General features: G+C 35.6%; 4 protein-coding genes across 6 annotated transcripts in view; 2 read left to right on the top strand and 2 right to left on the bottom strand.

Annotated features, from left to right (window-relative positions):
- The window catches only part of LOC117906486 (vacuolar protein sorting-associated protein 9A-like), a 13,807-nt gene extending 3,104 nt beyond the window's left edge, over positions 1-10,703 (top strand). Inside the window, exons 2-5 of the mRNA XM_034819508.1 lie at positions 4,488-4,635; positions 5,655-5,825; positions 6,426-6,605; positions 9,767-10,703. Of these exons, the coding sequence (XP_034675399.1) occupies positions 4,488-4,635; positions 5,655-5,825; positions 6,426-6,605; positions 9,767-10,549 (1,282 nt within the window). The 3' untranslated portion in view covers positions 10,550-10,703. The remainder of the gene's footprint in view (positions 1-4,487; positions 4,636-5,654; positions 5,826-6,425; positions 6,606-9,766) is intronic.
- A 4,340-nt stretch (positions 10,704-15,043) lies between these two features.
- Positions 15,044-16,224, top strand: LOC117907265. The gene has a single exon (XM_034820751.1). It carries the CDS (start codon positions 15,468-15,470, stop codon positions 16,044-16,046), a length of 579 nt encoding a protein of 192 aa, XP_034676642.1. The 5' UTR covers positions 15,044-15,467; the 3' UTR covers positions 16,047-16,224.
- A 1,772-nt stretch (positions 16,225-17,996) lies between these two features.
- LOC117907137 (histone acetyltransferase of the MYST family 2) lies at positions 17,997-31,759 on the bottom strand. Its single transcript, XM_034820533.1, has 9 exons — positions 31,456-31,759; positions 30,411-30,499; positions 30,112-30,171; positions 28,131-28,340; positions 25,746-25,814; positions 25,453-25,614; positions 20,430-20,523; positions 19,005-19,147; positions 17,997-18,414 (listed from the first exon to the last, which is right to left on the bottom strand). Exons 1-9 carry the CDS (start codon positions 31,742-31,744, stop codon positions 18,211-18,213), a joined length of 1,320 nt encoding a protein of 439 aa, XP_034676424.1. The 5' UTR covers positions 31,745-31,759; the 3' UTR covers positions 17,997-18,210.
- Positions 31,760-34,642: 2,883 nt separating this feature from the next.
- LOC117907098 lies at positions 34,643-64,674 on the bottom strand. Of its 3 annotated transcripts, XM_034820474.1 has the most exons (20): positions 63,131-63,217; positions 61,461-61,732; positions 60,184-60,269; positions 59,683-60,069; positions 59,485-59,568; positions 58,978-59,358; positions 47,578-47,638; positions 42,481-42,616; positions 42,227-42,333; positions 41,913-42,161; positions 41,541-41,788; positions 40,902-41,132; positions 40,573-40,794; positions 40,417-40,470; positions 40,136-40,201; positions 39,876-40,016; positions 39,730-39,783; positions 37,411-37,470; positions 35,589-35,993; positions 34,643-35,485 (listed from the first exon to the last, which is right to left on the bottom strand). In XM_034820474.1, exons 2-20 carry the CDS (start codon positions 61,501-61,503, stop codon positions 35,318-35,320), a joined length of 3,183 nt encoding a protein of 1,060 aa, XP_034676365.1. In that variant the 5' UTR covers positions 61,504-61,732; positions 63,131-63,217; the 3' UTR covers positions 34,643-35,317. The 3 variants fall into 3 exon arrangements, with proteins under 3 accessions (XP_034676365.1, XP_034676363.1, XP_034676364.1); XM_034820472.1 differs by lacking the exon at positions 61,461-61,732 and having other exon boundaries at positions 63,131-64,674; XM_034820473.1 differs by lacking the exon at positions 61,461-61,732 and having other exon boundaries at positions 42,239-42,333; positions 63,131-64,674.
- Between the last annotated feature and the right edge of the window lie 7,415 nt (positions 64,675-72,089).

The following is a 72,089-nucleotide window of genomic DNA, read 5'->3' as shown; positions in this document are numbered from 1 at the left end:
TCCACATTTATCCCACCCACTTGGTTCCAAAGCCCATTTTTTGAAGGACCTTCATTAAGAAATTCCAATTGATGCTGTCATACGCTTTTTCTATATCCAATTTGCAGATAATGCCCTTTTCCTTTCTCTTCTGCCACGAATCTATCACCTTATTAGCAATTAAGGATGCATCTAGAATTTGTCTTCCCATAACAAAGGCATTCTGAGCATCAGATACCACCTTACCAATCACCTTTTTGAGCCTATTAGCTAAGACTTTAGCCAAAAGTTTGTAGAGCCCCCCCAATAGGCTAATAGGTCTAAAGTCTCCCAGATCCTCCGCCCCGCTTTTCTTAGGAATCAACACCAAGAAGGTGTTGTTGAGGCTCCTAACAAAGGAATTATGCTCATGAAACTCTTTAAACATCTCCATGATCTCCTCTTTGGTAAAATCCCATGTGCTTTGCCAAAATGCTACAGTAAAACCATCCGGGCCTGAGGCTTTATCCCCATTCATCTCCATCAGCGCCGAATGAATCTCACTCTCTGAAAATGGGACTTCCAGACTCTCTGCTTCTTGCTGGCTGATGCAACCCACCTGGATGCTACCAATATCCGTCTGCCAGACCATGTCTTCAAAAAGCACCTGCTGAAACGAGTTCACAACTCCTTCTCTCACCTCCTGTTCCTCTATCAGCCACTCCCCATTAACCTTAATTCTGCCCATAGCGTTGTTTCTTCGGTGTGCACTTGCCATTCTATGGAAGAACCCCGTATTTCTATCCCTCTCCCTTAACCAAATCTCCCTTGAGTGCTGTCTCCAATGGGCTTCCTCCAACAGAACCCATTTCTTAAATGCGTCTTTGGCTTCCTTTTTTAAATCAGTTTCCTCCACAGTCAAATTTCTCTCACTTTCCACCCGATCCCAAAGGTCTACTTGCTCTAAGGCTGCAGCTTTATTGGTCTCCAGTCTTCCAAAAACCTCTTTGTTCCAAACTCTCAGTTTCTTTTTAATTTCCTTCATTTTAACAGTCAATCTGTAGCTAGCGCTACCCCTGACTTCAATCCCCTGCCACCATGATCTCACAATGTCTTTAAACCCCTCAACCTTCAGCCACATATTTTCGAATCTAAACGGGGTTGGGCCTCTTCTAATTCCACCCCCCTCTAACACGATTGGGAAATGATCAGAAATTGGCCGAGACAACCTGATCTGAGTGACTCCACTAAACTGATCTAACCAGCTAGGGGAAACTAAAAATCTGTCTAGTCTCGCCCACGCCTGATTATTAAGCCCCCCATTCCAGGTGAACTCTCCCTCCTGCAGAGGCAAGTCCACCAGCTCTAGTTCATCCACAGTCTCTGCAAATCTCCTCATGGCTGAACTGATTCTACTTTGGCTGCTCCTTTCTTGCTGAAACAGAATGACATTGAAGTCCCCACCAAGACACCAAGGATCGTCCCAAAGACCTCTTATCGCCCCAAGTGCCTCCCACATACCTTCCCTTTCCACTTTAGTAAATGGACCATACACTCCCGTAAAAACCCAAGTAGCCCCATTTTCTTTAGTCTTGAATCTACAAGACAATGTAAAATGACCCTCCTCCCAATCCAATATATCCAAGACCCTCTTGTCCCACCAAATCAAAATGCCACCCGCAGCCCTCTCCGCATTAAGGGCTCTCCAATCTAAAAATCTCCCCGTACCCAGGCTTCTCACAATACCTTCCGACATCTCTTGAATCTTGGTTTCCTGAATACACATTAGGTCCACCCTCTGGCTCCTTATATAGTTCTTAATAATTTTCCTCTTAGAGCTGTCATTAGCTCCCTTCACATTCCAGCTTATAATCTTCAGCTTCATTGGACAACTATCAGCTGATTCCCTTTGCCCTGTGAAGGACTTTTCTACTTATTCCCCCCCTCATAATTGACAGAGCATTCCAGCCTCTTTAGTTCCCTTTCGAATTTGGATTTCTCCAAGAGCTCTTTGCTGTGAATCTTTTCCCTCATTTTTCTGATTTTAGTCAGAAAAGTCAATATCTCCATCTCCAACCCCTCCGTAGAGAAGCCCAGAAATTGACTAAAGTTTGCTAAGCTGCAGTCCTCCCATAGTTCCTCTTTCTCATTTTCGTTGTCTTGAGGTCCTGATGCATCGACATTCCCCTCCTTGCCCCTAACCTTGCCTCGATTTTTATTGGCCTCTCCCAACTTCCAGGATCCATTCTCATTTTCAACATTCCCCTCATAGACTGTTAGCCAAGTTGACTTATCCCCCCATAAATCCTCCTCTGTTCCCCCTGGGTGATCGAAAGACTCCCCCTCTGGAGCCCGATCAGAGTTAGAAGAGAGAGAAAAGATGTCCCCATAGCCCGATTTCCTTTAGGATGGGAGTTCAGGACATACCTCTTGGCTTCTTCTTCAAGCACACGGTCAGTCAAGGAGAAGCCTTCATCCCTCTGTTCCCTTCTGATCTCTACTGGCACCCAGCTCATCAAAGGATCCTCTGGAGTGGATCCTATTTTGGAGATAAAACGGCCCAAAAAACCAGCCTTCTCTTGGGCAGCAATTGGGCCCTCCCTTTCCAATCCTTCCATTTCTGCACAAGGATGGCTGCCCAGCTCAGCAACCCAATTAGATGGGCCTGCCTCTGACTCACCAGCCACCTTTGTTTTACCTTTTAATTTTCGGCCCAAAAGCCCATCTAGCTTAGCCAGCCCACCATCCTTCTCCTGCTCTTTAAGACTCATATTTGGGCCATATGAGGACGACCCAGCCATTTTACCATCTGAATAGGCCCAGTCCCTAGGCATCGGGCCATGGATCTGGTTCTCGGGCTCTAAGCCCGGCCCATTTTCCTGCAAAGCCCTCCCATCATCTGGTAGGAGCAGTCCCTCGATTCCCGTTTCTCTCAAATCCTTCCCCACGCGCTTCTTTGCGCGTGAGAACGTGTCATCCCTGTCCTTGGTTCTCCTACTGCTTTTCGCCGCAGGAAAACTCCTTCTCACCACCGGCCTAACTTCCCACCACAGCGCCAAAGAGTAAACCTCCTCCTCTACCTGAATTTCTAGCATACTCGATCTAAAATCGCCTCTTAGTTTGACCAGTATCCTAGCCCATTGAATTTCCCCCATCGACCTTGTCCGCTCATCAATTTCAACAAATCCCCCACATTCATCCCCTATTTTCTTCAGTATCGTCGGGCTCCATAACGAGATTGGCAAACCAAAAATTTTAAGCCAGGCTTCCTGAATCATCTCCTCCTCTACCCAACAACCCGTCTTTGGATTCCAGAGGTCCAACCCTAAGTGGACTCCTCCTATTACTCTGCTCCCCGATGAGACCACTCGGTGAGCTTCTCTTATATCTTCAAACTCCAACAAAACCCTACTTCGTTCCAACTTGGGGCCAGCCCTAGCTTGCTTTTTAAGCCCCACGAGCTCGCTCAAAGCCTCCCCAGCCTCTCCATATTTTCTTCTTCCTTTTTGTTGGACTTCCAACTCGCGACGAGGCAGTGTTCTAGCTTCTGTAAGTTTTCAGCCATCTCCTCCCTCGAGACCTTCATCTTGATCGCATTTGTGCCTTTCCAGTTGGTACGCTTGACTGCTTCTGCGTATGATTTCACCGGAGAGGTTTTTCCGCCGGCCCGAACTTCCTATAAATCCATTCTTCTTCCAGCCAGCTTTTCCATTTGAAAAATCATCTCCGCCATAACCGTCCATCCTCTTTTGTCCCTCCTACCTCTCGGTAAGAAGATGCAAAACCTTCTGCGTTCCAGGTCGACAACCCCCAACCTTAAAAAACCACCCGCTCTGTTGAAGCCCCGAGCCAAGGTGAACCGCTTGCCTCTTTCTCTCCACTCCTTTTCCCATCTCCCTTCTTCTTCGTCACGTATACAATGGATTAACCCCTCCTTAAAAAACCCTAAACTTTCCAGCCCTAATCGAACCCATGTCGAGACCCCCCGCTTCTTCTCCACGATGAGGATCTGACGCCTTCCTTTCCTTTCGTCCAGGGCAAGCTCGAAAGTCTTAGATTCCACCGAGAAGCACCGCTTTCGACTCGCCTCGCCGGTCTCCTCATCGTCGCCATCGCACGCGCCTTCACTCTCCCTCACGCCCCCTCTCTCTCTCTCTCTCTCCCATCGTAAGCTTTTTTTTAGTTTTATTGTTTTGGTAACAAAACATAGTGTAATTGTTATAGCTTGTTATTGGGATTGGTGGATGTATTTTTGTTATTGCCAATGTGCTCGTTTGTTTCTTAATTTGAAGAATTCCACAGTAAAGATTTTTTTAGGTGTAATTATTAGGTTTTGATTGATGAAGTTGGAACTATATATGTGGGCATACTAAAATTGCCACGTCTTACTTTCTATACAAACCAATAACAATAAAATTTACAAATTTTGCTATTTAACTGTCATATCTTTGTTGAAGTGGCAATAAATTTTCCTTTGCAAATCAATCATCAATGATGTGCAAGTATTGAGTGACATGTTAATGTGGCAGTTTTATCGTGTCATTCTCAAACAATGCACCAGATCCTGAACGGGACAGTGCTGCTGTGCAAGAGTTTCTTGTGAACATGGAAATGGCTTTCAGGGCTCATCCGCTTTGGGCTGGTTGCTCTGAGGAGGAGCTGGAGAGTGCTGGTGAAGTGAGTTACTTGACATTTTCACTGCATTGCATATTTTTGTAGGTTTTTACTTTGATTAGTGGTGTGAAGATGAAATTCCTCTGTGGCTTTCATTTATTCCATCATGTGGACACCTTTTCTTATTTTATTTTATTTTTTCTTTTCTCTTTGCTTGTATTATTGGTAAAATGGCACCTCATTTGTTTCAAAAGTGCCTAAAATTTTGCTATTTCTATTTTTATTCATATTTTTCTTACACATGCACCTTGTAGTATGGCATTTTTTAATGGAACGATTTATTTTATGTTGTATTAACTTTGGAATATTGATTTCAAATTGTTCTTAGTGTAGTGCTCGTGTTATGAAAACACATGTGTTGCAAAACTTTCTTTTCTCATTAATGATGGTATATGGCACTGCATAAGGAAGAGAAAGAATAGTTTAAAGGATGGTTAAGAGATTCATTACCAAGAAAGAAAACGTTAAATATGCACAAGGACTAAGGTGGATCTCATCCCAGTGGGTCACAACTTACTGATTCATGACGTTTGTGTGTGTTTTCTTTCTCTTTTTACACTTTTATTCTTGAAGTTTCTGATTGCATATATTGAAATTTTTATCACTGCACTAGTTTTTTTGTCAGATACTCTTTTTAAATTCTTGGATTCTTGAATTTTTGGATTGGAATTTTGGATCATATTGATATGAGTGAATGATAAATGTTTGCAGATATAGATTTACAATATTTTATAAAATTGACCTGCACCCTAGATTGCATCTCACTTTGGTCAGCCACATGCCTTGGGCTGTGCCTTGTGTGTAGGCCTCAAGAGCCCTTTAGGCTTTAGGTATGCTTTGCGCCTTTGAGAACCATAGGATGATATCTGCTCTCTAATTTAGTTTTTTCATTATATGTCTTCACTTGTTTTTGTTTTAGGTGTCTGTCTCCTAGTAAACTTGTGCTTTTAATGGATGATACTTCTTGCATATGCTGATGTGTTTTCCTCTACCATTTGACATGAATATATTTCTAAGTTCAGGGGTTGGAGAAGTATGTCATGACAAAGTTATATACTCGCGTATTTGCTTCGGTCCCAGATGATGCAAAGTTAGATGAACAACTTTTTGAGAAGATCAGTTTAGTTCAACAGTTCATTCGTCCAGAACAATTGGATATTAAAACAACCTTTCAAAATGAAACATCATGGCTGGTGAGCATTGGAATATGCATTTCTAGTGAATTTTTGTCTATGATATGTTGAGTACTTCTTCCACGAGATTGTTAGCATGTTGAATTTTTGTGGAACATTAACTATCAAAGAATGTTGGACTCTTGTCAAAATTATATGTAGACATATGATAATAGGAATTTGTGATTCCTTTCTACCAAATAGAAAGTGTCATATTGTTTATTTTGTGTTTGTTTTTGTTTTTTATTTTATGTAATCATGGGAGACAACTTAATTGTTCTTAGAAGAGAACATTACAAAAGGAGGATGAGGGGTCTTTCAGTGGATGATCTAATGATCTCTGTACGGCTTCCCTTTTCACTATGTCTACATTAGTTCTATTTTGATCTTGTACGTCATCGTTTCTATCATAATTCGTCTTACATATGGTATGACTTTGAATTTTCTCTAATATAAGATGGTTCATGCTACCATATCTTCCATTTCCAATTTTGGTTAGGATGTTTTGTTTTAGCTTTTAGTTGGAACAGTGATTTTTTAAGTGCCTAATAATGGTTGTTTTAATTTTGTCTCAAGTTTCCTTTGCAGAAAGTCTGACCCCTGCCCCTCCTACTTTGGCAGCTTGCACAGAAAGAGCTGCAAAAGATCAATATGTACAAGGCTCCAAGAGATAAACTTGTCTGTATTCTCAATTGTTGCAAGGTCATCAATAATTTGTTGCTTAATGCTTCTATTGCTTCGAATGAGGATCCTCCTGGAGCTGATGAGTTTCTTCCTGTCCTAATTTATGTTACCTTAAAGGTAAGATCATTGCATGATTGCTTGAATCTCTTCTGTTCAGCACCAGAATTCTGGTATTCAATCCATGCTTAGTTGGTCATTCCTCTTTTCTATCTTATTCTTTTATAGCACAGTTGCTTAATCACAAAACATTGACATTAATTGTTTAGTCTTTGATAGTGAGTTAAGTGTTAAAAGGTCCTGCTGTTTTTCATTCTCTTTATTGATTTTGGTAACAATTTTCCTCTCTAGACACTGTCCCAGTATCCCAATCTATACCAAATTACTTTGCCCTATTTTTATTGGATTCCTTTAGTAGAATTGCTCTTAATTTGTTTGTTTGTTTTTTTTCCCCAATAAGAAAGAGTTTATTATAAAAGGCACCTAAGAAAGGGAGTGCCGCCCACATACACAAGAGGTATACAATGAATGCCCATTAGGACTCAATAAGCTAGCACTGGAATCTTAGTGAGGGTATAAACCATCTATGAAACTCAACAAAAACAGAAGACGCAAATCGAAATACTTAGACCACTAGAAGAAAGAATGAATTAAAGACTCCTCTAGAGTCTGAACCGACAGTTCCAAAACTTTGTAAATCCCCTGATTTCTCTCTCCATGTTGTTGAGAAGAAGCAAAGGGGAGCTACTCCTAACTTTTCTGCGATTTTTCCCAAAAAGTCTACCATGCGACCCTAATAAGACCTTTTTGGATGATCTAGGAATAATCCAAGAAAGTCCAAACTAAGAGAGCTCAAAATGCTAGAGATTATGGCTAGGCTACATTGGATCAGAATGTAATCGGCTGGCTCTTCCTCTTTTTCACACAAGCAGCAAAAATTTGCTAGATGACACCTCTTTTCATCAGCTGGTCCTCGGTCAAAATCTTACCCCTAGCCGCTTCCTAAGCAAAAAATCCCACTGTCATGGGAGCTGGAAATTCCCAAATCACCTTGGCTGGAAATTCTCACATAAATGAATCGAGGGACTGAAGTAATAAAAAAATAAAAAAATAAAAAAATAAACTTTTTAACTATTAAGTTCTTAACTAAAAAATCAGGGCAACATCTCAATATCTTTTAGTCACTAAATTTACAGTTTTTCTAAGCAGCTCAGATGTACCTCAAGGGGGACTTTTGTTGTGTAAGACACATCATTGATAGATTGTACTTGCACACATATTGGTGAATGCCAGAGATAGTTGATGCATCCAAATTTACACACTGATTAGATAGCAACATGACCAGGTCTTTTGTTGCATGAAATATCATTTTTTTGTATCAACAAGTGATAATCATTGGAAACATATTCCAAAAGCTTAATATTGATTGGCTGCAGTTGCACTGTTACAAATGTGACCCTGCAAATATATCTTGAGTAAAATATTTCAAAAGTGGTGACAAAACCTTAAATTTCAACGCTGCTGTCTAATTATACTTCTTATATAGAATATGATTTGAAAAGCATAATTTTTTTTTGGTGTACTTTCATCATGAAACTGGCTTATTATTTGATAATTTCTTGTGACAGCATATCTGAGTCTTTTTTTTTATATTTATTTTTTATGAGCAAACAAGAAAATAAAAATAAGTTGAAAAGGCCTAAGTTGCCAGCATAGCTGGGTCTTTTTGAATCTCTATCCTATATGTGTTCTTTTAACAGGGTTCCTTACCTCTGAACCTTTTGATTCTGAACACTGTACCTCTTTCCCTGTGTCTAGCCAGTTCATCCATCATTAACATGGAGGCCAAAAACTGAAGCCCAACCTTGATGCAATCCCATAGTGAATGACAATCTGCTCTTTCTTTCCTTTCTTGTTTTGTTTATGAGCTTGTTCTTCTCTCATTAAGCTTGCTTCCCCTGCTGTGGGTTATTTCATTTTTTTTTCTAGCTAGACTTTTGAAATATTCTGAGTTCCCCTTTTGAAAAATGCTCAATTAAAAATACCTGGGCATAAGCTAGGAGAAATTAGTGACAAACAGAGGATTCTAATATTTTCTTTATTTGGCCTTTTTTCTTTCCCATTCATTGCTGCCTTCTAGCAACTTCTGTTACTGGTAAGACTAAATTTGAGTGGTTATCTAGTGAAGTGGATGGGTTCTAAATGTGTAGCCTGTGGAAAAGCATAAAAACACCAAAAGTTTTGGAGAGAACTAGATTTTTGGTTTTAACAACCAGAATGAAATTTTATTTATGAAAAAAACCAGGAACCTGAAATTTTGGGAAAATGTTTGGTGGTCCTTTTTGTATTGCATTGAATAAAGAAGCCAGAGCTGATGATTTGTTTGATAATATTGATGTATGTAATCCAGTTGCCAGCTTTCTATGGAATTTTAACAATGAAAAGAACCTTTGTGTGCAGCTCTACATTGTAGGGCAGGATTGTATTTACCTAGAAAGGAGGACCTTATCGCTTGGAAAACTAAGATGTTTCTAATCTTTGGTTAAATTTTAGTGGTGGCTCTTTGCAATGTTTATATTTTGGAAGTTGCCTGTACCATGTTGATTGGAACCTATTTAATATGAAAAATATGATCTAACATACTGTGCCATATGTAGTCTGTTTAAAATGGTTGAGAAAAAGGTGAGCTCATATCAACAAGTATAAAGGCACCCTCATTGTAAGCAGATTTTATTTGTTACAATTATGGTGCACAGCAAGTCTTAGTACACTTGTCTTTCCTTATTCCTGTGTGGGAGTTTGTGTCTGTTGTGTGTAATGATTATTTTTATCAGTTCATATCAATTTCTAGGGAAATTAAGTTTACAAAAATTCTCCATATAATAAGATCTATCTGTTTATTGGTTGCCTTATTTGTTGGTAATTTACTCTTAACTTAGCCTTTCCCTAAAACTTGGAGGTGATTCAAGCCTTCTCCACTTTGGCATGCTGTAAGCAGTAAATAATACATAGTAAAATTAAAACTTACATTTGGGATGGTAGTGGGATGGACTCATGTACAATGATTCTTTAAAATGATAGGCCGTTTCTGACCAATTGAATCTCCAAAATTTTTATGAAAGCACCATGCCCAAATTTGGTAACTCCAGTTGGAAAATACTGCATTTCCAGTTAATGGCAACCTTTATTGCCTTCGTTTCTTTGGGCTAATGTCCACTTAAAATCTTACATTTTACTATATTCTTTATACAAAGTTGCTCTCCATGACTGATGCTATGCAGGCAAACCCTCCACAACTGCACTCAAATTTGTTGTATATACTACGGTACAGGCGTCAATCCAGAATGGTTGCAGAAGCAGCTTACTTTTTCACAAACATACTCTCTGCAGAGTCATTCATCTCAAACATCAATGCAGAATCCCTTTCAATGGATGAAAGAGAGTTTGAAATGAACATGGAATCTGCTCGAGCACTTCTATCTGGCCTCTCATCTGATTTGGATGGTGTGTTGAAGGAACCTCAACAAAAATCTTTGTACTCTACGAAGGAAAAGGACCCTTCAATAGGATCTGATCTATCATTGCTATCATCTGAAGCAACATCTGGGGCAAAGTTGGAACCTCATGCAAAAGATCAGTTGATAACAAAAGTTCCATCCATTTCTGATTTGGAGAATAAAGGGGCAGCTATGCTTCTAAAAGAGGATCAGGCTAGCCTAGCCTTCCGGGAGTACCCATACTTGTATGCCAATGTTGGTGATCTAACAGTCAATGATGTAGAAGATCTACTAAATCATTATAAACAACTTGTTTTCAAGCATGTTTGCCTTTCCAAAGGATTGGGTGTCCCTGCTCCACCCCTTCCATTGTCCATTTCACAAACTCAAGCCGAAAAGCATGCTGAAACCATGAAGGACTCTGTAGACACCCGAGCTGCAGAAGTGAAGGACAGTACCCTTAAAGATATTGGTAGCACCAATGATGTTTCAAATCAAGTTTCACTTTTTGAAGTGGAAACCTCTGAATCCAAGTTACCACAAGAGGAAGCAGTTGAACCCCAATAACTGGTATTCATGTTTAATTTAGAAGTGTATTAATTTTGAATGGTGGTCCTCTGGGCAATTTTTGGTTTTTTACCCATTGTAACTGTACTATGGATTTCACTGTATTTCAATTTATTTTCAAATGCAAGAAGCAATACAGTTGAAGTATCTTTTCCATGAAGAGGAGAACCTGTTATACAAGATGCAGGTGCGCATGGAGAAGAACATCAAGAGAATTCATTCTTGATGAAACTGCAATTCTATTTCCTCCCGAAGGTAGGCTTTTCTTTGGTTTCAATTCTTTTTCTAATCTAGCATTTTTGTTTTGAAGCATACAGCACAACTCCAAATGTTGGATTGGGTGTAGTGAAATGTTGAGATGGTGTCCCGTGGGAATCTCTCTGATCATAATCTCCCTTTTTGGTTCATCATCAGGTTGCAAGTTGTTGCTAGAGTCCCACCTTTTTTCCTTTTTTTTTGCAGGTGGGCTAATCAGAATGACCGCATCCGAAAAATTTGGGAGGCATGTTTTAGAAAAGGGCCCCAAAAAATAAGAGAAAATAACTGAGAACAATAAGTTTTCTATGGCAGTATAAGTTATCAAAAATTTGTCTTTTATCACATAGTTCTATGGTCAATGACAGAAAAACGTTGCCACCGAAGAAAATGGGTGTATGGGTAGAAAAACCTTGGATAAGGTCATTTTTTAGATTTAACTGAAAGGAGTTTTCCTGGATTTTTCTTGGTGATGTTTGAACAATTGTTCTGAGCTCAACAGACTGAATCAATTCTGATGAGCATTCAAACTTGTTTTTGAAAAATTCTTAAGACTTTTCATAGGAGTCCTCGGCCGTTATTATGTTTGGTTTATCTTTGAAGCAGAAAGATTCAAAAGCCTGAGCAATCAAGTCCACCGCCATGTCATCGAACCGTTCAGCTCGTCAGGTATGACCAGGCTGTATTTCATTATCATGATTGAGTTTATCAAAGTATGACTAGAGTGCATTTTCTATTAATTCTTCCAAATAATATATATTCAAAGCTCTACCCAAAAATATAAAAGAAGTCCTCAACGAGGAGAATGGTCAAAACACCGTGGGCGCTTATTTGCTGGCTACAAAATACAGCTCTACAGTCAAGTAGTTGCCATCAAATTCTTCAATACACAGCCTCATTCTGCAGCTTCGACGTGTAATTCTGAACCATAGTCAACAGGATTTATCTAAATCTGTTACTTCACTCTGCAATGCTTTCCTGAAACGATGAGCAAATTGTGCCCAACACAGATGCTTGTCAAAGTCTTTAGTTTGTTTGTTTGTTTGAATATTTATAAATTTTTTTTGTTCATTCATAAATCAGAGAGGTCTCTATCCATTTTTATTTTCAACTGAAGAATAAAGCAACCCACGAAGGTCTAAAACCAAATCATATTGGATAAGAAGGAACAGGCCCAACCCTTCTCAGTTCTCACTTACTATTCTCATCTTTTGGTCACCATTAGCAAGAGCACCGTTACTTTGTCGCCTTCTTCTATGTTTAAAAAGAGAAGAAAAAAAAAGCTAGATTTTATAAGCAAGACAACCTGCAAACACAATAAAACAAAGGGCGTCATGTAAGGTATTGGGTGTGATTTCTGTGGATCTAGTTCACCTTAATTTGACTTGTCTAGCCTGGCCTTGCATTATATAGTCAAACCAACAGTCATATGAGCCTTCCATTTCTTGAGCTTTTCAATTTCTCCCATGTCTCTCTCAACATCTCTAGATATGCTGGAGCTTTAATAATTCAGAGGATGCATTGTATATAGTGTAAGATATATGCACAACCTTCAATAATTTCAACCAAAGTTAGAAGATATGGCCCCCACAGTAAAATGTTTTTAACTTTGGCTGTGCAATCTCTTGCCATAAATATATATATAGATATATATATTTACATTTATCAAATTTTATTTGATGCCTGAGCCAATAAATGTCAACAAGCTACCATCCAACCCCACATGATACAAGTCATTGAATTCAACATCACTTTATGCTCTTGTTCTTATATCAACTTTTTTTTTTTTTTTTTGGGCTTTGTCATCACAGTGTTGTAAAATAATTAATTAAAATTAGAAGGGGAAAAAAAATAATTTAATAATTATGTGGGTGTGGTCCAGTTAATAGTGGGTAACAAAGAACATGCAGAACTCTGTAGTGGGGATAGAAGAATAGGAGAGATACCAAACTCACATACCTTTCACGTGCCTCGCACATGCTTAAATATTTGGTGTGTCGGCCGATTCGTATGCATGATACATCGATATCGAAAGTGAAGAAACCTCACTTTTTTTTTGACGCATGTGCTGCCTTTCCCCTTCCCCACTTACATTTTCCACGAATGGACCACTTTAGGTTTTCCTAATTGACGTGTTAGAGTTGTGTTAGGTGAATAATGAACATGTCTATCCTTTTTAAGTATCAAGGAAGATTGCATGTGAATCCTATCATTAATATTACTTAATTAGGTTTTGTCATTTAGTTGGTCTTGCTTACCATGATGCAATTTCTTTTAGTGATGAATTTTAAACTTCTTAAATGATTTTTTGATAAATTTTAAAAAATTTAAAGTTGGTTTAGGAGTGATTTTATAAGAGATTACGAGTATTTTCTTATATCTGGAAATATTGTTTTACAAAAATCAAAAAATAAAAACGAGCTATAATTTAAATATAAGTGAAAAATTATTTTTTTTTGTAAGGGTTTATATAAGAAAAAAAAGTAAGTTTTGAAAGATGCATTTAATATTTAACCATCACTTTGAATAAGTTTTAAAATTAAAAAAAAGTAATTTTCATACTCCTAATTTTTTTAACAAAACCACTTTTAAACATTAGACATATAGTAGAAAACAATTTTTGCTCTTTCACTTTTACCTCCACTTAGTTGTATTTGAATTAAAAATATGGAAGATTTAAATTGAACAATTTTTCTTTTACTTTTTATTTTTATAAGTCATAGAAAAAACACATAAAACAATTAATTTTTTATTTTGAAAATTATTAAATAATTTTAAAATAAAAAACTAATCTTTGTAACTTGTGAAGATTTAGGACTTGTTGAGAAACTGTTTGTTAGAATAGATATTTGTTCTTTAGAACAAAAAAACACGGAACACATTTTACAACCAAAACTTACTTTTTATTTTTTATTTTTTAAAATAAAAAAATAAAGTGTTTTTAGAAAATATATTTTAGTTGTATTTATATTGTTTTCACTTGTTTTGCAAAGATTGTTTTAAAAAATAATTATATAAATATATAAAATAATTAAAAATAAAATATATACATATAAAAATTATTTTTAAAACATATTTAAAAATATTAAAAATAGTCTAAAAAAAATTTGAGTTTCCAAACAAACTTTTCTTTTAGAATAATGTTCAAAAATTGTTTTCAAAAACTATTTTTTAGAATAGTTTTTGAAAACAATTATCAAATAAACCTTTAATATAGTGTTTAAAAATAAATAGCATTAATGCTTCACATGCAACATTGAAGAAATTATTAATATTTTTTTATTAATTCTTATATAGTTAATATAAACATAAATTTAGATGTTTGAAAGGTAATTGAAAAAATAATTATAATTTTTATTTTTAAAAATAGTAGAAACAACACTGACTATTTTTCTACATCCTTCCAATTTATGATGATCAAATGCACGGTAGGATTGTGTGCATGTGGGAGCAGGATAATTACATAGAGCCAAAGGCCCATGATGCACGATGGGCCTTTGGGTCAGGTGGTGGGGGCCCACTATGATGCACTGAAGTTGTTAGCTTGAAAAATCCGTCTCACCTTGGAGCGTGTGGGCCCATACTCGTTCGCCAAGTTTGTCCATTGAATTTGAAGGAGAAGTAATCACCCTACATGCACTCCTACCGAAATTATCTTGTACCAACCAATCTCTGCCCAGAAAGTACTTGGTAAACCAGCATATCATTTTGTCTATTCATTATAGGCTATACATAGCCTATAGCTGCCCATCCAACTTCACACCCTTTATTTATTTTTTTATTTTATTTTTTTCTCATTTAATATTTAAAAAATTAAATTATTTCAATTTTATATCAAATATTAAAATTCATTGTGGCTTTAAAAGAGGAAAATAGTGAAATGCTTGAAGGGGAAGACGAAGGGAAGAGGCACGCTTGGTAATACTAATGAGTTCTGTTCATTATAAGAGTGGGCAGGCTCTATTTGCCTTCGTCATTTCTCAGAAAAACGTGGTTCTACTCTTCCTTACATTATATGCCACATTCAAATATGAAGAATCATATCTTTTGACCCATTTCCCTTTCTTACTATACATGTGGAAATGAGAGGCCTACACTATGGGGACTATGACTATGACTGTGAGAGCCTACGTTTAGCTGGCAATTTGAATTTTTTTAAGGAATTTACATTTTTTTTTTCCTTCTTTGAAGGCCAAACCCCAGAAACACCCAGATGAGGAGTTGTGACAGTCTCTTGAATTGTATGATTTAGTTAGTAACAAGGGTGTTTGGTTTGGAAATACAGGGGTCTGGTCACAGTGCCCTTTGGAAATAGTCTTGGAAAACAAAAGGGGAAGGGCAGTCCGTTGTCTATGAGGACCTGGTCTATAATTTTATCGAAGGAATAAACAAAGGGGGGTAGCGTTGTGACAAAGGTACAACACTTTGATGCGCAATTGACAATCTCAATGATCAATAATCACTTCTCTCCGCGCTCACAACGCATGAAATGATGTGACTAACCTCATTCCCCTGCTTCTTGTTAACCCCGCACCCACCCCTTCTCTCCTCACCATCTCCATCTCCCTCTCCCTCTCTCTGCCCTTGTGAATATAAAGGAGGAGCAAAATAAGGTAAGATCTTCAAGAGACTTGAAGAGAGATCTGTTCAAGAAATTAAAGAGATGAGAAACCAGTTCAATCATCCTCATCTCCATCACAAATCCACATTCTTGCCAATCTTATGTTCTAGGCCATGCATCAAAGATGTCGCCATTCCCAACTCCGCTTCATCCTCCAACGACCCTTTGTCCCCAAGAGTGGGTTGCATGGGCCAGGTCAAGAGAAACAACAGAGTGATGGGCTTCCCGGCTTCCCACAGGTTCACCGCCACTGCCACCGCCACCGCCGCCGCCAAGAACGCCAACAGTGTCAAATATTCCAAGCTCAAGAAGTTCTTCTCCAGCAAAAATCTCGTCGCCACTCCTGGCGGCAGTATCAGTGGCAGTAGAAGAGAGCTGATTGTGGGTGGGCGTCGTGGGTCGTCCAAGATTGATTGCCATGAAGATGAGAATTATGCGAGCGTCATCAACGTTGAGGATTTGGACCCACCTTTGCCGGTGATCAAGCGGGTGCAACAACGTGGAGATGGAGGAGATTCAGAAAGTCTTTGGAAGAGGAGGTCTGGTGGGGTTGCTTTGAAGACTTTGCAGCTCCAACCCCTTCATCTTCCTCCCCATTCTCTTCAACCCAACTCTGTCTGATCACAAAAACTCCATCCATCACTGGAGACTGGTGACAGATGGTTGTCAATTAATTAATGTAGAGAAAATGTAAATGATTTTTAAATTTTCTCCATTTTCAGAATTGTTTGGTTCTACCATGATTCTGTTTCACCATTTCTTTTTTATATCAATATATACACACATATATGATCATAGATCTAGGGTTTTTTCTTTCAGAAATAAGGAGATCCAGCCATGGATTAATTTTTCCATCTATCAGGGCAGTCGTGTTAGGTGGATGTAATGTCATATTATCATGTGGGAGCCAACTGGGCTTTTAGATCAACCCCCATTTTCCATCGTACACATCATTGGCAGAATGGGGGCATTTTTGTCCTCTAATTTTAAGATTGAAAATTTTAAAGCGTGATAAAAATGGTGAGAAGCTACCAGCAATCTGTTGACAAAGTTCTTTAACTGCTCCTACTTCGGTTAGCTTAATGAATTAAGTTGTAACTTATATCTATAAAGCGATGATGGGTTACGGTTGTTTTGTGTTAATTGCCATTGAATCATAAATAATGTCCTAATTAATTTGTCTAGTTCTTGGAAAATCTCCCAACTGAACCCAATTGTGAAATGAGTCTCTATTCCCCAATGCCCGCGTCCCTTTCTAGTTGTGGGACAGAAACCAGAAGTTGCTTTAACAATTCTAGAATTTGGACCTTCGTTAAGGTTTTGAATGGAGGATAACCAAGAAATTGAACCCTCCCATTGGAGTATACTTGATTAATTTGAATAATGCTGTTTCTCATGCTTTTCCCATTAGAAACAAGTAATAATTATTATTATTATTATTATTTTTTTAAAAATATGTTCATCTCATTATGGTCAGTTCATGTAATAAAATGAGGAAACAACTGGGAGAAAGCAGCCTTCCGGATTAAATCAGTGACTGGGATTGTGGATAGTGTCGTAGACATGTATGATTCTTACTTTTGTGAGTAATGGCTCACTGCTGCAACTGGCTACTGAGATAGACTGACTGAACCCTATTGATTTGATAAATAAATGGAATCTAAAAGCGGAGATGGCTTTTATTGATGGTCTCAAGGTGGAGGTGGCAAACGGTCAATGGCTAGGCAAGTCCAGCTCTGAGAGGCCTCTGTTGTAGATAGGCCTAAGATCCTGATTCTATGGAGAAAAATCTGGAGTGGCGGAGAGAAGGCACAGGGAGAGGTTGGTGGGGGCCTACTTTCATGAGTTCATTCTGGATGCCGCCTACTATTGAATCAGCATTGTAGTTGGTTATGAATTACGATGGCATTACCTGTCTCGTGCCCGCCGCTGATTGGATGGATTTGGGAAAAACATACCTTGCTTACTGGAAGGTTTGAGAATTTTTTTTATAACTTAAATCAATTGCCGATTATATATAAAATTAAATACAAATAATTTAATTTTTATTTCCTTTTTCTAATACATATAAAATAAAAATTATTTTTAATAAATACGAATAATCTAATGGTTATTTGGTCGAAAAAGGTTAAGTTTAACAATATTTTTTTTAATAAAAAAAAATATATACGATTAAAACTGAGGTTATATTTATAATTTTCAATAAATAAAAATTATTTTTTTCAAAGACATTCACAACGTTACGCGAAAATCATGAAGTTCCACCATGGGGTGCCTAAGCCTAACCATTCGAGTATGATGAGATGAGAGAGTCTTTTATTTAGATGCTTCCATCCTTTCATCATCCCCGTCCCACAGGAATGCAATCATTTCATTCTTTGTCTTAAATGGCAAGCCAACGAAGAGATTCGAAGAAATTAGACATAAGTGGATTCTGATGGAAGGCACGTTGGTTCCAGCTACGTAAAAATTGAATTTCCATTTTCACCTCCCATCATGCGGAATTGGTTTCAAGCCTCTGACGTTACTGGTAGGATGTGGGACAAATTCAAAAGTGGTAGTAAGAGTGAATTGAGAAGATTCAAAAATCAGAAGTTGCTTGCATCTCTTTTTATGAGAAATATGTGGTTTGCTTTCCTTGATTCATATAATCACAAATGACAGAACGGTTAGACTAAAAACTTAGCACTAGGAAGCCATATCTTCTCCAGGTTCCATTACCTAATAATACACTACATTTATACAAGCAGAGTCACACATGAATTTACACAGCCTGAGGCCTGTCTCAACCTTGTTCTTTGTAAGGAGTCCAGATCAATTTGCTGACATCAACCTCTAAACCACCCCGGCCAGCAGCTTTCAGATGCCGATCTAAGACCTTGGGATCAGCACAGATGACATGCTGGCCTTTCCGGTACTGAATCAATTCTAGGCTTTGAAGAGTAGTCAATATATCCTCTGCCTTAATGGCTGTCATGTCACTGAGCTCCTGCAGAAAACAGGTAGTTAGAAGAAAAGGCTTAGCATAATAGATCTAATGGGGAAAACAACCAGGTGATAAGAAATTCCTCCTGAATAATTTTTAAGCTAAAGAGAATGAATATGATGGCTTTTGGAGTTTGGGCATATCCCATCAAAATATCATTCCATCTTATTTTACATAGCACATCTGAAAGAAGTCAACATGTGTTTTTCTTAGCATTTTTAAGCATCTCTTTCATTGCATATATAGCTCCTGATGTCATGAAATGATGCCACATCAATTTTCATTATTATATTATGATCAGGATGGTCTTTTGCCTATCTAATGCTACAAAAAATAAAAGACATGATAACTTAAATGGGTTGTCCAAATATACTCTACATATATAAGAAGTTCTAAGATCATAACCACCTAGGCTTCAAACCCAATGATACAACTTTCTGTCATATGGGGTGGGCAAGGATGTGAATATGGGACATGAAAAGACTAGGCTTTTAGAGTTCCATATGACAAAAGAACATGGAAAAATAATAATAATAATAATTTGTTCTTGGAGAACTCGACTGTTGGAGTAGAACTAGAGCTTGTGTTCATACCTTGATAGAAATATTGCCCTTGTGTTTTTTCAAGATGTCTAGAAGGACGCGGGTCCAGTATCCCCGATAGCTCAACAGCCCTAAGTCAGAAAGGGGTCTTTCAGGTGTACCGACTTTGCCTTCTTTCTTGGAAAGTTCATATGCTGCTCCAAGTTAAAAATCACATATTAAATAATTTCTTTAAAAAACCTTAAAGATTAATCACAAAGACTAAAGATACTTATATGCAATGCAGACAAAACCATTAAAATGCACTACGATATTCCTATCTGATGGATAATGAAGCAAGGATATAGTATCGCAGTAGGGATATTATACTAAGTGGGCTCATTTAACATTTTGTTCCCCTTGTACCTAAGCGTCATAAGAAGAAAGATGGCAAATATCATGGGATACGGTCTATATCAGAAGAAGCAGCTAAAAACTCCATCATGTCTTGTTTGGCAATGCATAAAACTCTTTCTCAAGCAACAAGATATGAAGCTATACCAGAAAATTAGTCCATGTTGGTGATATGAGCTATGGACCACACACAGATGGTTGGATTCTCTAGAGAGGTTATGAAGTTTATGGTGTTGGGTTTTCTTTTCCTTTAATTGGAAAAAATTGAAATATATTAATAGCAATGGAGAGAGAACAGTATACCAGTTACACCCATATAAAAAGGAAAGGTACAAGGCATTAAGGCATTATAAAAAATATACTAGGTTCTTCTCATACCATCAATGAAATTGAAAAGGAAAGATCTCTCTACACTAAACTTGACTGTCCAAATGCACAATCATCATAAATCAGCTGGGTCCACTACTAAGAAACAACTGATCTTGGAAGGACCCAAGCAACATCAAACAAAAAATTCAAAGACCAAAGGTCTTGGGCCACCAGAAAATGCATCCAAAATGGCTAATAGCTTTCTCAGCCTTCCTAGGCACACAATACAAATCCATAAGAGCTCAGCCTCTCCTCAGAAGCTGGTTGGTGCTTTACAGGTGGGCAACAGTGTTCATGACCATTTTGATGGTCGACAGCAATATGAAGCATATGGATGCTCAACCACAAGTGGGCACCAAATAACTCACATGTACACCAGGTTTAACCAGTTGGGGCAGTTACAAGAGTCCAACATCACCCCAAAAGTTTATGAAAAGAACTAATGCATTATGACTTATTGTCCTAGGAACTACTGTAGAGTTATTAATTTATTTTTTCACATGCTGGATCATCTTCACCTACTTACAGGTTTATAACCCCTTTAAAATTGAAGGATACTGGCTGAATGGTACAGAATTACCCATTTAATCATTAAAGGGCGATCATTATTCTTTTTTTGTAAGTTGAATGGAGAATTCATAACTATTCTAATTATATTCCGATCAAAACAAAGAAAATAGAAGAAAAAGGTAAATTAAATAGCAGAAAGCTTACAGAATGCAATTAGGAATTTCCCGTAACCTTTCCTTTGATATGGAGGAAGGGTGAGAATGCAGGCTAAATTATAGGATTCCTCTGAATGCTTTTCCTGTATCATCCAACAAAAACATAGTTAAGAACACAGAGTTCCAGATCTTCTTGAAAATATAAAAAATTCTAAACTGCTATAGAATTTCATAAATTGTACAAAGAGGTTTCAATGTAACAAAATTTATTCCACACTGCTTTAATTTCTGAACAAACTTTAAGCTGATACTACGATGAAACATGTGCAGATTCAAAGAGTTCTTTAAGCTACTTAAATTCGTGGATTACATACAGAGAGAAGATAAATGATGCTGCATATATAATCTAAGGGGAGGATGGAGGTATTACCAAAACTTCTAGGTAGGTTTTTAACATTTGTCCTAAAATGTCAATAAATTACAAGGGCAAAACATGACCATGCTGCATAAACTACAGGACCATCAATCAGGATGTCTGCATAATTTCCATAGAAACAGTGAATATTAATTAGTCTAACACAATAAACCTTGATCTCTGAAAGCTTCTTTTAAGCCTTTCAGGGTTGTAAATGATTGGAAAAGGAAAAATAGTTTTACGAGTAGATTACACTAATGAACAATAATCAAGCTATTTAGTATGACTATAATCAATGATTGTGAATCCACGAATTCCTAAAATTTGCATTTCAGCAAAGCAACAATGTAACAGTCTAAAAGTCATGTTCATCCCTCCTAAGGAATATTATGGAACACAAGTTTAACTTTCTGCTTGTCAGCTAAGAGTAAAAAATGGAACTCACCCATTTGGACACAATGGATTATAATTTGTACTTGTGCATATCTATGCATCTATGATGGACACTGAATGAAAGGGCACTTGCTGCATTTTTTAAAATTTCCTTCCTTTCTTTTATGGATTAATACAACATATATATTAGAAATGCAAGGAGATAGAACCCCTAGTGCACAGAGTGCAAATGGGAAAAACTTGGGAAAAGCAAAGGGAAACACAGAGAAGAAAAGAAGAAATTCTTTATTCAGCTCAAGTCTTGGGCCCACTAGCACAAGATTCTAAAGGCTCAAAAACCAATTTAATTAGTTTAACAGTTAACCAACACTAAACCCACATTCTTATGTTTAATTTAAGTAAAAAGATTATTTTGCCTTTGGGACCAAAATACTTAAATTCTATGGGAAAAAAATTCAATGAGTTCTGTATAAATAAAGGTGTTGTGAGATACTACACAGTCATGCATGCTTCATGTCATAATGGTATTTCAGAAACATGTGCAATGAACATTTATATGCTTCCAAATGTTGGATTGTTGAAGGAATTTCGGGAAACATAAGACGAAATGCATTACCCACATTCTTCTCCATTGCGCCAAGGCAAGGACTCTTTGGGTGATGTTTCAAAAAGGCATTTATATGCTTCAAAAGGGCATCTCTCACTGAAGAGTGCATTACCCACTCTATTCCAAAAAGGCATAAAACTACCACCATAAAATGACAACTTTTGAGCAATGACAGAGGATGTGATCAACTATTTCCTCTTTTCCTTTGCATAGATAACATCTATTCAATATCCTCTATCCCCTCCTTTTGAGCTGATCCAATGTCAATATCCCAGCCCACATAGCTTCCCATGTGAAAAAGCCCACCTTGATGGTACCCAAGAATTCCAAATGATACTATAAGGAAACATCTTTATTCTTCTACATGATAAATAGGAATAAAGAGACTTAACTAACCACATTATCTTTAATATCCCTATTAATAGTTTGCACATGAAACCTCCTTAAAAAGGCATCCACCCTTTCTAACTCCCAATCATGAATCTATCTTGTAAATCTAGGGTTACAACAAACTCCTTCCCCATTTTGTTTTCACATCTTAGCTACCCATGCGTCTTTGGCAATGAATATTGTGAATAACTCCGGAAAAACCTTCCTTAAGGTGTCACTACTGCATATCCTTCCAAAATTTCACCTTTCTCCCATTGCCCACCTTGGAGCTAGTTCTACTATTAAAGACCTCTCACCCGCTCTTGATTGCCTTCCACACACCCACCTTGTACCCTCCCTCAATCCTTTAAAGCACCGTTGTCCCTTTTCCTCTTCATACTTCCTAGAAATGACCTATTTCCAAGGGGATTCTCTTTCAATCGAGAATCTCCAACACCATTTTCCAAGAAGAGCCTTATTAAGAGTAGGCATATTTCTAATTCCCAAACCCTTTTTTTTTTTCGACGCCTCTTATCCATGCAAACCACAGATCAATTCACCATATGCAACTTTCTTCCCAAACCCCCCGCCCCCTAGCCCAAAGGGAAATTCTTTGGATCTTTTCCAGCCTTAAGTCCACCTTTCTCGAGATGACAACTTAAGATATGAAATAAATTGGAAAATTGGACAAAGTGTTTTTTTATCAGAGTTAGCCATCCTCCTTTCAATAGGTCTTGTCTCTTCCACATGGCAAATTGTTTCTAAAATCCTTCATCATGTCACAAACTCTAAGACAATCTGAAAGAGGCTCCTAACAGAAGGCACAGATGATAGGGAAACTTTTTTTTGGGTAAGTGTAACTGTATTAGAGAGAAAATAAGAAGCATACACGATGCAACATAAGGCATGGACAGCTGGTAGGGAGATTGTCCACCCTACATTCCAGTACCTTAGCTAGTTCCTCCACATTTGTGACTTCCTTGACTAGGATCAACTCATTTTGTCCAATTTGATATTTAAACCTGAGATTCCTTAAAACCACGTGAACATCAGCTCAAATGCTCAATATGCTCCTTCTCTGCATCCATAGAATAAGTGTGTTATCAACAAATAACAGATGAGGGGCCTCTGATCTAGTACCTCCCCCAACTGAGAACCTTCTATGAAGTCCCCTTCCATAGCCCTAATCAGGATGCAAGAAAGGTTCTCCAGGGCCATGATCATTCGACTTCAGCTTCAACTGTATGGAATCATACCCTCCCCTCACCAGTATCATGACTCTAAATGATTGAACTTCTAAAGACTACCATAATTGATCTTGCTTTAATTAAGCTTACCGACTACTTCATTAGTTCTCAAGTAGCATTAGAATGAATATTTCTATATCTTTATGTGATGCATTTGTATGTTATTGTATTTTTTTTTATAGGCAAAAAAATAGGTAATAATATGGTAAAAGAAAGGGCACACAAGATATACACAATGAGCACAATAATGCAAAATCACACAAGGAAGAACACAAAAAACAATTTTCCCTCTCTTAACAAAATCCTAACCAATCAACAAAACCAATCAAAGACATTAAGTCTACCTTTAAGTGCATCCCTACTCATGTTAAGATGTTACTCAAGAATAAACATTTCAATTTTGGATTCAATATGTCATCGTTTTTGAATGTCAGTTTTTTTTCCTTTGTGTGTGTGTGTTGGGGTGGGGTGGTGGTGGGGGTGTTTCCAAACCTTCTTTCATTTTCTTTTTACAAAAGATCCTTGCTAGCCTAAAAGACATTCTTTGACTGTGGAAGGAAGTATCCAAACCACTCCAAATCAAGAGAACAACAATTGTCAAAGGACCCCTTGATTTGACACAGTGAAGAAAACGTGATCAATTGATTCCCTTTCAACTTTACAAAGAAAATATCCATTCACCATATAACACCCTTTTCTTTGAAGTTGATCTATTATCAAAACTTTTACCAAACTGGCCTCCCAAGCAAAAAGAACTCACTTTTGGTGGTACCCAAGAATGCTTTATTTGAGAACTTATAAAGACTACTATAACAAGTCTTGCTTTAATTTCTTGACTACTCCATTAGTTCTCAAGTGTCACTAGAAGGCGTATTTCTACATCTTTATGTAGTGCATTTGTATGTCGGTGTATAACAGGTTATGCATTCATGCTCAAAGTTTTTAAAATTGTTCTTTAGGTGTGTGTTGAGGCGTAAGAAAAACGTTAGCCCCAAAATGCATATGCCTTAGGGGTCAAGGAGTGGCCAAGGCACGCCTCAAGGGCGCTTTCCACACTTTCGGGGTTGAGGCATAAGCCTCAACAGAATTGCCAATGTAGCCAAAAAAAAAAAATCAAACAGAAATAGCTCAAGAGAAGATAAGATAGTCCTCAATGTTTTGGTCTACTTTTGCTCTCATTGGGGTCACTACCTTTTTGTTTCTCGGGTTGCAGGCTTTCTGCCTTGTCTCTCTTGTTTCTCTGCCTCATCTCTATCATCTTCTCTCTCTATTTCTGCATGTCCCTCTTTTCTTTCCTTCTTATTTCCTTGTTTTGTCTTTTTTTTTTTCTTTGTGTGCGCGTTCCTTATTTGTGTGGAAAGTAAAACCAACATCACACCATCACTTGCCTTTTAATGCATCTAGATCATTATTTCCTATTTCCTGATTGAATTTCCATTTTTTTTCCTTTTTGAATGATTAAATTTGTTGGAAGGCAAATTTTTTCCTTTCCATTAAATCATTATCAGATTTATAAAGATATTATAGTAGAAATAGAAATACATGTTACTTCTTTAATTATTATTTTTTATATTCTCATTTTGTAGCATTTTTTTCCTACATGTCAATCATGTAATAAATAAAAATGATCACATACTTCAATTATTATTATTTTCAAATACAAAAAAATTTTATGAAATCCAATTATTATTATTTTTTCATTTATGTTCTGGAATTATTAATAAGGTTTATGTGACAAATGAATTTATTGAAATTTATCATTTATTTAATATAATTTTATATATTTTAAATTATTTTGAGTATTTATTAACAATGAAAATTAGAATCTTGAAAGGCTTACACCTCAACGCCTTGAGGTTTATGATTACAAATTCACCTTTAAAAACTTTGATGATGCTTAGGAACTGGTATATGCCAAGGAAACAAGTGTCAAATGATTTGTACATTTCCTCATAGCAGCTTTTTTTAGGTTCATATATTTGAAAAAGAAATGCAATAATGTTCTAAACAAAAATCATTGTTTTCTCCCAAATAAAATTACCTTAGAAAAATATCCGACCATGTGGCATCCACGATCATCACATTCACACAGCACATAAAATAGAAACAGGTCGACGTCATAATAGAGGGTCTTGTGATCAAGAAACAATTTTGCCAAATAACAGAGGTTCTGCCCATAAACCTTGTTCTTTTTGCCATCAACCTGTCAAAACAAGTTCTACTTTGAGAAAGTAGATTGACTACAAACCCACATCTGTGCAGATACAAAATAATTCCCCTTATAGAAAACAGAGTAATTCTGTATTAGAACAAAACAGACAAATGATAACACACCTCAAACATTGATAATGTGCCACTTCGGTATATCTCATCTCCAGGGGGATGCTTGAGATCACATTTCCTCTACATGCAACAAGAAAAGTTTAAAAATAGAAACAGAAATCAGCTCCATTGCGTCTTAAATATTTTCAAAGTATAAGGCAGAACAGAGATGACAAAACTATCCTAAGGAAAATAAATTGATTGCCCAGGAAATAAAATCCAGGCATCAAAAAATAATAACTCTCCCAATTTACCTATAATCATCATAAATGAAAATTTCACTTCTATATAATAACATTATCTAAAATCAGAAATGCTTTGAAAAACAAGTCCCAGCGACGTCCAGATAAAGTTAAGATGACATTCATTTTTTTGACAGCACCTAGGTGCATGAGGGGGATGGTCATTAACCAATACACTAGAAGGAAAAAATGTAATTTTATAATGAAATTAAATTCACCTAACATTGATCACAACTAAATTATGTAAACTGAATCAGCTCTTAAAGAATATAGCCAACTTATTGATTTCAGGCGGCAAGTACACATGCTAACATATATTTTTTTTTAATAGGTGAAGTGCACATGCATGGCATGTATCAATATGAGTACCAACCAATATGGCAAACTACTGAAACAGTTATGGAGTGAGTGAAAGAATAGAATTGGGGATTTACATGGCATCAGTTGATTTTGATTATGTTATAGAATTGGCAATAGGACTTGTCTCATGAACTGAAAGTAATGAAGACATAATGAACAAAAAGTTCATGAGAAGAATGAGGAATCCTCCCACAAATACAAAAAACTGATCTCCACCCCTATACAACGAGATTGATACAAAATGGGATAGATCCCAAAAGGATGTACAAAGATATCATCTTCTCAAACCTAGGCTAAGCGCCATAATGAAGACAATTTTTTTTTAATCAGAAACAAGTGATGTATTAATTAGGTATAAGGAGTTCATGAGAAAGATAAGGAAAGCACCCCACGAATATACAAACTAATCAAAACACAAAGAAACCTCCACTATACAAGGAGATTTATACAAAAAGATAGATCACAAAAGAATGTACACAGATTTCATATCCTCAAGCCTGGATAATGAAGACACTATGTGATTCTGCTTTCAAGAGAGATATCTTCCAACCACATAGGAAGTGATTTATCACTTTTGTTTGGCACATTGGATCAATCCACCAATTCTATGTTTAGGAAAAAAAAGCAGAGGAACTTTCAAAGCTAGGGGAGCTTTCAACTGCAGAAATCAACTTTTTTACCTCATTTGCAATCTGTAAATCTACAATGTTTTCAATGGATCAACTTGCATTTGTTTATTAGAATTTTAACCACATATTGTTAGATTGGTGAGTAGAGATTTCATTTACATGTTGAATTTGTTCCAGGATTTGTAATTTTTTAAAATTTCTAAAGACTAAATGAGAGAGATGTATGGTATGGCCTGAAAAATGATAATAATGTTAAATGAAAAACTGTTGACCAATGCCTAGTCTTTAATCTTTAATACACATTTCTATGAATTATACAATCATCTGAATGATCGTGCACTTTTAGTCTCTATAACTCACACATCTTGTTCTTTATTATGCATTATTGTACGTTGAAATAAGCTGTCTCAAACCGAGATAATGTATTGGACCTCATCTATCCAATGATCAATGTCAGGACCAAGACAACTAAGAGCCCACAACAAGCAAAATAATGTACCACCATATAAAGAAAACCTCTAATCAAACAAGAAAAGGCTGTGCCAAATTCTGCCAGCTCTGCTAGCCAGCTCAACATGAACACTTTAAAGACATGCACAGGCTGAGTTGATGAATCAAGAAATAACTTTGAATCAACTAATGAATTATAGGTAGTAATGTAAGCATCTAATCAGATCAAGAATATATCATTCCTTTTTTTTCCCTTTTTTTGCGATAGACAGATGAGGAAATATCAATAAAAGAAAGTCTACAAATATCGCAAGGCCAAACATAGAGGCATGGATTACTCAGTCCAAACAAGAATTTATTTATTTATTTTTTGGGATAGGCAAAATGAGATAATCTATTAAAGCGCTTGAAAACGGGTACAACAAAGCACACATGATGTACACAAATGGCACCAACAAGCGAGCAAAAGGAAGGGAGAAAACAAAAATACTCGGTCCAAACAAGATAAACAATGCTCAGCACAAATTTGACTCCAAACATTTGAAAAAAATAATAATAATGAAAAACACTGGTATGAAGTTGATTAAATTCGACCAAAAAAAGGAAACGGAATGGCTTAAAATGGTAATTCCATAAAGGGAAATATTAATTACCAGCATGCTACACTCATTATTTTAACAATGAAAAAGGAGAAAGGTGATTGAGGAAAAGCTCACCATATGCCTCTGAAGCTGTTCTTTCCGCTTCATGAAATTGAGGCAAAACTCACAGAAGTACAGCTTCAGAGAGTCATTGTATTCTGGTGGAAAGGGAGAGAAATACCATGTTTCGATTTCATATCTCCCAAGTTCTATAGTTGCTATATTTTTCACTTTTGTAAATTCTTCATGCTCACGCAAGCTGGCAGCATCAAGCTCTTCATGGCCCTATATATTTTAAAAAGAACATTATTAAAATAATTTTATAAAAAATTCAGAGTGGATTGAAATGAATTTGATGTCTTGCTATACACTTGTTAGCATTTAACTACTGATTCAATATTTTTCATTTCACACAAAAAACATACTTGTACATGTGTATACAAACACACACTCACACACACAGCTAGATTTAACATTAGTTGTTTGTAATAAGAACTAATTCCTATAGGTTCCAAATCTCCTGAAGCTTCATCTATGCATAATGCAGACTCTTTTAAAGTATAAAAAAATTTCAAGATTTACTTTCCCAGACTCAACAGTTGAGACTTTGCCCCAGTGAACAGTGCGAAAAAGGAGGGGTTATAAAGTATGAACAATCACGTGAGAATACTGTTCAGGAAACAATATTTTCCCCCACATTTTTTAGCGATCTCAGAATATAGCAACCTACTTAACCAATAGAATAGCAAGCAAGAATTCTTTCCATACTTTTAGGTAGATGGGGCCATTCTTCCATGTTATTGATAAAAATGGATATGCATCATTAAAAAGGTGGGTGCAAAGATGAAAATATCGATAGTTGGATTTTATGGATATATCAAGACATATTGAGAAATATCGGTGAAAATTTTGACAAAAAATATCGATACGAGACAACTATTAATGAAAACCCACAAAAATGCTTAAAAAACTTCAAGAAATGATAAAATAAAAAATAATATAGATATTCAAGTTGTTTTAAAAATTTTGTAATAATATACAAAATTTGAAAACACGCTAATATTAAAATTATAATATATTTAATTTGAATATATTGAAGGGTATAAAAAAATAATGATATGTATATAATTATTTTTTATTAAAAATATTCATAATTTTATTTATAAATTTATATTTGTTTTATATTTAATTATTAAAAAACAAAATAACACAATTAAAATTAATTTAATTAATTTGTAATATATTTATATATAGATGTACATTTAAATGCGCAGATTTTCCATCGAACGGCCTTCGGCCCATCCCATACTTAAGCACCAAGGTTCAATCCCTAGCCTTCTGGGTGAGCTTTGGAAAACTTTTTATGGGTATAAGATGAGCAATCTCACATCAGAAGTGCAAGAGAAAAACATGATGGATTTAATTGCCAACACCTACAGTAGCACCACAAGCAAATGCTGGGCAGGCCCATTAGCTAGGCGTGGAAGGCGTGGGCTCCAAGCCCATTTCACTGGGCATAAATGTTTTGAATGAAAGAAATGTTGATGTGGCAGCGAAATATCCACAAAAAATCAGGAAAATCAGTGAAATCAGGAATATCACCGATAAATCAGCAAAAAAGTGAAAACAAACGAAAAATTGGACCGGCAAGATTTCGATGCCACATTTTGTGTTGCACCCTTCCAACACGTGATATTTTGGCGATTTTTCACCAATATATCCCGACATTTCAAACATTGGGTAAGTGTGACCATAAGCTGAAACATCAAGCTCCACAGGGGTCAAAAACATAATACATTGGCATGCATAATGGAACTTGTAGTAATTCGGTTGAAATAGAGCACTGGCACATTGTTCTTTTGTGGGTGTCCCAATAGTCCAGATGTTTAACAAAAGGAAAATATAGCCCTAGATATTCAATGCATTTCTAATACCTTCATTTCTTTTCATTTTATTTCTATCTTAATCTTTCTTAACAAGGTTCAAATTATATTGGAGAAAAATAAATATAACAATCAAAGCAAGACAATTAACAACAGTGTTAACTTGTACACACCTCTACATGTGTCTCATCAATCTTACGCTTCTGATGGCGTGTCATTTTCAAGCTAGTTACCTGAAAAACACAAGTGCAATAAAATTCTTACAATCAATAAATTTGAATAATGCACAGAAGGAAAATATAAAAGGAAAATTAATCGAAGAGAGAATCTACTGAAAAAAAAAATGTATTTGACAATAAGGAGAGAGATGCAGCAAAAATATCACAGAAATAACTCTAGATTTGAACAACATATGCTCATGCATGTGTTTAGAGCTAGGGAGTGCATAGACATATTAACACATAAATATTACCTTGTCCTCCACCTTTTCATCAACAACAGCCTCTACGGATTCAAGATCAAGTTGTTCAAGCTTAACCCATTCATCAAGCCTCCTATTGACTGTGAAAGAGAGCAAACAACACAATGATTAAATAAGCATACAGTTTTAAATAGGGAGACCTAATCTTTTCTTTTTCTTTTTTTTCTCAAGAAATGGAAACAGTATAATTTGTACCACTTCTAGCAGTAGTCTGCTCAAATTATTTTGTAATCAATATAATAATACCACACATGACTGATAGATAAAATCAATTGGTCTAAAGAATATGATGGCAATGGGGCACCAAGCTTTTGTGGTTGATACAAGAAATTATATGTAGAGAGAATATATACATTTCTAAATTAGCCAAACTGACCAATAAGTCATCAAAGGGTTTCTGTGAATAATAGAATGGTAAGCATTACTCATTTGGAAGTGTCCCATGGTCATATAATGTCTTCAAAGATGTACTTTACTTCACTAATTAGCCCAATAAATAGAAAAATGAACTAAGAAGATGTAAAAACTTATTCAATCATTACACAAACTGTAATAACCAAAACCCTGGAAATCCTCAAAGGGGGGATGTAAAGTCAATTGTGCTAATACAGGCATACAGAATACGTCTTCCAAAATATGCCTAAATGGGCTTGGAACGGGCTACTTGAAAGATGAGAGTTTAATGCTGCAGCCTTATAGAACACTATTTGAATATCATAACAAAAGCACACTTCTATTCATATTAACACTCAAAATCGCCACTTCAGCCGCTCCAAAATTTAAAAATTTGGTAATAATTAAAAATGCACCACCTGACCAAACCCTAGCCCAAAACCCCCGAATAGTCAAAACCCAAAACCTAAACCCTACCCCCTGCTTCGTTTCCACGAAAACTAACAAAAATAAAAGGGGAAAAAAAACCCGTTACGTGTCTTCTTGACCTAATATTCTGCATAGAAACACCAAATGTAAACCCTAACCCTAAACATCAAAATTGAACTCAAAAAATAGGTGAGGAATAGATAAACGATCTTACATTCCGTGTAATGAACATAATACTCGTAATCATTGACACCGCCGATATGCATTTTCCGGCGTTCAATGACCTTGACGGGATGATATTTTCCGTCCCTCCAACGGCACATGACGCGAGTGCCCACCTCCAGAGGAAGCATACCGAACCTCCTCTTCCTGGATGAGTCAGCCTCTAGTGTCTTTTCCATTGTCATTATGATGGAATCAGGTACAGGCGGAGGTGGTCCATCGGCGGCGACAGTTGCGTCCGAGCCGTTCTGTGTAAACGTCGGTGCGTCTATCGAACCCATTTGATCCTACTTCCCGAAACGAATGTCCCTGAGTCGATAGTTATAATCTGCCTACGATTTCCCTAAAATACCCCTCTGTTTTTTCATCATCTACAAATTAGTAAATTACTTCATGATTCATAGAAGCATTTTAAAACTATTTTTTTCCACGTCATCATGGATTTTTTAATTTTATTTGGCAAATATTTGTTTACAAAAGTAAATTAAAATGAGAGCGGTCTTGCAAGATAATAAAAATAAATTAAATAATCATTTTTTTTTCAACCAATTTTTTTCATTCAATATCCACCATATTTCAAAATTTAATTTTTATAAAATAATTAACATATAAAATAAAATATTAGCACCTAATATATCTAATTCAAAATTTCAAAAAATAAAAAATAAAATAAAATAAAATAAAATCGTTAGTTGACTTGTTTTCCGTTATATATATAAAGAGATGTACAGATTTTATGATCAAATAAAATATTTTTAAAATTTTTTAAGGTTATATTTAATTCTAAAAAAATATTTTTTATATTTGATTTTATTATAAAAATATCAAAATATATAATTAAAACAAGACAAAATTTTATATATTTTAAAATTATTTAAATTTATATAATTAAAAAAATAAGTTAAATTAATTTAAAATTTTATATAAATATAATTCATTAATTTTAAGTCTTTTTTTTTTATAATAAAGTGTAAAATTTTTAAAAATGCATTTATCAAACCGAAAGTCCATGTGTTAATGGATATATATCAGCATACTTTCTGTTGATATCTGATCAACTGAGGATGGATTCCTCCATTAAACATGGTAGAAAAAGTTTCTGCTTCAATACCGAAATCTGGGCTTTATGTTTTCTTGCACAAAAATGTTCGGACAAGTTCTTCGGACACACCCTCTAAAACTCAAGTTAGATTTTTGGAGTCACTGGAGACCCTTTGAGAGAAAGAGAGAGTGGTTGAGATAACTCCCATTTTTTCAAGGATATGTAGGCCGTTCAGCAGCGCAGATGGTCCGGCCAGGATGTGGATGCCTTGGAGGTTGCCTGCATGGTGATGAAAAACTGACACGTGTCCCAGTTAGGATGATGCCACATGGATAGATGCGTGAAGTATAGACTAGCGGGATAAGGTCCCACATTTCCAATTAAAGAAAAAAAGAATCAAATAAAATACCCAAAATACTCTCATTCTCAACCTCACCCACCCCCTCCAAAAGCCTAACCCTTTCATACTCCATTTTCTCTTCCCCTTTCTTCCTTCACTTCCCTCTCCTTTCCCTTCGTCTTCTTCCTCACTTTTTTTTTACATTGAAAAGAGACGAAAAAAGAAAAAAAAACACAGTTAGGATAAGGTGAGGCTAAGCTATCACCGGTCACTACTGTGTGAGCAAGCGCTACCACTGGTCACCACTACGCAGCCAAGCGCTGCCATCGATCACTACGCCAGGCCTTGACACCGGTTGCAACCTGGGCCTAAGTAACCGTGACTGGTTTTGCCCATGTTTTTTTTCCGGTGTTAAAAATAGCGTTTTGAGGACGAAGATGAAAGCAAAGAAAAAGAAACGCAGAGAAAAAGAATGAGTTAAGAGTCTGAGATGAAAGCAAAGAAAAACACACTTTATGATTAAAGTTCATAAATGTAGCCGACTCCATTCCCGTTAAGAGGAAAGGTCAAAAAGTTATAAAATAAAGAAAAATAATGATAAAAAAAATTATATTTTTTTTCTTAATACTTCCTAAGAAGTGACAACCAAACATGGCAAATTTGGTTAAAATGTAGAATAATTTTAGAACTTTTAGACTGACAAAACTTAGCAATGTCATTTTAAAAGTCATCACCTAAAATGATGAGTTAAAAGATGAATCAGACGAGTTTGCTACATCTATCAATCAATTGAATTCCCTGTAGACAAGAGTGTTGCAAGGGTTCTGCATTTAAGGACAACACCCAACTCTCTCAACTGCATAAGCCTCTCCTTACATAATGCTGAAACACGCACAACCCTCCTGACGGCTGACGCTTAGCCCCATGCAGTTGACTCGCGAAAAACTCACATCCAAATGGAAACAAAACAAAACTCATTGATCTGGAATATGCACAAAAGCAGCACCCACCACAACCATTCACCTTTCTGTCATCAACACCGCAAGGCCTCCGGGAGACAATGCCCGTCAAACATCCACCATTTCTGCACTAATCCCCACACGTATACAAGGAAACACGGCGTCTAACCACCACATGCCATGGCTACAAATAAATCACAAACTAGATAAGCAAAATCATCAACATCCCTAACTTCACAACATTTTCACTCTTTTTTGGATAGAATTTGAGCTCAACCTCCTTTCAACACATCCACTCGTGAAGCAATAAACATTTATATCACAAAAGCAACTTTCATGGTTGTTATTAACATTAAATTCACACAAAAATAGCAATCAACTAAAAAACACCTATATTGGAACCAACAAATCTTTTGTCCCAATGGGGTGTCCGCGCACCACAAAACTCTCGAGTTGCCCAAAGAAGAATCATAATCTGCAAAAATCAGCTGAAGCACACAATGATATTAAATACAAACTTTCCTTGTTAATTTCATATAAGCTAAAGGGAGAAAACATAACAGTAAAATTACTCAAGCCCTGTGCGTGTTAAGACTTAAGACTGAGAAAGAGACCTGTCACAACTAATTTACCACAAAAGAACAATTTACTCTTATCATGTTCATTCAAGGGAACTAAAAGAATGCATCTGAAGTTGCATCATGCATAATGATTTTCATTTACATGCAATATTTAGCAAAGAATGAAATAGAACTGTTTCTCCCCCAATATATAAAATAAGTCCAGCAGAAACGAAAAGAAAAAATTATATTTTAAAAAAAAAAAAAAAATTCTTCACTGCAATTGAATGATGCAGAATATCATTAAATGAAAACCCAAAACCAATGAGAGGCAGGGCTGAAACTTCACTAATGGAGAACAATCAAAAGAACCCACTTTGAACCCACCCTCTAATTAACTAATGTCAGTAAACCTGTGAAACACAACCACTTTTAGAACTGATCGGAACCAATCAATATGGTGGCATTTTGACTAATAATTTAAATGCTCTGTATCAATCCGATGTTGGGGGCAATCGCTCCTGGGTTGATATTGTAACAATATATACACTAACTTTACAGAGCACGCACAGTAGGCGATACCTTCTAACTCCTTGTACAGTTAAAGGAAGCAGAGGCCTCTATTTCGCCCTTCCACCAGAGACATGCATCAAGATGAAGTGGCTCAAGCCCCTCGCACAAATGTAAGGGAAACACACCCTCAACCACTGTACAGTTACTCTCAGAGTGAATATACAACAATGACGCCAAAACTTCCTTATGTGAACCAGAATGTGAGTCCTATTTATAAGGAAACACGAGCCAGAACCTTATCTCAGGATCAATTCCACCGTTTTTTTTTTTCGTCATATTCATTTGACCAAGGCAGTTTCCAGGCAGAAAAATGTACATCCGGGACAGGTGATTAGGCCCCCAGCAGGCAAACCCAAAACCCAAAAGGAGATGCCTTGAGTCTACCCATCACGTTCCACTGATTCACGAGGACATGCATCCTGGTTGATCTGTTTCTCCTTCGAAAGGCAACCAATAGGAACATAAACAAATCCTTTAGGTAATCGTTGATTCTTCACAGATGCTTGATCTGATGTCATTACCAGCTCCTTTTCAAATGTTTCAGTGTGCTGTGTTTTTATGAATAGAATAAACATGAATCAGAGGTTTCCTATTTGAAGAACAATGAGATTAGAAACAAACTAAATAATTCATAGGATAAGAACATTATACCTTTCTGGATTTTGATCTTTTCTCAACCTCACCCGAAACATTCCGAGATGCAACAGATGAAGGTCTAAGAGGGATTTGCTTCCCACAAAATGAAGTCCTCTCTGAAGGCTTTCTTGTACAAAGGTGCTGGGATGTGGAGCTGTCATCTGTCTTTTGGTCACTGTCCATGGAGACAGGAAGCTTCATACAGTGCTTACCAGAAATTGTGCTGTCCACTGTTATGTCATCTGATCTCTGGACAGCTTCACTACTTGATTTGTAGCCATCCATATGGCCTTTAAGAGATGTTGTAGCTGATTCTGAACTAACATCAGGAGGGAAGAAGGGGCTATGGACAAGCACAGACAAAGCAACAGAGTCTCTTTTTGAAGCAAGTATGTCATGTGAACAAAGTATCAATTCCCGCTGCAACAAAAAGGAAAAAATCAATTGTCAAATGAATATATGAAGAAATGAACCTCAAATGTCTAGCATGAGACAGACTGCTTGAATCAAGAACTAATACAAAAACATGGCCAATCACACACATACAAAGACTCGTTATAAGAAGAGACAAAACTCAAAACGTTCAGACAACTGGTCAGGAACAGGATGAAAGAAGCAGCTGGCTTCCGCAAAACACAAAAAACAAAAACAGACGATGACTCATATCACCTACTTGGAAAGTTTCAAATACAGTTCGATAACAGAACTGCAACATTATAAAAGCTATAAACTTAGAAATATAGAAACCTATACGAGAGAAGTCTTTAGAGTTCACTTAAAATCGGAACCATTCTCCTCAAAATCCAACGACGCATTATCAACATTCTTATAAAGCACAGTTACAAATACCAAGCAGAAATTTGAGGCATATAGGATCCAAGGCATAATCTCTTTAATATTTCAGAATTTGCAGAACTCAGACTACCAATTACTGCATGATAGCAACTAGGGTTTTTAGCATAACAATCTCTTCTGGAGACAGCTTTTTCTTTTTCCTTTTTTTTTTTTTTTTCCTTTTGTACCTTTTTCTTTTGACCCCAATGGAATTCGAACTGATACCTCCCACACAATCCCACCCAACCCCTTACCACTTGGGCCAAACTTCAAGGGCTCCTCTGGAGAAAGCATACACTGAATCCAATTTGCAAATTAGTTCATTGATTAAAATGTGTAATTCCTTCTTCTCTTTCTACTTGTTCTACTATTTGCTAATTAATCTTCTCTTCAAACTATTTTGCCAGTAGAAAAAACTCCTGCCTTGAACCACACAATACACCAAACCCAAAATAAATTTTATAAATAAAAGAAATCCAAACCATCCGCAGCTCTCATAAATGCTAAACTTATCCTAAAACCCTTCCTTCAAACAATTCATAGACAGCATTAAACTAAAGGTATCATACCCTACCCCTAATCCCCGACATTTGGGATTGGACTTTTATCTTTAATTTTTACAAAGTTCTGAACCATAATCAGCTCAGTTTAGCCAGCCTCCAGAATATGAGGCTTATAGAAGACGCCAGATCAGTAATAGATCTGCCTTTTGAAGCCTAGTCACATTTGCAGGTGTTGTATTAATATCAGGAAAAATTGCCAGTCTACTTATTCAAAATTCAAGTTTGGAGGACATAGTTGGTCAATATACATGGAGAGTAGGATTTGGGTAGGTAATTCCCACTACCATTCTCAGCTTTGCTTCAGAGGATTTTCCACAGTTGCTTTGCAGCACTTGCATTTGGCTTAGTTTTAGCCCACTTATCCAAAAAAAAATGCACCAGAAGCACATAAACATGCTAATTTTCAGAACTGATTTGAGTTGATTCAGAGAATGGTATACCTTCAATTTTTCTCGTTTGATAATTCTCTCACAAAGAAGGCGTAACCTCTCTAGTTCAACCTGCACAAAAGCGTTATGCAAAGATACAATAAGGTAGTTTACAAACAAAACATATACAAAGATGAAAAATTGTAAGACAATCATAAACTTAATCAGCAGCACTAAGCTAAAAAATATCTATCACCAATATCTAACTACTGCATAACATTTGATAAATAATTGCAAAACGAACAATCACATGGCTATAAATTTAAACAAAAATATAAAAGCTAAAGTGTTGTTTGAATATATTTCTTGTTTTCTGGTTTTTGAAAATGAAAATGATACCTTAAAAAGATAATGGCTTTTAAAAACTATTTAAAAAAACTGAGGTATTAAAATAATTTTATTATCTCAAAAATTATAAGCAATTTTTTAATACACAAGGTAAATGTATACTTTTTATATAAGAGTTACTATATTTTATATATTTAAAAACAGAAAATAGTAAGTGTATCTAAATAGACACTAAGCATTTGACAAAATATAACCATGGACCAAAAGAGAGAAGGGAAATAACAGAGCCACTGCTTGTAGTTTGATAATAGTCCAACTAAAACTTCCTCGTATAGAACACAAACACGTGTGTGCTGCCATAAACAAATCTTAGATTCTTAATAGTTCCGGAAGACACAGACCTACTGTAGTTATCAAATATATATCATTACATGTTCTTTTGATAGGAAATATATGCCTTCTAATATCACTGCCCCATTCCACTGATAATGTTAAATGGCAACTTAAGGAATCCTCAAATCTCAACTACTTGGGCCGGCTGCACAAATCCTTCATCTAATATCTTGAATGGCCTAACAAAGAGTCAACTGAGAAACATCTACTCTCTTCTAAGATGCCAGAAAAGGAAAACTCCCAGATCACAGAAAGTCCAGCAAGTATGGACTGCTCCCAAAGGTAGCAAGGAGATGGCACCTATTAGCAGGTCTACCACATTCCACCGGTAATGTCAAAATGCAACTTAAGGAAGCCTTAAATCACAACTACTTGGGGTTGGCTGCACAAATCCTTCTTTATCTTTCTAATATCTTGAACGGTCCAAGAAAAAGTCAACTGAGGAACATCTTCACTTTTTCAAGTAGCCAGAAAAGGAAAACTTCCAGATCACAGAAAGGCTATAGTAGCTCGAGATGGCAGTCTATTAGCAGGTCTTCCAGAAACAGACAAAAGAACAGGAACTTGGAGGTCTTGGAGTAAATGCTTCTATTAAAACAAAAAAAACAAAGAACATATCACATAAGTACTCCCCCCACCATATGCTTGAGAAGAAGCTCAAACTGATTGTCCTCAATACTCTGGCTTACGAAACTTGAAGCTTCTGCAAGGGTCTGCATGATGGATTCAAAGAATGGATCATGGAACTTACAAACAGGATTTCCCTCTCCTGGTTAAAGAGGCATAAAGAATTCAACCTATCTCGCCAGTTGTTGCAACCTGATGAGTCAATGTATGATTCAACAAGGTTTGAGATTATTCTATGATCATTTTGCTACCTGACATTAACTGCCTGATTTAAAGTCAAATCCTTGGAAACTGGTTGTCAGCCAAAGAGGGGCCTGCCATTAACCTTGTCTCAGATCAATTCCTAAAGACATGCTCCCATGCCCCATCAAAGCCGAGTTTGACAAATGAATTCCTCGAAGACAACCAACAAATTGAACCTTTTATCTGCTTCTCTTGAACAGCTTATGGCTGATGGTTATCAAATATTCCATGACAGAATTACTTGAGATATCTAAACAGATATCAATGCAATCAGCTCAGCAGAAGTAGACCATTAATATATTACAGCAAAAGGACCACTTTTCCATAATTTGGGACCATTTTTTTATAGGCAAATGAGAAAAATATAATAAAAGTGCCTAAAATGAGGCGCAGCAGCACAGATCTCTTTTCTATAATTTGGGAATTCTGGATAGATTTTGATCTTAGATTTTTTTCATATTCATCTATTGATTGAAAGAAAAAATTCATTTTCCATACTTGTTCTATTGATTGAAAGAAACAAATCATTCCATGGAAAAAAAAAAAGGAAGAACTACTTTTGACGAGGATATGGCAGCACAAGTGATACAACATAGAAAAAGATTGGGAAAAAAAGGTAACAAGAATTTGACTCTATCTCTCATACAAATGCAACAAGTTAAACACCAACCAGTTCTTAAACCACAAATCAGAGAGAGAAGAAATTGACCATCAATTAAAATTCACAATTACAAATCATCAGACTAGAGTAAAAAATATGATTTAGGATAACATCCTCACCCTAATTTGTTTAATGTTCTTTAACTCTTCAATTCCAGCTTTTTGTGTCTCGGCCTGTATAAATTCATCAAGGCAAAAGAGATAAGATAAAAGACAAATAATAAGCACAGCATATAAAGTTTATGGTACAAATATAAAAGCTGAACCTTTGCCCTCTGCTCCAAGCTATGTTTTTCACAATATGCTTTGTGCTGCAGCTTGCCAGCACCAGTCTTCACATTCATGTACAAACCGGCACTTCGAGCACAAGAAGCATGAAAAGTGCTCTGACAGTGACCATAGTTACACTGCAGATGATAGAACTTGCATTTGATTAATCAACCAAGAATTATATGAATTCAGAAGACTCTTTGCAGTCCAAAGCACAAACAGGTAAACACAGAAAAAAAGTGACAACAGTCCCCACCTTTATGCAGACACCATTTTTGCGATGACAGATATAACAAACATCACTCCCCTTTGAAACTGTCTCCTGCAATTCCATTAAATACAATGGCAAGTTTTACATAAGATAATCACAGGGTCTATTCAGATCAACTTTAACAGAAAGCACAAATTACAGGCGTCATGCTAAATTATATTAGTTGGAATATCTTTAAAATACACATGCATGTGCATACAGTAGTGAACTGAATAACTAAGCATCATGCACATAGCTCAGATCAACCACCTGATACATATACATACCATTCCTTCAACAGGATTTACTTGTCCCTTTCTGAATGTTGATTCAAGCACCCACTATGATAAAACATAGAAATGAAAATTATATTTCAACACAAATAAGAAACAAAAGTAAGTATGCTAACAATTGACTGAGCAGTGAAAGAAGCAAAGTTTTACCTCAGCGCAGAAAGCATGAACCCATTGATCATCAGTTGTCTTTCTAAAAGCACCAGCATTGCCACCACAAAGACCACATTCTACAGCAAAGGCAGGCTTCTCCCAGAAATTGACAGCTGGAGCTCTAGAGCCTTTAGATGACACTAATTCTTCACATAGTTCACAATACCATGGACCTGGAGAATCTGTAACACTACGATAGCAATCCAAGTGAACAGCCACCTGTTAGGATAAGCACATTGTTAGAACTTAAGAAAATTTATATGTTTTTTGATAGACAAGAAAACTTATAAATGTTCCAGAAGCATTCATGGAAAAGACTAGAAAACCTTGCAACTGGAACAGACTAAAATTGGATTCAAAATTGTCTCAGAGCGTCTGCAAATGTCACACGATCTACCATGCTCTTTAGAAAAATCTAAGTTAGATTGGACAAAATCAGAAAACTTTTCTGATGAAACCCTTGGCGCAGCAACCCTTGAGAGTGTCTCCTTTGCTCGTGGCATTGGCTGAGAGGAAAGCCCAGCCCGTCCACTAGAAGTGTTTACCTTCAACAGATTCTGCAGAGAAAAAAAATAGTAACTAAGGTGATAATGCAATAATGGTTCAAAAGATGATATTGATAACAACAACACTAGCGGTGATAATAATAACGATATTAGATAAATCATTAAGTTCAATCACCTCCCATGAGGTTTGGGCTAAATACACTTAGCCATGATTAAGTTTGAAATTTTGTCAAATACCACCCCTACCCTTCACTTGTTAACTTCACTCACTTCAAAGTAAGGGAAGTATTTAACAAAAGTTCAAATGAATGGTTTCTAAATGTATTTAGCTCAAACCTCAAGGGATGTGATTGAAATTAACCCTAAATAATAACAAAAACAAAGTTAAGAACAAAATTACTATTTTCCTCTATAATGAGCAGAACAATGTTAATTTTCAGAAAACATAGAATTAATCACCTCCTGATGAGCAGATTCATCAATGGCATCTTTCCTAAACGATGAAATCCTAGAAGAAGCTGCAGCAGCAGCAGTTGCAGCAGCAAGCACAGCCTGTGCTTCTTTGTGCCTCCTTTCTTTCCTTCCCTGCTTCTTTGCTTCTTTAAGCTCACAAAGATACTGGTTAACAAGCACAGAGTCCCATTTTTGCTTCCGCACCACTTCAATCTCCTGAGGTAGACTCTTCACAACCTTACAAATTAAATCATCTGCAATGACAGTGTCACAGATATTAAGTAAGATAACAATGTGATGAAGCACAAAGGAAATGGAAGTTATGAACAAAAAAATCTAACATATGCCTAAAAGATAAAAAGGGAGTGAAGAAGAGACCACTAAGGTTCTTTCTTGCAACGGCATTGCCAAGAAGCCTATTCTGAAAATAAATAAGTTCCCCTACAACTTCGTCTTCAGGAGAAAGTTCTAAAACCCCTGTATTCCTAGCCTTAACCAACTGCTCTAAATTTTCTCCATCAGATTTACAAATCGTTTCAGTGCATGTTGAATGTTGACTTTGGTGATTGCAAGGAACTCTGACATAAGAAGATGTTTCCATAGGAGAAATTTCTGGGCCCCCTGAACCTGCCAAATGAAGTGTTCATCAGAGCTTATCCTATATGACATGCAGACAACACAAAAGACTTTACCTTCAAACTTACAAATTGTGTTCTTTAAAAGCAACCCACTCTGTGTTTGCCTCAGCTTCTGGTAGATAAGTGGGTGAATGTAAGAACCAGATACTGTTTTTGTGTTTCTGAATCACAAAGAAAATTAATACACTTGTGAGCAAAATCACACTACATCAAAAATTGAGAGTGAAAAGAGATACTTCCCATAGCATTAACAAGGAAGTCAGTATGAAAATCTTATAAATACAAATAAATCATTTTGTGAAGCTTACATCAGATCAGGAGGAACTGGATCCACAACTGAACAAACAGGATTTTCCTTGTTTAAATTCACCAAAGTATTATCCTCAGCACCATCCTCCTCAATTCGGCCACTATCAGAAAGACTGCAGTTTGAAGGTTCACTACCTGTCCAACATTTTCCATTAGTGCTAAAACAGAACAGAAAAAACACTAATAATATATAATTTGTACAAGTCATGATGTCAATTGATTAATCAGTCAGTCACAGACATTAGACATACTGCAAACCAAAGGCGAGGATTTTTGTCCATTGGAAATGTCTTGTTGAATTGAATGACTGCTCTAGGTGCTAGCCATTGCAAATGAAAGACAAACAATTTTTCCCACTTGATATTTTTTATTGGATTGAATCACTAATACAGACTGGATCCAATATGCAAAATTCATGGGATGCAAGCATGAGAAAACATGAACCCTCGGCCCCCATAAGAACATTAAGAAAAAAAAAAAGGGATTAAAGTCATAGGGGAGACAGTGAGAGAGAGAGAGAAAGGCCTTTATGCACAGAACACAGCAGTGAGAATAATAATGTATGGAATAAATCATCTACTTCAGAAATAATTTATGAAAAGATCAAGAGTGACAAAGTAAATACAAAAAAGTTAAAAGGAATAATGTAGTATTTGTTAATATTGAGGTATAAGTGGCAGTGGCAGGGTTACCATGCTTACCATTCATTGGGCTAATAGGTACCTAGGCATTGCAGCTAAGTGCGGTAAGACTATAGCAGTTCAGTTGGGTAGCAAACTTGGTGCTTCTCCAGATGACAAGTTTCAGAAAAAGTTAAATGCCTTACAACTAGCTCCTTTTTGCATCTTCATATCACTGCAAACCAGATGTTCCTTATATTCACAACACTTGCAACCATTGTATAAGCACAGAAAATGTTCTTTCCTGCTAATTAAGGCAAGGCAGGTGCTTAGCAGCTCATTCAAGGAAATAAGTATCAGATCAAGTTAACATGGGATCTCTTATCAGGTTTACTATAAACCTTGCAGAAGAACTTTACATGATAATATTAGATTTATTTTTAGGCTTTACAAAATGCTGCAAAGGAATTTTCACGTATAACATGGGATATGTAGTTAGGTCTCCAATATCATTCCACAAGAAATAGGGGACTCATTCTCCAGTTAGATTTTCTTCAACAAAGGGATTGGTATCAAATGTGGCTCCAGGAGATGGAGTTGTGGCAAGGCTCCTAGATTTGTTTTGTATGAAAGAAAACACAGAGCAATGGAGGAAAATATCGAGCATTGGTATAGCAGTAGAGATCGGAACATGATGTTCATTAAGGTTCTTCCTGACTGCGAAGTGGACAGAGTTAATTGCTTTTCTATCTACCTATGGTCCAAAGATTTTGATGGGAAAGGAAGTTCAAAAGGGCTTCTTTCTGGTGCTCACCTACTATTACTCCCCATTGGAGAAGGGGGGAAGGTGCTTCCCTGTATAGGGAAGATGTGGAGAACAATGGTTCTTACAAATGTTGCCTTCTTCATTTGAATAAGGATTCGTAATATTGATCAAGTAGGTTGGGAGGTTGAATCCTTCCCAATTGCCTATCAAAAAAAAAACAAGAAACAAAAGGAGGTTGAATCCTTCCCAATTGTTGTTGTCTGTGCAGTAACAACAGAGAATTGGCTGCATCTTCGTTTGCACTGTACTATTGCTAGGCAGCTACAGTCCTGAGCTTTTGAACACTCAGATTTTGCTCACTTTGAGAGGGAGGACCCTTTGAATCTCAAAAATAAGTACTCTATAAAATTAGTTAATATGACAGCAGAGCAAATTTGTTGTTTCTGCAAATTATTTAGATGATTTTTGCATGTACAAAGCCTACTTTGTTAGATGTAGGTTCATTATACTTCACATGGTAACCATTTTTTTTTCCTTTTTTTCCTTTGTGCTGCTTACTAATGAATTCATCTTGTAAAAGAAAGTACAGGAAAATTTTCATTCATCCACACAACAATTGCTCAAGCACCAAAATATTCCATCCTCTCTACACTGCTCTCTTTAAGACAGATGAATTCCACACAAGGGCCAGTCCAAAGAAAGCTCACAATGAGATGGAAGGAAATCTTGTTGTCACAGTTGCTAAAGGGAGTTCTATCTGAAAGAAAGAACAACTCAAACTTCAAATTATTCATAACCAAAGTATTCTTCCCTGAACTAGAATTTTTTTTTTTTTTTTTTTTTTTTTTTTGTGCATAAAACAACAGAACAATAGCTTAAAGGCAAACTTAGAAAAATTTAAGGAAATTTACAAAAAGCTAGCAATAAAAATAGCAATTAGAATTATTATCTTAGAAAATGAAAAGGAGATAAAACAATTATCAAATATCCATATATTATAATTTTGTTTACTTCCATGAACTACACATTTGACAAGCGAAGCACTTGCCAAAGACCAACCAGATCAATTTCATAAACCATTTTTTTATAGGCAAAAAGCAAAAAAGAGTATTAAAAGAGCCAAACAAAAAGGGGTGCAACCCATATACACAAAAGGAGGCACAACTTATGTAAACAATTTATACAAGTAGTGCTTTTGAAAATAAATCAAAAACACACCCAAGCTAAATAATCCCCATACCATCAGCAAAGTCCATCCCAAGCAAACAAAAAGTAAAAATAAAACACTGAAACACTGGGGCACAACAAAAACAAAATCTTAAGAAGCATATACTCAGCTTCCAAGTATGACCATCACACTCTTTCAAAAGTTCTCCTATTCTTCTCTTTCCAAATAGTTCAAAAGATACCTAGAGGAATCGGCTTCCACATTCCCATGCCCTAGTAGCTTCCACAAATGAGTCAAGCTAACTACGAAGACATCGTTGACTGAATAGGAAAGGACCCAAGAAACACCGAACAAAGAGGACTCCATAGACCATAAACAAGCAATCTATTTATAGTGAGTGAGGATGTCATTGATAAATTCATTTCTTCATTCCAAAGGCAGCAACTATTGACCAATGTCCATGCTCCCATCACAAGTTGGTCAATAGTCACAATTTCCTCCCAAACTGCTTCCCCACACACACACACAAAAAAAAAAAAAAATCTTGTAGGGCACCCTTTGCATTCCAAGTTATCTTAGCAGGAAAGATGGAGACTTAACATAAAACCTGACATAACTATAGTCCACAAGCTTTTTATAGTGACCATAAACAAGCAATCTATTTATAGTGACCATAAACTGCTTGACCCATACATCTCCTGGCCCCATCTAGTCTACAAGCTCCCTTCCAATTCCCCATACTTTCCTGCAATCACCTTTCATAAGCATTCACACTTAGTAGCAAATCCTATAATCACATAAATAGAGACTGGTCATAAGCCAGCCTGAGAAAGAATATGGTATTTCTGTCCCCTTTTTCCAACCAAATGACTAGAGATTTATATCTTCAAGATAGTTCTTCTAACTCCGCAGGTATCCTATATTCTTGCATCTGAGTTCCTTGCTGCCTCCTCATCAAACACCAAAACGTCCTCTCTTTCTTTCATTACCTGGTATCAACTCCAAGGAAAAAGCTTTACGGGTAGCTATATTACCAAACACCTCCATGTTCCATCACTTCAAATCCACTTTGACTGCTTTTAGCTTACGTGGACTCATGTGACCAGCAGTTCCCCAAGTCTAATAGCTGATCCACCAGCCAGCTACCAAATCCCTAAACCCCTCCTCCATAAGCCGCGTATTTTAAAACTTGAAAGGATGTTTTCCTTCTCTTAAACCTCCAACATCCAGCATAATTGGGTAATGATCGGAAAAGGTTTGGTAAAATGTTCCAAGTGGAATTAGAGAAGTGCACTTCCAATCAGCAGAAAAAAGAAACCTGTCAAGATGCAACAAAACTTTACTATTCAGACCTCTAGTCTATGTAAAAGCATCCCCAACTAAAGAGATATTAATTAGATTAAACCTCCATAAAATCATTGAAACTTCTCATAGATGAAACAGAAAACCACCATTGTTGTGCTCATATGGAAGTGCACCAAACTAAAATCCCCCCATGCACCAGGGCTCTTCCCACAGCCAACAATCGCACCTAATCCCTCCTGAAAATCCCTTCTTTCAATCCCCAAACTATTAATTTCACCACGCAAAACTTTTCAGGTTGCACTATCAGGAAAAAATATCATTGCTATAATCCCTGTAAGCAATTGATACTGAATGCATGATAGAAGTGTCCAACGCCACTCTTTTAACCCTCTACAATGTAAAGCCATGTAAAGCATCAGAATGAGCTGATGGGAGATTCCATTCAAATCTATTTCAACACCCCACCACCACCACCCTCACCAATGAAATCCCATGTACATTAAGACAAAATACAAATATTCATGAGTCCATAAGAATTGCATCAAAAAGCCCACCTGTTGTTGCACCATATCTTAAGTTATTTCCAAATTCTATCTGTCCAGTAGTGTGCGTGTGTTGTTGTTCTCTTTTATTCATATAGAAGACAATTATTGATTTCAGATTACTAAAACTAAAAGATGAAAACAAAAAGCACAGTAAATGGCTTATTTCTTTTGATAAATCATAAAGGAAAAAAGTTAGGCTCATTTTTACAATTCTTTAAGGCTTGATGAAATTCTTATAACAAGCTTCGGGACAAAAAATGTTTCTCTTTTTCTGATAAGTGACAAAAACTATTAGGTGCCATAAAATATCTTGGCTGCAATAAAACAACAAAAGTACAGAGCAAACAATTAATACAATAAAAGCTTCAATAAGTGAAAACTGATAACAAATTACATCTACTGCATGATTGTTTAAGAAAGAAAAATTTTCAGCCTCCATAGCTAAAAGGAAAGAAGCAAAGGTCTAGAAAAGTCAGATTTTCCTATTACATAGTTCAGGAAAATATCAAACAGAAGTGTGAATTAACATGACAAAAAAAGCAAGTGCCAATTCAATGAATATGCATTTAAAATTGAAAATAAAAATAAAAAATAAAAAAATACCATGCAAGCCTTAATAACCAAAAATATCATAACTATTGAACACAATAAGGCAATATAATAAAAAAAAAAAATAGCTCATAAAACCATACTTTCAAATTTAGGTGAATGCCTTTCCAAAGAATCTTGAAACCCAACAGGCTTGGTAAAAGGCTGCACAAACAAATACCAAGGGTTAAAAGAGTTGGAAGCAAAATTTTGGATTGAAGAGCAGAAACCCAAACAAGGAACCTAACTTCAGTGACACGTACTTGCAAAAACAAAAGGACAGATACAAAAGAACTCACTTTAGATGCAGTTATCATCGTGGTCCTACAAATGTTTTTCCTCCTCTCATATTAGTTTTAATTTTACAAGCCAAACATAGAGGAAAAAAGTGAAAAAGAAAAATTCTTAAAAATCTAATAGGTTACCCTTTCACAGAAACCACCATCCTAACCAGCTCAATCTTAACATATTGAACAACCCATCACCTTCATTGAAATCTTAAATTCATCAATCCAAAAAATGGTTGCTGATGCAACATTGCTGTTTATAACAAAATATCCCAAAATAGTTGCAAGCCAAGGATGCACAAACAATTCATACCACTAACCATGAAAGTATGAGTCAAGATTTTCATTTTATGAGCAAGGTACTTTAATCATTAGGAAATTAGAATCTGAATCCACAAAATTTGCAGGATTCCAATTCCCATCATAGAAGATTAAAGTTTCTATATCCCATGCCTAATAAATTATATGGGACGGTTATCTAACCTAATTAGAACTGGCGGCAGGATGGGGTTAATGTTGAACTAAAATATTAGACCACTAAGAAGCTAATATTAACTTCATAAAAGAAATAATGTGAAACCATTTCAAAATGCATACAAGGTATAGAAGATGTTGCATTTGAATATTGTACATGATACATACCCATTTTTTGGGAAGCTATAACCGCATTAAGTACAAGAAAGAGGAGAGGCCCTTCAGAAAGACAATGTACATGGACATGAAAAGGCTAAACAAAAATAGAGTTCCCCACAAAGACAACAAAACCATAAACACAAATCTCACTGCCTGGCCACAACCCCTTCCCAATCACAAAACAAGGTTTCCCAAATGAAGGGAGTCTACCAAATCTCAAATGGAGCATAAGATCCCCAATAAGAATATGCTTGTATTTCAGCGTCATTAGATGATATCAAAACGTTGACATTAATGTATGAATGTATTTATATTCATTCGTCTCCTGGCCACAATCCCTTCCCAATCTCAAAACAAGGTTTCCCAAATGAAGGGAGTCTACCAAATCTCAAATGAAGAACAAGATCCCCAATAAGAATATGCTTGTATTTCAGCATCATTAGATGATATCAAAACGTTGACATTAACGCATGAATGCATTTATTTTAATTCATCTTCCATAAACATCCACAAGCATCCAACTTTAGCACCCTAGCACATGCTATTTATGAACATATCTAATTACCACATTTGCACACTAAATTATTGTGCATTAATGTCTTTACATAATTTCGTAGAAAATTACCACATTCCCCACTAATTTTCTTAATTTTATCAGAATAATTTTTTCCAGGTTATGAGATTGGAGCTGGAATTTCCCCATCCCCACCCAATTATATACCATCTGCACTAAGCCTTAGGGGTAATTTTCGTATTTCAAAGTAACATAGCTATCTCTTTCAATATCATGCATGTTTTCATCAAACCAAATGACAATCCATTGAAATACCTTATGATGGAAAATATAATATATAAATAAAAAAAAGTTTGGTTCAAACTTTGGCTGATTGGCTCATTTCATTGGTTCTTCATCCTCAATTTATTTTTTTTTTTTGATAGATAAACATCAGAATATATTAATGAAGGCTGATAAGCCGCATGTATACAGGTAGTATACTCAAAAGCCCAAGAAGAAAGGCTGCCACAACCTCACCCACCCTCAAGTGACCGCAAGCCACTCTAAAAAGCCTAAAAGAGAATATGAATCCTCACCAATGTACACCCTAGCCCACCTCCACAAATTACATACAAAAAATTCTTGAATTTTTGAATATCTAAAGACCCTCCTCTAAACGCTAACCGGTTTCTTTCCTTCCACACCGTCCAAAATATACACAACGGAATGGAATTCCATGTATTTTTTCTTTTTTTTCCCACAAAAGAACCCCTCCAACTAAGAAGCACATCTATAACTGAATTTGGGAACACCCACTGGACTCCAAAAATAGCGAGTGCAATCTCCCAAAGAGATTTAACCACTGTACAGTGAACTAGAATATGATCCGCATTTTCCTCTTCGCAGCCGCACAAAAAACATCGATTCGGGAGTTGCCACCCCCTTCTCTGAAGCTTATCCAAGGTGAGGATCTTCCCCCACGAGGCTTCCCAAGCAAAAAAAGACACTTTTGTTGGGACCTTATCCAACCAAATGCGTCTATTCGGGAAGGCACAGGCTGAAGACCCCACCAGCACTTTATAGGCCCCCTTAGCCCCAAAAACGCCATTGCCTTCCTCTTTCCATCTCACTGTATCATCCTCAGTAGAAGTTCTGAAGTCCCTCAGCAGAGTCAACATATTACCTATCTGGTCCAACTCCCAATCGTTGAAGTCTCTAACCAGTCTCAGATTCCAGCTTCCTTGACCCATGCTCGAGTCCCACACTTCACTGACTTTGGCATTCCTATTCCCTGCCAAGGTAAAAAGCTGAGGGAAGGTTTGAGACAGCGCCTCATTACCACACCATTTATCCGTCCAGAATAGCACTCTGGTCCCCTTTCCTACCTTAAAAACAATGCTCTCCCAACACCAGTCAGCTTCCTTCATGATCTCCTTCCACAATCCCACTCCGTGAGGCCCACCAGCTTCCTTTGTCCTCCACCCGCATCCCTCTTGGCCATACTTAACCCCTATCACCATTTTCCACAGGTTCTCTTTCTCATAAGCATATCTCCACACCCATTTTCCCAACAAGGCTCTATTCAGAAAATTAATCTTTCGGATGCCTAAACCTCCCTCCTCCTTGGGGCTACAAACCACCTTCCACTTTATTAGGTGAGCTTTCCTCTCCAGGCTACCTCCCCCCAAAGGAAGTCTCTTTGGATTTTCTCAATCCTTTTTGAAACGGACCTAGGGATGCGGATAAGGGAGAGAAAATAGGTAGGTATGCTGGCCAAAGTACTCTTGATAAGAGTAATTCTACCTCCCTTCGAAATGTATTGTCTTTTCCACTTGGCTAGTCTTCTTCTCATTCTTTCTTCCACCCCGTCCCAAGAAGAGACCGTTTTATGATGCGCTCCCAGGGGCAGCCCCAAATAGACAGTGGGTAATGCCCCCAATCTGCATCCTAGTTCAGCCGCCAACTCCTCCAACTCATCCACTTGCCCCACGGGAATGAGGGCACTCTTAGCCAGATTAATTCTAAGTCCCGAGGCCGCCTCAAACCATGCCAATATCCAACTTAGATTGGTTACTTGCTCTCTTTCAGCTTTACAAAAGATGATTGTGTCGTCCGCATAAAGTAGGTGTGAAACAGCCAGCTCCTCACCCCCTCTTCCCCGAAGCCTACAGCCGGTAATAAAACCCCCCTCACCAGCCCGTCTAAGAAGGGTACTAAGAACCTCCATCCCCAAGACGAAGAGATATGGAGAGAGAGGGTCTCCTTGCCGCAGTCCCCTTGAGTTTGAGAAGAAACCGGCAGGCTCCCCATTGATTAAGATGGAAAATTTAGCAGTGGAAATACACCACCACATCCAATCCATCCATCGGACCCCAAAACCCATCTTCCGAAGCACTTTCATCAAAAACTTCCAATTGATGCTGTCATAGGCTTTTTCAATGTCCAACTTGCATATCAACCCTTTCTCTTTCCTTTTGAGCCAATAATCAATCACCTCATTCGCCACCAAGGACGCATCTAAAATCTGTCTCCCACTCACAAACGCATTTTGATCTACTGAGACGACTCTATCCAGCACCTTTCTTAGCCTATTCGCAAGGACTTTGGCCAATAGTTTATACAACCCCCCAAGCAAGCTAATGGGCCTAAAATCCCCCAGATCTTCAGCTCCTCCCTTCTTGGGGATAAGGACCAGGAATGTAGAATTCAGACATTTTGAAAAGGACCCATGTTCAAAGAATTCCTTAAACAGATCCCCCACTTCATCCTCAATTTATATAGTTGTTCTGTTTTCTTTTTGGCCTGACTTGTGCTGGTTTGACTTCTACTTCTTCAAATACTAGTCCTTTTACTCATAAAGTCCGTGTCACTATTCCCCCAACAAAAAGAAAAAATAATAATAAGTAAATAATAACAATTACGTTGTTTTCCAGGCATCCTTGAGAATGGTATGGTAAAGAAGGACAATTATTTTCTCAGTCAATAAATGGTAAAAGCAAATAATGCTCAAAAAGTTATATATAGATTACATATATTTTATAACTATATAGAACTTTGTTTGTTAATAGTGAACATTCTAATTTCAAAATATAAGTCAAATTCATCCATGGTAAGAATGATTACTTCTCTTTTTCTTTCACAATTGTTTTGAGTGCATTCCACACCCATATATATGATAAAATCATAGAATAAATAAACCATCAATATAAAGCACATACAAGGTGCATTTTTTTATAGGCAAATAAAGACAATGGATTAAAAGCACCTCATAAAAAGGGGGTGCATCCCATCTACACACAATGAATACAACCAATGGACTAGGAAACGAAACCAAACAAAACTACTACCTAGCTAAATAATCCACATACTATCAACTAACTCCAAAAAAGAGACAAACAAGTAGAACCAAAATCAACACCAGACCATAGTTTTAAAGGCGCAAGGCGCACCTAAGGCACAAAAGTATCCTATAACTTAGGTGCAAGGCACAACACAAAGCGCGTGCCCGAGTAAAGTGAAACCTAACCTAGTATGCATATCAATTTTATAAAATATGATCCAACATCCAATCCAGTCAATAAAAAATTGAACATTTCAAACATTTAAAAGAAGCATTCAACAAAAAAAGTAATAAAATTATAAAAATTTCAATATACAATTAGAAATTTCAAGAATAAAAGTGTTAAAAAATGAAAAGTAAAGAACCCATCAACAAAAAAAATAAAATAAAAAAAGTAAGATAGACAAGGCAAACAAGACGTTGTAACTAGGGAATGGCTACGCCTTAAGCCTAGGCACACTTTAAGTGCGCCTTTTAAAACTATGCAACATACCACATAAGCAAAGTTTTAAGGACACATTTCATCACCAAGCTTGACTAATCCTCACCTTCAAAGGTACCCCTTCCAAGTGATTTAAAAAAAACAAAGGAATCAGCTTCCACATTGCATTGAGCTTGGTTCCCACGAAATCACCATGCCAATTTTTATTGTTTTTATTATTATTAGTAAAGAAAAGTATATATATTGCGAAGAGACACTAAAATAGTGGCCCGTGATATACAAGATAGATACTCACCATGCCAACTTAGGATAGCATCTCAAACTAAATAGGAAAAAACACCCCCGAAACACTCACCAAGAAGAACACCAACGACCATAATCTAGAAGTTCATACACAGTGGATGAGGAAGTATCAAAAGTGTTATTATCTTCATTGCAAAAGAAACACCTGTTTACCATACTCCACGTTTTCCTCATAAATTAGTCACAATAGTGATTCTTTCTCTCACACTACTTCCCATACAATAAAATCTTAACCTTGGAGCACGCTCTTGAATTCCAAGAGCTTGATCGGGTATGTGGAGACTTCTACCAAAACACAAGACAAGTAATAGGTGTTGATGGAGAACAAGGCTTCCTCAGCAATCTTCCAAACCAATGGATACTTCAAGTGACTAGAAACAGAGAAAGGGTTCAGAAGTTGCAGCAAAGAATCTACCTTAATCAACTCCTTATCCAAAAAGTTCCTTCTAAATCTAAAATTCCAGCAATTCCCATCACAAAAACCAGCCATCGAACCCTCCCTATTGACCTTAATATCAAAGAATGTGTACAAGGTGGATATATGCAAATTTAAAAAAAGACAATAATAATAACTAGATATATCTATCACAATAACCTTCTAAAAAAAGGGCTACAACATAGGCTCCAGTGCACTCCTGTATACCCCCTTCAATGCATGTGTTGCACTCCTTTGGTGCTTTTCCTATGACCTATGGGCTTATACAAGTCCATGCTCCATGAAAAGCAAATATGCCTACAACTTTTCTTCGTAGAATAATTTATAAAAGGAGTGATCCATTTTCGCTCCACACTATGCTCATTCACCCCAAATTTCATTTTACTTATGTGGGATATGTTGTGATGGAGGACTATAAAACAAGTAGCAACTCCAAACCCATCATCATCGTCATCATTAGCATTATTGTTTTTCTCGTTCTTTAAGAAAGGCTTACAAGCTTATATGTAGACCGATAATTTGACAAAGGGGAAAAAAAAAATTTGGTAAGACATAAATATGATGGATTAAAAAGCACCTAACAAAGAGGAAGCACATCTCATGTACACAAAATGCGTACAAGCAACCAATGAGAATACAAACAAAGGAAAGCTAATGGATGGAACTAACCTCAAACCAATCCTAATAGAATAAGGAAAAAGAAACAATTAAACTAAATCTCAAATTTAATAAGGATCAGTAACTTCATTACCTATAAAATTCTAGTATTGGACCATTGGATAAGTCCATCTTAACTCAAATATAGAATTTAGGAATGGAGATTCATTTGCTATCTCATATCTCGTAACAGAGTGGACAAGCAAGTGGCAAAGTGCAAATGGGCCCACCCACATAAAACAATTTTAAGTTGTCTTGCACATGCTTGGTTGGATTCTTCAATTTGGTTTGGGAAAAATTATAAAATTACTTTTTTTGGATCAATAAAAAATGACATGGTAAAGCACACCTAATTTTGTGTAAATTTTATAAATTTTAGTAACAATGAAAGCATTGTTTTGTTAATCACAATTCTGATTTCCTAGCACATTTAGAAAACAAAAAGATAATGGAAAAACATATACATGTTAAGGATTTTCAACTTCGATTCTGCTTCACATATATTTACACTTTGAACTTCCTCTTCGTGCTTGCGATCTTCTTCCTTTCTTTCCCTTGTTGTAAGGGAACAAATCTATTTTATTTACCAATGAAAGAAGAACAACCAATGAAATCATACTCCACAATGTCACACTTTAGGGATAAAGACACCCAAGCTAAGAAACCAAAATTCAATGGGTAAAATTCATATGATGTTCGTAGAATAATTCATATGATTTTTATCTATCAATATATATAATTTTCTTTATCTATCAATATATATATAGATTACATTAAATCTCATTCTAAATGAGAATGCAAGCATGGGAACATGGAAGGAAAAGACCACTTGTCAAAAGTGGATCAAGAGTAAGTCAAAATCAAGTCAGATAGTTCTTTCCGTCACCTTAAATTTATTTCCAAAAAGTTATTCTCAACAAAATTCCACCATTTCACATAAAATAAGCTTGTGACTGAGTGATTGTACATTCTAGTGAACGCATAAACAGGTTTTTACGTGGGTTTTGCTTTTCATAGGTCATTTTACAGCAAACCTTTATTTGTTAGACAAAGATTATTACAGTCTACTTAACACAAGTAGAATAGCTTTTCAAGTGGATTTCATATTCAATAGTTCATTTGGCAATAAAACAAGTGGCCATCAAAGAAACTAACTACACACCCTTTTTCACCCAAAAACAAAAGACACAACTAGGCCTACATATAACAACAAGAGTATCATATCTAGACTAGGCAACTTCCCAATATCAAGAATATCAAGCTAAGGGAGAATAGTTGAGTGAGCATGGTTCTAAGTTTCTTAATGGAACATACGATTCTTCTTTGTTTTAGTCAGTAAATGTATGGTAAAATCATAGCAAACAAAAGAATAACTTTATATTAAGTCACGTAACATTAAGGTCACTTATCAGGAAAAAAAAGTCAAGTAACATAAAGGCACAATCATTTGTTGAAGTGCACAAAAATGGACTCTCTAGAAGTGTCTAAAAGACGGCAAGACACAGGAAAGGTAGGTGTTTCTGCCCTCTACAGAACAACCATGATCAACTCGGTTCCTCCTCCCCCTTATCTTGCTCTCCGTCAACCCTTAAAATAAATTCACCATGATCATTGAGATTGCTTTCAGGGCTTACGAAATCATCCTGGTATCTTTTACCGCTTATCATAGAAGACCCATGTATATTTCTCTTGCAGGTTTTCATCACCTTATGGCTATTTAGATTTATTAGTTTTGCTAGTCCTTTTCTTATTTGTGCTAATTGGTAAGTGATAAAAACCTTTTATCAGCACTCTGGAAAAAAAATTTGTTAAACAAAAAAGTTGCTTAACATCACATTAGTCACTGATTTAGAGATAAGACATGCCATGAAAATGTCTTACATGAAATAAATATTATGCAGTTGCCTTCGCAGAGAGGGGCAGAGGGGGTGAAAGAGAGAAGGCATCTCACTTCTTGTTTGTAGATGATACTATTTATCTTTTGTGAGGCTTCTCAAGATCAAATAGTGCATCTAAGCTGGCTGCTTATGCAGTTTGAGATTTTGGGTCTGAAAGTTAATTTAGAACAGAGCACACTGATTCCAATTGGAAAAGTGGAGAATACAAAGGACTTGGCCAACGAGCTAGGATGAAGAGTTGGAAAGTTGCTTTCTACTTACCTGGGTCTTCCTTTAGGTGCTCCTTTTAAATCAATGGTTGTATGGGATTGGGTGGAGTGTTTTTGTTAGAGGATGTCAATGTGGAAAAGGCAATATATCTAAAAGAGGAAAGTTCACATTGATTAGGAGCACTTTATCCGGCCTTCCCATATACTTCATGGTCTTGTATAGTATTACAAGAAAAGTTAGATTGAGACTTGAGAAGATTCAAAGTGACTTTCTCTAGGGTGGGTGTCAAGGAAATGGAGAAAAAAATTGCATTTAGTGAAGTGGTTGATTATTTGTACAGAGAAAAAAAAAAGGGAGCATTCTAGAAACAAGTCATAAGGGGAAAATATGGGTAATATGGAGGGTGGAAGTCTTGCGAAGTAAGAGCGGGATATGGGGTTGAATTATGGAAATCAATCAAAAAGGACTGTGACACCTTTTACAGCAGAATATGCTCTGACAGGGGAAATAGAAGGAGGGTGAATTGTTTGAAAGACGAGTAGTGTGGGGAGGAGCTTCTACTCATTTTACAATTACAATTTGGAATCCATGCATTCCTTTCTACAAGAAGCTTCTTTGCATGGGAACCTAGTTAGGGAAAGGTGCTAAACTTAGACCAGCTTCAAAGGAGGGGGCAGTCATTGGCTAACACATGTTATCTTTGTAAAGTTGAAGAAGAATCCATCAATCATATCCAACATCACCGTGGCAAGCATCCTTTAGCGATTCCTTTTAGCTTTGTTTGGTGTTTCTTAGGTGCATTCTTCCATACTAAGAGACTCCTTGTAGGGTGGCATGAATCCTTTGTGGGTAAAAGACATAAAAGGATAGCAGGGCAGCTCCAATGTTCATTTTCTGAACTATATGGGAAGAAAGGAATCCAAGGTCTTTTGATAATGAAGAGCAATCCAATCATGCCCTAAAAAGTTATTTTATTAGTAACTTGTTCTCGTGGATGAAATCGTTCATAAATGTAGATGTTATATATCTTTATTCAATTTTGTTGATTGGTTGGGTTATCACTAAGGGAGGGGAGTTGTTTTTATGGACTCTTTCTTGGTTGTGCCTTTTGGCTTCCATTATAAACATCCTGTGTCCTTTGGTGGATTGCATTTTTTTTAGCGCTTTTTATGCAATTTTATCATTTACCTGTCAAAAAAATAGATTATGCAGCCACATAGGTATCTAGGGAACAAAGAATCACCAACAACCTGACTCACAAAAGCATTTTAACAACTCTAGTTTAGCACTGTTCTGCTCAAGCTTGTTGCAGAGTACTTAGCAAACCACCAATTTACAGCAATGGTTCTAGCTTATCAAGCAAAAAGCACAGCCACACAAACAGAAACTTGGAAATGAAATATGAATGCTAAATATAGCATACCAGTAAAATATGCATAAAATTGCTTCAATTCTTAAAATACACACATTTAGTAATTTCCAATCAGTATAGTGTCAATATTGATGTTATATTGAAATGTGACAAACAGCCACCCCTCCCTCCTTCCCTTTTTTTCTTTTCCAGCAGGAAAAGATAAACTCCAAATGAGACATTTGACATAAACATAGACATTAACGAGCTGGCTTCAGTTGTTCTGCCCCAGCAACAAGTGATAAATCACTCGGTTACTCCAACTATGGAAAGGGTGCTTAGTAGACTGGTGCAGTGATGACCTAAATGAGCCAGTTGTTCTTTTGCAAAAATTTGTGTTTTACACCAAACAAAATGACAGCATCACCTTCAAACTACAATGTACCTAAAGTAGAAAATGTGAGAAAGTTTGAAAGATCAACACTGCACGATTTCTAATAACACTAATATGGGTGGACAAGTTCCTGCCGATGACAGATCAGATTTCATAGGAAGAACGATACCTGGATAAAAAGAGCTCCAACAAACCAACTTTCCAGAGGCAAAACAAATTCTATACCTACAATATTCATGATATACAAAAAATCAAAATTAAGACCTTTCTTGTTGAATAAAGATAAGATTTTACTATGAACAAAAAAATTTCCTTAATTTTGGTGGTAAGCATGAACAAAAATAGGATTTTACTGAAAAAATAGTTTGATAGGCATGAATGAAAAAATGCTACTAAGGAAAAAGGTTTTACAAATAAGGGAAAATAACACTTTACTAAGGAAAAAGATTTTACAAATAATGGAAACCCTGAACTGAGATGACTAAAAGGAGAGTGTCGGTTGTCAAACAAGCCGTAGAGTGAAAAAAGGAGAAACTAGAAGATTAGAACCAAGAACAACTTCTCCTCGACCTCTCCTTTGGAAGTTATAAATGTGGTTTTACACAGAGGTGGAAGGACAAACACACAGTGGGAAGAATTAGAACAGTCATAGTACTTGACTCTGCTAGAAAAGGAGGGAAATTGACTGAATCAGAAAAATGAATCTACATAATCCACCATACTGATAAAAAGAAAAAATCTCTGCAAGGCTGGTACACAGGCACCCAAATCAACATACCAGGTAATGGGAGTTATGTGGAAACCATTAATCAACTACTGATACTCGTCAAGAGCACAAGTCAATCTTCCATCAGAGGATAATGAAACAAGTAACAAGAAGCAAGTTTAAACACCAAAACTGAAATATGAATACAACATTAGTTGATTTCTTTTTTCTATAAACAAGACAGAAGACAAACTTTTAAGTCTCAAGATCCAAAAATCTATCTCTTGGAAACTACTTAAATTTCACCGGCTACAAGATATTGACCAATTAATTGTAATATGATAAGCTTACCTTTTCAGTGGCACTAGGAAAAGATCTTTTGCTTGAATTTTCAAGTTCACCAGCAAGTTGATCTGTGTTAACTTCATCCATTACTGTTCCATTGTCACTAAATGTTTCTTCAGATGAGCATATTATTCTGTTATCCTTCAAAATTCTAACGTTGCTTTTGGTTCTTCTCCGTGGGGGAACTGACTTCACAGGAACTGGTTCTGGAATATCAGTCTCAGAGACAAGCACAGCATTAGAACCATCAACTTCTCCAATTTCATCCGTCGATGAAATTGCAGATTTTATTTTGACTTTCAAATTTTTTTGCAAGGTACCCATGTAAGCATGATCCTTAAGCCATTTCAGTATTTTGCATTGCAAGTCAGGGACCAAGTGATCATCCTGCAGTGACCATGTTCACAAAAGAAGAAATAAAATGATGACATGACAAAAGAAAAGCAACCTTGAAGGTAGAACTACTTTCAGATGCTATAACTTAATGTAAGAGATTGGGTATTTATGCATTACAGCAAGTGTTGCAGCCAACGAATCAGGTGAAACTCCAATATCCAGTGCTACATCTTTCACAGTGACTTTCCCCCGCTCAATTAACTGTAGAACCAGAAATATGAAACTTAAAAAAGCTTTAAGTAATATTTTTATTCGAATGAATTGCTGAGAAAATGGTATGGAAGCTCATAAACAAATAAAATATTATAACACTACCTTCTTTAGAATCAGTGCAAGATTTATGGAGTCGGATGGATTAACACCTTCACTGTTAATCGTCTCTAGCATACGCATACCAATGAGTTGCTGTGCATCAGCACATCCTGACATAAGTTCAGCCTTTGATCTGATATTTGGCAATCCCGTTTCTTGAAATTCACCATCACTCAATTTATTGGAATTGTTATCAGGTGTTTCCATATGAACAGCAATTTTATCACCATTTCTGAGACCAATCTTTAACTTTTGTGGTTTGTTAACTGATGTCACTGGTGGGTGACTTGAAGTGTTGCTGCCAACAGCTGCAGAAAAATCTCCTAACTGTTGGGTGCTGCTAACATCCTGGACTTCTGAATGCTTTAAACAAAAGGCCCGTAGCTCAAGCTATAGAAGTGCCAAAGCAAAATGGTCATTGTAGTCAACAAGCCTCACTATCAGAAATTAATGATGACAAATAATTCTAAATTTCATTCTAAAATAAAAAAAGAAAAGGCTTACATTGTCACAACCAAATTTTCCCCAAATCTCCATTTTGTGTCTTGCTTCCCTTGCACATATGGGATGGAAAGAAGTTCTGCAAGCTCCTGAATTACCAGAAGGAGAACCATTAATACATTAAACCCCCCAAATTAAGAAAAGAATGAAAACAGCAGCAACAAGCACCTATACTTCAAGACATCAAGCACTCCAGCATTATAGGAGCAAACCATCTAAGGTGAAATATGGTACTAACACATGAACTGAAGACACCAAATAAGAAAAATAGGAAGAACCGCACAGACTGCAGATACCACATCAAACAGAATATTTAATGGATGGACCCAATAAAAACAAGCATATCAAAGAACAGATGCCTGCTCAGCAACACAGCATGATAATCATTTTTTTATAGGTAACACAGAATGATGATCATATAGTTAGCTTCTTCTTTTTTTAATCAGAAACAGGCACATTTTCATTAAAAATGAACGTACAAGAGAAGGATGAGAATTCCTTCCCTACAATACAAAACCTGATAAAAATAGAGGAAAAGTAGTACACCCCAGAACCTGATCATATAGTTAGCTTTATTAGCAGTGACCTTTTAAAGCAACCTCAGTTCCATAGAGTGCAGAAAGAGCCCTAACAGCCAAGAACTCTGATTGGATAACAAGAGTCCATGTATACCTCAATAGACTCCTAACCAAAATAGATCTTAGCCTATTAGCGCTTAAGGTAGGACATTCCACAGGCTCTAGAAAAAAAACAAAATTTTGATCATTTACAAAGAGAATACACAGATGACAAAAATACAATTGCCCTTGCTAGACTGTGATGCAAACACAAAAACCTTGATGCCATTAAATTTCCATACAAGGGCAAGTGCTGCAAATGTAGCATCAGAGAAGCTTATTTTTTGTGGTGAAACCATACATCAGATGCTGACAGAAAACAATAGGTGGAAATCAAACAAATATACATGGAGATTTGCCTCATTGACAGTTAAGGTCCTCTTCCTGCCTCCCACCCTCTGAAATCATAATGAAAAACCATTCATTCATAAGAGCTTTGCATCCTATCACCTTCCTAACTAATGCTTTTTTTTTCTGATAGGTGTGACTTTCCTAACTAATGCTCTAAAGTAAGCATGCTTTCTCTTTTTCATTAGGCAAATAGGTCTCATATTTCAAATGCTCGACTAAATGGGGGTGAAACCTAGGCACATACTCTCCTCGTAAAGCAAACAACATCAGGACAACTGCCTTCTTAAGGGATTTCTAATTTATGTTTCTTACCAATATTGTACCGAAGCCGACAAGCTACTATTTTGGAGACCATGAATTAACAGAGTGAAATGATCGTCTATATCTCATATTTTCAATTTCTTCTTTGTTTTCTTTGCTTAAGATCTTCATCACATCGTAATGAAGTGCAGTCATCCTTCAAGACCAACACAAGGACACAGCGACATGTTGAACAAATTAGGCAAAAAAAGATGAAACGAAGCAGAGAAGTTCCTTCTACTTCTGAGAAACTTTGCAGATATGGCATCAACTCCCCCAATCACCTTCAAAACTATAAAAGTCAGCACTTTTCCACACCATCAACAAGGACAAGAATACAAGAGGTAAAACCATTTAAATTTTGCAAAATTAGTCTCTTCATTCAACCATTAGGATTGAACTATGATTCACCACATAATCAAAAATTCCCAATGATGTCATAATTGACACTTCACACATGTCCCAAAAAAAAACTGATCCAAAAAAAGGAAGGGTTCAAACTCGACTTCATTGGTTAATTAAGTTCTTTGCCACAGTAACTTAGACATTTTTTACAAGAAAGAAACATATTATTTTATAGGCTTTTTACAAGAAAGAAACATATTGAGCATAACTGTAGGTCCGTAATAGCTTAACAGCTGCTTAACAAATAAAACGGCATTTTAGATCTTGTTCTGTAGTATCGTATCATATAACAGTTTCAAGCTCCAACCAACCCCCAACCCCAACCAGTGGACCATGACTAAAATTGAAAACTAAAAGAACTAATAAACAAAAAATGAAATTAACCAAAGAAGAGAGAATACTTGATGTTAAACATCACAGGACCTAGTACTCCAAGGTAACATGAGTTCAAGTTTAGTGATCAGACTGATTCATGAATATAACTACATTGAACCTCTCAAAATGGCATTTGCCTATCACCGTATAGGAAGCATATTAATTGGAAACTAAGGTGAAAGACTTCAATGGAACTTGATCCAATAACCTCCAATGTAGGGAAATTATGAGGTACAATGATATACAGTCTTCGAGATTAATGACATCAGTTAATTACTATAAAGGTGGGAGATCTAATGCACTTGGTACAAGTATTCACACCCATAAATGGAGGTGCCCTGCTACAGTAACATCACAGAGGCAGAGAATGCCCTGCTTTCACTTCACAAATAGCTAGCTATTACAGGTATAGTTGATTACTCATTGAACTCTGCCAGAAGATTGCAGTTTTAATTTATTGCAATTAGTTTCAGAGGGACAGATATAGGGAAAAGGATGGAATGTTATCCCTCAAAAATGAATGACAGTGTCTCCAATAAATGCATAAGGAACTAAAGCTATACATAACTTAGGCAAATAGACCAAGGGAACAACAAACACATAAGCCTTGTATAATTGTAAAGTAGGTTAACTAATACCACTGCTACTTTCTGGTTGTAGTCCAGTTATACACTCTGTTCAGAGGGAACAACAAATAGTCAACATTCTTCAAATGCTCATGGGTATAGAGAGAGAGAGAGAGAGAGAGAGACATGGACATGAAACAAATTTAAACATTTAGCAGTCATATCATAAGATGGCATAATAGAATTCACATTGTCTGAAAAATAACCAGGTTCTGCCACAGATTCAAACTACTGAGATGCAAAATGGTGCAAACTGACTTAAAAAACTAAACATACCATTACTGCATCGAACACAAGCACCATATTTCACCTTACACACATTGCATACCAACTTTTTCCGAGTTTCCTTTATTCCATCAATATTCATAATAGGCTCCATCTTCCTTGTGTCCTCCACATAAACCTCAGGCATCCACTGGCTACAAAACAGATGAGAAAACTCCATAGACTCCTCATCTTCACTCTTATGAAGAGGTTTTAAAGCACCACCCTGCTTTGGGCAAAGCACACAAGGCTTCACTGATTCACCGTTACTGGCATCATTCTTATCATTCTTATGCCGACACCAAGTACACAACCACGATTCTTCATCTATGTCCTCTTGCATACCATAACACTTTTGGTGCACAGCAACATTACAACAACGGCAAACAATCAATCGGTTTGATTGTTCTCCCATGTCCCCTGTGCAGCAAAAGTGGCACAAAGAAGAATTCCCTTCACATGGTCGAGCGATTATAAGTTTCTCTAACCCCGCATCACTACCCAAAAGTTTTCTTTTCTTATTAGGACGTTCTGAGGTCAGTAGAACTTTATTCTTCAAACCTAAAAGCCACTCCAGACCACTAGATAGAGGGGACTGAGAACAAGCCTTTTCTTCCGGGGGCAAAACTACAGTTTCCACACTGTCAATTTCCATTAACTGATTGTCCTCTTTCTTGTCCTCTTCTTTAGCAACAATGCCATTACCATTTGCATTCTCACCATTCTGAAGTTCACTTGAAACCCCATTAACCTCGATGGAGTTTCCTATATATGGAATCAAAAAATTCTTCTCGGTAGCTAAAGAAACGGAAGAAGATACCTCAACCAGGGTTTCAATATCCGGAAATGCCAATTCTCTGAAGTACCCCTCTGTCTCCAACCAAATATTCGCACCACGAGACTGTCGGGATGAAGATTTTGTGTCAGAATGAGACTTCTTGTGTCTCTTTCTACTATCAGAATGTTTAGACAATAAACAGGCCAATCCACTCGGAAGTGTGGAAACAGTATTTGCCAAAGCCTCCTCTGTCTCGAATGGGCAGCGATCAGACAGTGCTTTCCGGGCTTGGGCATATAAATCGACGCCCAATGATACCTCTTTTTCTGGATTCCCCGGCTGTTTCGCTGAAATTTTCGCTGGAGCCCTAGAAATTGGACACGGCTTCTCCTCGGTGCCGCAGCCTCTTTCCGCACCCCTACCCATCATCTTCTTCTGCCGGTGACATCGGCCTCCGGTCATCACCACGACGAACCACAACAACGCCCACCCCCACATTCCATCGCAGAAAACCCTAACCCTAACCCTAGACCTAACCCTAAACCTTAACCCTAATCTAGTTCTAGTCCTCGCCCCGCAGATGAAAAAAAAAAAAGAAATAGAGAAGCCGCGGCTAGGGTTAGGGTTTTCTGTTATTCTGGTTCTGGTCCTTTCAGATCCGTTTTTGAGTGATTTGTTTTCCGAGTTCGCTTTCGCTTTCGAGAAGAGAGAGAAAGAAACAAAGAGCGAGAAGAGAGAGATTCGCGTTTTTTGCAGGCAGCGAGGGCGGTTTGTTTTTACAGATTTTTTTTTTTTTTATTGGAGGTTTATCTACTCTGTGTGACAGACCAGACTTACGTTTCATTTCGCTACGCTCTGTTTACACGTGTCCTATTCTAACGGGACAAGGCGCATCATCCCATCACCGCCTCACTATTCCAGCTGGCTCTCTTTTCCCATTACTGGCTCTGGCACTCATTCCATTCACTCCTCTCTCCCCCAAATTCAACCTTATGGCGCCATTTTTTTTTTTTAATTGGTCCTACATTTTCTCTTCTTTTTTTTGCTTTTTTCCGGAAAATATTAATGCTTGCGCAAGCATAAGAGCATCTATCATTTCTACCGATTCTTTATAATTTATAAAATATATCCTCAGAAATTACAAAATAAAAAAAAAATTATGCTTTTCAATTTAAAATAGATACTTTTTTTTTCCTTTTCACAAATCATAGGTACGGTCGCTCACTAGAGAGTTTCTTGGTTTGGTAAGATATGTATATATAGTTATAATATATTTTCTTTTCATTCGAATTTTCTAGATCTGTGTGTGAGTCATACTTTTAGATGTGCTGTTGTCCATTGTCCATTACCATTTTTTGCTGTGCCACCATAATTCGTGGTATTGGACGTTACGATCGCATCATCCATTTGATTGCTTACTAGTTGTATAAGATTGCAAAGTGGCATCCGATGCATGCAAAGCTATATTTGGGTTAGGTTTCATCTCCCACGAGAGTATCCAACGGGTAAACATGCATAAAGAATCCACCAGAAAAAACAAATGATAAAATGGGATAATCTAAAAAAAAGTAAAAATAATGAATTGAAATTTTTTTTATAACTAATACGAGGGCTGTGATATACATTTACTACATTGAAAGTCTCATATAAATTTATTTCATTTCATGTTATTTGTCTCCTGATACGATTTATTTTAGATAAAGATAAATAGATTTTGACGAGTTCAAACAAATTTTTTAAAAACTCAAATGATTTTGGGTATATTTTTGTCTTCTCTACCTAGCTAGTATATAATATTAATAACAAAACATTTTACTTTATTTTTTTTCATTTTCCACCTTTTTATCCTATGTATTTGAAAATTTTTTATATAAAATAAATGACAAGTTTTATAATATTGTTTTATTTTTATAATTAATTTATTTTAAGTTTTTTAAAATGAATAAATGGAGAAAAAAAAAACAACATGAGTATTTTATGTTTATTTTAAATAGATTTAAAATTTTTTAAATGAACAAATTGGAATACAAAAATAGAAATACTAATAGAATTAGGAATTTTGGTATGAAAATTTGTTATACTTGCTACATTCTTTTATTATTCTACAGGAATGAAAATAGATATGAATAAATGAAACATGGCCAGGGTAAGGATGACCCACCTATTATCATTCATAATAGGTTTAGAAGTTTTCATATTTTTTAATTATATGAATTGTGTAAAACAACCCTGTACTACAAAGATTTACATATTTTACGATGAAAATAATTTATTTTCCTTAATAATGTATTTATAAATAGATAACAACTGTATTGATGGTAGTGCAATATCACCTAAGCTTGTTAGCTTGAACAAACTTAAATAATAGCCACAAACCAAGATTTTTCACATTATCTTATGTGTTTTATATTATATAGGCTAAGTCGATCATCGAGGTGCATGAACCAATTGAACATGTTAAGTCTTGCTTCTAACTCATCACACATGAAAATGACTAGGCAAATGTAGACCCTCAAAACCCTATAAAGACATTTCAACTCCCACCCATCTCCCTCTAATCCCTACTTTATACATGTTCTTCTTTTTTTCTTTTTTCTCCCATCCTTTTCATCCATGCATCATGCCTCTTCCATCATCGACCGCATCAATCACCAAACATCATTGGCAACACCACTCCACTAGCAATAGCCTTACCTTTTTTTTTCTCTCTCTCTCTTTCTCTTTTTCTTTTTTTTTATTATTTATTCCATGTATTTTTTTCTCATATTTATCAACTCCTTGATTAGAGCCACGAACTGTTATCTAATAACACATATAAGAATGAATTATACAACTATAAAGGTTCAACTCACCTAACTTCACTCAAATTGTTACAAAAACCCTAACTATGAAATTAACATATGTCTTAAAAAAAACCTATAGCCTAAATGATACAAATGATGCAAGTTGAATGAGTCATTTTTCAACCATGGTGGAGAAATGACTAAATATGTTAAAAGAAACTCTAAAGTGTGAAGTATGATGAGAGTTTTGATAAATGAAAATGAAGCAATTCATAATATAAGATATGAGAAATGAAGGTTATAGAAAAAACGAGAGATCGAACAAACACAAGAAAAAAAAAAATTGAAGGACAAAGCTTGAAGTTTCAAACATTTGAAATGGAACTAAAAAATTGGCAACAACATATACTTTGACTTTAAAGTAAGATTTAGAGTATTTCCCAAGGTTATTTTTGAGAATGTTATACATCATTTCAAAACTCAGAAAAGTCAAAAGTCCAACGCTTTAAATTATGTACAAATTAGAGGTGGAACGAGGAAGATATGAGTAATTGAAGTGAACTTCACATAGATAAATGATGAGAAAGGCAAGTTCATATAGCCATGTGAACTGAACTAACAAATGTGAAATTTTAGAGGTTTATGGCAACTAATTCGTATGCTCACACAAAATTGGTCATAATTTAGTCATTTCCAAAGGTTTTTGGCAACCATTTGACATGCTACTTATCATTTCTCATGCCCATACGAAACTTGAAGTTTTCATACGAACTTTGTTATTTTTATGCAAAATTGATACATTTTGAGCCTCAAACTCATGGGATTCAAACTACACAACATTGATTGAGAGCCTTTGATTTAGAAAGCTTTTACATGCTTTCTAAAATCTTGTTATGTGTCAAGTTAACTTTTGGCTTATAAATAGGGTATTAAATTTCTTTTTTAAATGTCTTTGATGTTATTGGGGAAGAAAACGATATTGATTTTTTTTTTGTTTGTTTTCTCTATTTTATTGATCTAATAATTTGTTGCTAATTTTTCTATTCAAAAATTAATATTTGTTTTATTTATTTTTTTTATGGATCATGTGAATAAAATCATCACAACAAGATACTAAAAAATTATATTGAGGTGCAAAACATTAAAACCTAGGGTGAGAGTTAAGGAAAAACAATAGATAAAATCGAACTAAGAATTAAATGAATGAAAGGTCGGGACATAATAAAAATAAATATATACTCTAATGTTAGTTTGAGTTATGAGATGGTGCAATTGTTAATTATTTTATATCAGGGATTCTTGGTAATTCTTGATCCTTAATTATATGAGGTTTTGTTATTGTTATATACCTTAAGGCAAATTTATAGAGAGTGGCAAAAAAATCAAATCTTACACTTAAACTTATTGTTCATATCCATTCATTTATTTGGTATTTCAATAATGAAATAAAATATTAAAAATTATGATACGAATGCAACCCTGAGTTATGAAACTCAAGTCGATCTTGTTTGACTCCATAGTCTAAATACTTTGGGACTAAGTAAAATTTATACCCTTGTTTTGCTAAGGCTTTACACTCAATGATAGATTATGGAACCCCCGATATCGAATCATTTGAATTACAAATCATTAATTATTTTATAATTTAATTAGGTTTTTTTTAGTAAATTTGAATCTATTCAAATCAATTTTATACGTTATTGATTCGAGAAATTAGGTAAAAAGCAATCATTTATACTTTGTTTGACAACCTCCACAAGTATGGTACTTTCATGGACTAATCTTTGACTATTTATCTGTTTTTTATTAACCAGAGTTGTTATGTAAAAAAACTTTATATTTTAGACATCAAAGAATTGTAGTCACTCCTCACCACGGTCGCTATTTCACTCTCCCATCTCCAATCATTATGCTACCATGACTAGCTCCATCATGCACAATCACCACTCTCATCGGTAGCGTCCTACCACTGGATCTACACTATACCCACACCACTAGCCTTCACCACCATACCAACACACTCCATTCCAATTCTCCATTCCACAACACGTCATGCACAACCTCAATTTTCTCCATGATTCCACCTCCACCACTCACCTTCGCATGACTTCGCCATACATGCACTATTGTTGATACAACTCGCCATGCTGACATGAATAACCTCGTATTTGTTGTCATCGATGATGGTTTTCTTTCTATGCCACCATGGCTCCTTTTTCATTCAACATTAATGGGCTCAATGTCACTACCATTATTGTGTAACTCTTGTTTTCCTTTCAGGGTTTCAAAATAAATATGAGGTAAAGTGCTTATATGATTTGGGTTTCGATCAATTTGGGCTTGGGACTCAAGCATAAGATTTTGATCTTAGGTTTTAGGCTTGAGTTTTGGCTTGACATGTTTGGTTTTTGGATTTTAACTTTAGATATTGAGTTTGGGCTTGCATACATGTTTAGCCCTAGTTAGGTTCATTTTGGATTCATCTAATTTTTTGTATGTTTTATTTGGTTTTCATGTTCATACTTTGGGTTTGATTTTTCTGTTATGTATAGGCCTACTTCTTGGACTTTGGTCAAACATGGATGATGACACACCGGAAGCTTGATTCAATTGAGAAAAATGAGTATCGAGATGATATATTTAAGGGCACTAAACCCTAGGCAGAAGGGAGGGGGAACTCTCACCTCATCTATTTCATTCCTCTATTTCCCTTCGGTTTTCTTTATTTTCTGTATTTTTTTGTGAGAGAGTGCATTATATTGTATTACATTTCAGATTTTTATTGAGAAGCCGAAGAAAATATTCACTACATTTTGGTACACTACCCTTTTTTGTCATCTCTTTGTTTCTGTTTTCATTAGATTTCCCTTAGTTTTAGCCTATTGTATATTTATTAGTTGTATATTCCGATAATTTTTTTTATTTGTTTTCTTCTATAAATATCATGTTCATATATTTTTGGTTGAGTTTTCTATTTTCTCCCATAGATGTTCTATTTACATATTGATTTGTTGATTTTTTCTATTATCCCTCACACGGATATATTTATTAAAAAAAAAAAAGTTTGAAAAACCATTTTTAATAAAAAGGTTAGAAAATTGATTTTTAGAAATTTTCCAGAAAAAAATATATTCAAAATCAGAAATTTGTTTTTTAACAAAAAGTCTAGAAAACTGAAGTTTTTAAAAAGTTCAAGAAAATAATTTATAAAAAAAAACTAGAAAATTAAATTTTAAAAAGTTCCAAAAATGGTTTTAAACCTTTCCATAACTTAAAAAAAAAAAATCCAGAAAATTTGTTTTTCATTAAAAAAAAAATTATTCTTAATAATTTGTACAAAAATAACTTTAAATAATAAAAACAGTCCAAACAATAATTTTTTAATAATAATAATAATAACAATAACAAAATTAAAAATCATTTTCTTAAATGAAATTGAGAAGTCTTTTTTTTTTTTTTTAAATAAAATTAGAAAACATTTTTCTATAAAATGAGGATGAGATCTTCTCTAATAACTTGTTTTTTCTCAAATAATAAATTCATAATCATTTTTTTAATAAATTGGAAATAACTTTTAGGGAATAATTTGTAGAACTTTTTTTGATAAAACTAATGATTTTTTTTTTTAAATAAAGTTAAATTCATTTTTATAAAATACATGTTGGAATCGAATTAAATAAAAATTCCTTTTTAAATAATAAAAATGAATTTCAATTTTCTATGATATTTTTTTATACATTTTTCTTAATTTTTTTGTATAGTGCTTTTCAAAGTATTATATAAAAATTTTTTATTAACTTTAAATCTATTTTTATTTTTTCTCTTTCAAATTCTTTTCTCAATCACATTTTTTGGACCAAATTTAGCTGAAATAATTACAAATTAATTATGTCTAATGAATCAACAAAAAATAATTATGTCTAATGAACTCAGACTTTGATTGTTATCTAATTATGTCTAATTTATTACAAAAATTTAAACATAAAAACATATATATTTGAATATGAAAATAACTTTTATTGAAAACAGACTTTAATTATAAAGAGTTGTTGAATATAAACTTGTTGACAGCAGAGTGATGACTAAAATTAACGAATACAAAATACTATAATTTTTTCAACATGTAGTACAATGAAAATCATTATTTACAAGGACATAGTAACAAATTCTCCGAAAATTATTTCAACAAAGTGGTTTAATAATAGAATGTGATAAAATGTCAAGGTGAATCTTCTATCATTCGTGTTATTGGTACTTCCACCACGAATACCTCTATATTTTATGACCTAAAAGTATATCACATGCCTCAATGGAGAATCAAATATCATTACAATGGTATGATACAGCTGAGGTAAGTTCTACCACTTTCCATTAAAATCAGTGACATTGTGCAAGTTTCCATATTCAATAATATCATGTGAATCCTATCCATGTTTTCAAATATCACAACAACCTCTTTTGTCAAATCATGTACCTAACTTTCCTAAGAGCAAGTTCAACCTAACATTTCTAACAATTTTTTTGAGCTTCAATTTTTTTTATAAAAAAAACCCATTTTCATAATAATTTTTTGAAATTATTTTCAATAAACCCAATTTTATATTATAAATAATACAAATTTGTTTTTAAAAATAGTATTCAAATATACTTTAAAATGCTTTCACATAAAACATTTTAAGAAAATATAGGATATGTTTGATAATACTTTTGAAAATATTGTTCAATGACGATTATTAAAGATATACTTCACTTGTTTTCAAAAATAAAATTATAATTCAAAACTAAAATATAAAGAACAAAATTTTCAATTTATTTTCCATCAGAGTATTGTAAACTTATACATAACACAAAATTCTTAAAATATTTTTTATATTTTTATCTGTTTCTCAAAATTCTTTATAAACACGAAAGCATTTGAAATCGTTTTAAAAAAATAATGTATTTTTAAAATAAATTCTCAAAATACTATTTTCACAATCAATGGCTAAAAAATAAAAGACCGAGCTAGATAAGGTGAAAAAAATCCATATCCACCATGGTTGAAAAGGATGAAAAATCTATCCAAATCAATTATACGAGCATGAGGACAAACACTATACATTATTGTATTGAGAAAAAAAAAACCAATGTTGGGAAAAATTCAAAGCCAAAAACTCAAAATAAAAAATTAATTAAAGGAAATATGAAAACAAAAGTAAGGTTTTACCACAAGAGGACAAAAAATTAGGCTTGTGATAGAGGAAGATGAAATATTTTATATTAATTGTTATTTTATTAAAGTTGACTTATGTTTAATTAAAAATTATTTAAATTAAATCAATCATTCGTGTTAACATTTAAGAGCGAGGGATGACGAGTTGAATTGGGTTATAGTTTTTTTTTTAGTTATTTTAAAATAAATATTAATACA

Source organism: Vitis riparia, chromosome 18, assembly GCF_004353265.1.
Source record: "Vitis riparia cultivar Riparia Gloire de Montpellier isolate 1030 chromosome 18, EGFV_Vit.rip_1.0, whole genome shotgun sequence".
Classification (NCBI taxonomy): domain Eukaryota; kingdom Viridiplantae; phylum Streptophyta; class Magnoliopsida; order Vitales; family Vitaceae; genus Vitis; species Vitis riparia.
This window is presented reverse-complemented; position numbering and strand designations above follow the sequence as displayed.

What these genes read in the sequence shown, in the direction of transcription:
- LOC117907265 (XM_034820751.1), top strand. Translation starts at nt 15,468, where the DNA reads ATGAGAAACCAGTTCAATCATCCTCATCTCCATCACAAATCCACATTC.
- LOC117907137 (XM_034820533.1), bottom strand. Translation starts at nt 31,744, where the DNA reads ATGGGTTCGATAGACGCACCGACGTTTACACAGAACGGCTCGGACGCA. An exon ending in TGGTCGGATATTTTTCTAAG is followed by an intron (nt 20,524 to 25,452) that starts GTAATTTTATTT and finishes TGGATGATACAG; the next exon opens with GAAAAGCATTCAGAGGAATC. An exon ending in GAAATTCCTAATTGCATTCT is followed by an intron (nt 19,148 to 20,429) that starts GTAAGCTTTCTG and finishes AACTTGGAGCAG; the next exon opens with CATATGAACTTTCCAAGAAA.
- LOC117907098 (XM_034820472.1), bottom strand. Translation starts at nt 64,394, where the DNA reads ATGTGGGGGTGGGCGTTGTTGTGGTTCGTCGTGGTGATGACCGGAGGC. An exon ending in ATGAATCTGCTCATCAGGAG is followed by an intron (nt 41,133 to 41,540) that starts GTGATTAATTCT and finishes TTTTCTCTGCAG; the next exon opens with AATCTGTTGAAGGTAAACAC. An exon ending in AGAACATTAAACAAATTAGG is followed by an intron (nt 37,471 to 39,729) that starts GTGAGGATGTTA and finishes GCTTTTGTGCAG; the next exon opens with GTTGAACTAGAGAGGTTACG.